General features: G+C 35.7%; 5 protein-coding genes and 1 long non-coding RNA gene across 9 annotated transcripts in view; 4 read left to right on the top strand and 2 right to left on the bottom strand.

Moving 5' to 3' along the window:
• Window positions 1-6,027: 6,027 nt before the first annotated feature.
• ints4 (integrator complex subunit 4) lies at window positions 6,028-18,654 on the top strand. 2 transcript variants are annotated; one of them, XM_039663736.2, is made up of 23 exons: window positions 6,028-6,185; window positions 6,974-7,171; window positions 7,360-7,477; window positions 8,082-8,188; window positions 8,343-8,546; window positions 8,636-8,686; window positions 10,028-10,116; window positions 11,427-11,547; window positions 11,638-11,709; window positions 11,796-11,970; window positions 12,053-12,258; window positions 13,247-13,389; window positions 13,470-13,585; window positions 13,906-14,039; window positions 14,669-14,829; window positions 14,921-15,014; window positions 15,401-15,481; window positions 15,571-15,701; window positions 15,784-15,843; window positions 16,329-16,488; window positions 16,576-16,719; window positions 17,056-17,176; window positions 18,378-18,654. In XM_039663736.2, exons 1-23 carry the CDS (start codon window positions 6,132-6,134, stop codon window positions 18,563-18,565), a joined length of 2,928 nt encoding a protein of 975 aa, XP_039519670.2. In that variant the 5' UTR covers window positions 6,028-6,131; the 3' UTR covers window positions 18,566-18,654. The 2 variants fall into 2 exon arrangements, with proteins under 2 accessions (XP_039519670.2, XP_039519671.2); XM_039663737.2 differs by having other exon boundaries at window positions 6,032-6,185; window positions 6,977-7,171.
• On the bottom strand, window positions 18,602-20,657 carry aamdc (adipogenesis associated, Mth938 domain containing). 2 transcript variants are annotated; one of them, XM_039663741.2, is made up of 4 exons: window positions 20,500-20,657; window positions 19,881-20,023; window positions 19,075-19,170; window positions 18,602-18,984 (listed from the first exon to the last, which is right to left on the bottom strand). In XM_039663741.2, the coding sequence occupies exons 2-4, from the start codon at window positions 20,010-20,012 to the stop codon at window positions 18,844-18,846; spliced, it is 369 nt and encodes a 122-aa protein (XP_039519675.1). In that variant the 5' UTR covers window positions 20,013-20,023; window positions 20,500-20,657; the 3' UTR covers window positions 18,602-18,843. The 2 variants fall into 2 exon arrangements, with proteins under 2 accessions (XP_039519675.1, XP_039519676.1); XM_039663742.2 differs by having other exon boundaries at window positions 20,477-20,656.
• Window positions 20,658-21,147: 490 nt separating this feature from the next.
• On the top strand, window positions 21,148-34,370 carry rsf1a (remodeling and spacing factor 1a). The gene is made up of 16 exons (XM_039663735.2): window positions 21,148-21,430; window positions 22,315-22,406; window positions 22,494-22,586; window positions 22,827-23,032; window positions 23,279-23,400; window positions 23,532-25,090; window positions 25,176-25,406; window positions 26,667-26,771; window positions 26,854-26,933; window positions 27,065-27,119; window positions 27,315-27,418; window positions 28,479-28,546; window positions 28,626-28,809; window positions 30,368-30,606; window positions 30,869-31,054; window positions 32,585-34,370. Exons 1-16 carry the CDS (start codon window positions 21,277-21,279, stop codon window positions 33,025-33,027), a joined length of 3,921 nt encoding a protein of 1,306 aa, XP_039519669.2. The 5' UTR covers window positions 21,148-21,276; the 3' UTR covers window positions 33,028-34,370.
• A 911-nt stretch (window positions 34,371-35,281) lies between these two features.
• On the top strand, window positions 35,282-43,827 carry clns1a (chloride nucleotide-sensitive channel 1A). 2 transcript variants are annotated; one of them, XM_039663740.2, is made up of 7 exons: window positions 35,283-35,671; window positions 35,991-36,127; window positions 36,241-36,372; window positions 36,460-36,573; window positions 37,897-38,076; window positions 42,314-42,377; window positions 43,566-43,827. In XM_039663740.2, coding segments are annotated over exons 1-7 (747 nt in total). In that variant the 5' UTR covers window positions 35,283-35,552; the 3' UTR covers window positions 43,567-43,827. The 2 variants fall into 2 exon arrangements, with proteins under 2 accessions (XP_039519673.2, XP_039519674.2); XM_039663739.2 differs by lacking the exon at window positions 43,566-43,827 and having other exon boundaries at window positions 35,282-35,671; window positions 42,314-42,381.
• A 13,429-nt stretch (window positions 43,828-57,256) lies between these two features.
• The window catches only part of LOC148977394 (uncharacterized), a 72,999-nt gene continuing 69,307 nt past the window's right edge, over window positions 57,257-60,948 (top strand). The window contains exon 1 of the long non-coding RNA XR_016169913.1: window positions 57,257-57,333. This is a non-coding gene — a long non-coding RNA (uncharacterized LOC148977394). The remainder of the gene's footprint in view (window positions 57,334-60,948) is intronic.
• Window positions 60,726-60,948, bottom strand: part of aqp11 (aquaporin 11) — a 3,534-nt gene continuing 3,311 nt past the window's right edge. The window contains exon 3 of the mRNA XM_039663743.2: window positions 60,726-60,948. This exon is cut by the window's right edge and continues 520 nt beyond it. The gene's annotated coding sequence lies outside the window, so the exon portion shown is untranslated.

The raw sequence follows: 60,948 nt of genomic DNA, 5'->3' as shown, positions 1-60,948 counted from the left end.
AAATAATAAATGTTTTTTACATTTTTAACAATAGACCATTTTTCAGTGATCGTCAATAAAACAAAATCCCATTTTTCTCGGTTTGATGAAAACCAATATGGTATAAGTTTAAGTTTCAGTTTAAGTGCAAATTTCACGTTTGAGGGAGTGAAACCGTGACATCTACACATTTTCCAAAGTGAACCAAGTGATTATTTCACGTCTTGTCGGCTGGAGAAATGTTGTTTTGGCCACTTTGTTTGATAAAATCACAACAATTTAATGTAAGCAAGAATGGAATTTGAACTCAGGTTTTCTTGATTGAAGCCCAACGCTTTATCAACTGAACCACTGAGTCTGTTAAGTTCAAGGGTTTATTGGATGGGTTTTTATTATAGGTTTGGTTTTATTTGTTGGAAAAATAAATATAAAAATATAATTTGACACAAGAGGGCAGTATAGCCCTATTTATGGTTTTGTTAAACCGTGACATCTACACGTTTTCCAAAGTGGACCAACGTGATTATTTCACGTCTTGTCGTGATACCGGGTGCGGCTGGCTTGACCGTGTATTTTCCACGTGCGGCCCACTTGACCGCAGTCTCAGAACAGCGCATCAGCAGTGAACGCAAACATGTTTAACCGGCAAGGCTTTAAGCACATGCAAATTAACTTTTGTGAACTCGCTGAACTGATGTAACGTTAGCCGTTCCTCTGCGTTAATATTGCGAGTATTTGTCGCGTTGTAAGTTACACTAATGGCAGTGCTGTTGAGACGGAGGTGTCAGAACTGCAACTGACAGAATGCACAATATTTCTACAAAAGCAGTCAGCAGCTTGATTGGAGCAAGAATCATAGCGCAAATTTGAACTATATCGATATATCGCCCAGCCCTGGTGACCTGTGAAGTTCTTGTCAACTGACGACGATACTCAGCGCGAGAGCGACTGATACGAAATTGAGCAGGTGAACAAGCTGAACCAATTAGACATTCTCTCTATAGACATTTCACAAGATGTAAACAACACTGGTCCAGAAGCACTTCCTGTTTCAGTTTGTAACTGCTTTCTTTATTTCACATGTAAAGAAAACATCTTAAAAATGTTTGTTTAACTTTTTGATTCAGTTTTACATGTTCTGCTGGTTGTATTTTATCCCAGCTTTTATGTAGTGTTAAAAAACTGAAACAGGAGTGCTTCTGGACCAGTGTTGTTTACATCTTGTGAAATGGTCTATATATACGTCCTTGTTGATACTTTGAAAGGAACTTTCTGTACGTCAGCCAGTTATGGGTTATGTGCTCTTATTCTCTCCTTTTCAGTCCGGCTGCCGACACCAGTCCCCCTCTTCTTTTTTTTTTTTTTTTTTTAACAGATCTGCATGATTCACGTAGGTCACATTTTCAGGTCGGAAAATCCGGAATTCCGGATTAATCCGGAAAAATCACATCCCTGATCAATAAAATAGTAAATTAAAATCCGCTGGGGGTGGATGGGACTAAACGTGATAAACCAATCAGCCAAGGTCCAATATTTAAGCAATGTCTGCCTGTGCGTTGACTGCCTCGGAGAATGGAAAATTAGAATAACTTGTGCAAAGTGTCCATAGCAAAGGATGGGGCTGGTGATTGATTTCTGGTAATTAAAGGTATAGTTTACTTTGAAATTAATTTTTGATATGTTTTAGCTTACCTCAAGGGCATCCAAGATGTAGGTGTCTTTGTTTCCACAGTATTTTCAATTTTGACATTTTGCCATCATCATTCTGCCAGTCATATAATGGAGGTCTATGGTCACCACCTCAAAGAGCATGCAGAGAAGTCCAAATTAAACATGATTTAATGACTCGTAAATGTAAGTACACATTGATGGCCTAAGACACGAAATGAGCGGTTTGTGAGAGAAAACAAACAGTATTTATATCGTTTTTACCTCGTGTAGCCACAGCCATGTCCAACTGAACCGAACTGAACCGTGTCCAACGTCCCGCCGGAAGTGATTGCTTTCGTGTGTACGTCACTCATTGTTTACACAGAGATTTCGGAAGTTTTACCTTTCACTGTGAAGATCTAAACATATTTAGATGTACAGAAAATCGCAATGGAAGACGATTTTGATATATCTAAATATGTTTAGTGAAAGGTAAAACTCCTGAAATCTCTGTGTAAACAATGAGTGACATACACACGCAAACGATCACTTCTGGCGGGACGTTGGACACGGTTCAGTTCAGTTGGACATGGCTGTATTATATGACTGATAGACAACAACGGTTTAACCGAAAAATATTAAAATTTAAACTACTGTGGAAACAAAGACACCTACATCTCGGATGCCCTTGAGGTAAGCTAAAACATATCAAAAATTAATTTTAAAGTGAAATATCCCTTTAACAAACAAAATAACAGGACAGAGATGGGAGTGAGGGAATGGTTAATTTATTTGTATGCACTGCAAGTTGTACTCACATCAGACATAAGCATCCAGAACCTTCCCCACTCCTGGTGTCTTCTGCTGTTGGAAGTACTATGATGTTCTGACTCCTGTTGTCTACGGCATCTGGCAGCTTCTCCTGGATAGGAATTCGGTCAGCTCACTGAAATGCGAGAACAGGCCCATGACGCGCTTTACGTCAATAACAGGACAAATACATACAAAGAGCCATAACTACTTGTATAGGTAGTTTATTTAAGTTCAAACCTATTTGACAACATATTACCACAAAAATAAGTAAATCAACAGACCACAGAGCAGACCTCGCTCGCTCGCTCGCACTCACTCTTTTTCTCTCGTGTTCACCCTCATCACTCTCTGCATAACGGTTTAAACAAACAACAACAATAAATAAATGTTGTGTGCTGATCAAGAGTTTTGTGCAAGCAATTTAAGGTCGCGACGCTTGTCCCATAACGTTAGCTGGCTTCATTCGGTGATTGAAATAAATATTATTAACATTAATTCAAGTTTTGCAGTATAGAGAAACGATATTGAACGCTCCGAGCGAGCTTGTAACTTTTTCTTGGCATGAAACAGTAAATAACCAAACCAGTGGAAGCCTGCAGTGCATGAAACTGTTGTAACTAACTTAATCAAACCTATCATGCAATAACTAAGATTCCGTTTACACCTGGCCACATAAATGTGTTTTTGCAAAACGGATATAAATCCGATCTTCACCTCCTGCGTTGCAGATTTATTGGATTGCACGCCACCAAAAGCAACAGATCTGAGCGGCATTTTATTGATCATCAGCTAATTTCCAAATCAGAGACATCAATAAGAGAGAGTGGCAACAGGCCTGGTAAGATAATTTCGTTTCTTTACTTGAAGATGTGTTAACTGCGTCTGTGACTTACTTTCACTTTTATTTGCGATGTTTGCACGTTGAATAGACGCTCAGCTGCTCATCTGCGGTGATGCGTGTCGCGTGTCGCATCTGACTAGGCTATAACATGACATATAGCCTATATAACACGCTCTCACTCGTTTATTTTTTAGCATTTTTGGGAGGAGTAAAATATACATATGTGGTTTCAACAACCAGATTGCGTTTACACCTAGTAAAGATCCGGACACAATGCGAGCCAGACTACCTCCAGATGTGGTCAGGCAGATCCGATCACGATCCGATCACAACGCGTTTACACCTTGCATTAACATGCGTTTTTTATTATCCGGATAACTTATCTGGATACAGATCGCATTTTAATACCAGGTGTAAACGGGGTCTAAGTTATACCCAGTCTATGGTTATAGCTACCAGGCAACAGCGCGCCGCGCCCAGTCGGAAAGCAGACAGCCGCGCTACCGCGGGGGTGTTTTTCCACATTCGAATATTCATTTTCAGTTTTTAAAACTTTTTGAATATGTATTCGAATTTAGAATATTCTTTGACAGCCCTAAATGAGATTCGAGCTAGCTAGCCAATCCATCCAAACAGTGAAAGAACCATATTGACGTTAACGTTACTTCAGGCAGATTAAAATAGCATCAATTTGTGAAGAACAAGGTTGCAAATGTTAGCAATTACCAGTAACGTTACGTACCCAATTTCAATGGACTGATGGAAGAATAAATGTTATCTAATCAAAGCAGACGAAACCGTCACCATCCACTCAGATAACGAGAACTAATAACGTTTTATTTACGCTATAAAAATACATGTGTAACGGTAACAGTAAATTACATAACGTAAAGATAACTTACTTCGTCCCAGAATTGCTTCTTTTCCGTCTTCTTGAATGACGGCTTACTTCCAGAATGTACGTTTAGAACTAACCGCCTAAAAATTCAAAATTCAGACCGCGAAGATCCCATGATGCAACGCGGTGCCTGTAAAACCATTGTAAAACTCCGTGAATACAGTGAAATTACAATAATAATACAGGACTGTCCATTAATTTCCCATGGTGCATTGCCTTTTACAGGTAAAACGCAAATACAATACATTGTTGTAAAATTTGTTTCCTGTAAAAATTACATCAATTGCTAACAGTGCAGGTCTTAGATTAAGGCAGGATTAGGTTAGAGTTAGGATGTTTAAGTATCTTTTTAGGTTAGAAAGTTTAATTAGCTGACTACCCCTGTACAAATTAAAACATCTTTGATCACCATAATGACATTTAAATGTTTTCTCATTGGGAAAAAATTAAATCTTCATGCCTTAAAATAGCTTGAATGTACCTCCTTACCTCACCTCGTTTATTTACGAAGTTCTTTGAATATGCAAGTTAGCCCCGCCTCCACCCACTCACACCAGCTCAGACGATCACACTTTAATGTGATTGGTTAAAGGGTAGTTTGTGAGGTCAGAAACACCAGCAATTTCAAACTGCGTTTTTTGAGACAGTCTTTAGTTCACTGCAGTTAAAGAGAAAATACTCAGCAATGGTGTTGACTTGCACCTTGACTTTCATCTTGTTGGATTTGCACATGGCTTGTCTTAAAGCATATTAAAACACATATTAGAAAAACATTAGAGTTGTGCAGCTTGAGACAGATAGTGACACTGACATATTTTAAGGTATACCTGTACAAATTTCCTTTAGTTAAAAACAGCTCAAATATGAGTTTTAGTCTAGGCCTTTAAAGTTTTAAAGGAATATTCTGGTTATTGATCAAGCTATTTTTTTATCAGCAGCATTTATGGTATGCTGTGGAACAGCATGATTCAAACAAGATTCAAACAGAATGTTATTTTGACTAAAGTGTATGTGTGCAGAAATGCACTTAAAATAGAAGTCTTTGGGTAAAACATGCAATTCATGCTGTTTATTTTAAGTCTTAAGTGCAAGTGTTTGCCACATCTGTGAACTGTGCCATAACTTTTAACATTTACCTTTTTACATATACCTTTTTAATAATCAGCTCATGCATTCCCAATGCATACTTTTAAGAGTACAATATTTAGTCCACAAAAGGTCCACTTGTCTTCGTATAGCGCTACAGTATGTATGCATAAAATGTCTGTCTTAACTACTGTATTTGTCTAAAATGTGCTCCATTTTTTCACTGCTAAGACTCTTGTGGATCATTGTGGATCATTAAAAAAGTGCAAAAAATGACTGTTGTCTTATTACTTCATATGTAAAAAGTCACGAAAGAAAAGCAGAATGATTTCAACAAGACCTTAATGGGTTCATGTTCATGGTGCCACTGCCACCCTTTTAACTTTTAAATTTGTACAATAGAGCTGTTTTAGTTCAAAATGTTTGAAAATAAATGCAATTACTCAAAATGTGTTCTTTTGACTTATAATTGTCTAATATTTACAGATTTCTATGCTATCTAGTTCATTATTCTCTGTTGTTATTATAGCCTCTTATGTTATGTTATACTTTTAAAAAACAGACGGGCCTAGGCCTATTTGAATCTGAAATTAGTCTCTATATGACGTTTTAATAAATGATCAAGAAAAAAATAAATAAGTACATTTTACTTCGTTAAAAATCAGAATATGTCTAATATGATGGCATTAAATAATGTATTATGCATGATGAGGCATTGAATACATTCAAGGCCATCGATACCTGAACTGTCCTAGTGTGATTTTTGAAGACTTCCGTCCATGTGGCGTCGCTGTTTCACCGCAAGGTTCTGACGCCACTGAACAGCGCGTGCGCGAAGAAGTGCAGGAGCGGATAAACACAGCTATGGCAGCTCATCTGAAAAAACGAGTTTATGAGGAATTCTCTAAAGTTTCTCAGGTGAACATGTAAATCATATATATTGATCATACACTATCATGAAATATGTGTTGGTTACAGAATATAATTAACGTTATATACTAAAGATATTAGAATAAATGCAAAGCACACGTAGCCTTTAGCATTAGTGGGTATTCATTATTATAATGACAACGGCATTTATTCATGTTATTTGGGTGTGATTGTTTTATACAAATGTCAGCTGGAACACTTTTATACTTTTTATATGCACATATCTTTTTCTCGTCCCACTGTAACTTCCCACTCAACATTTTCCTGTCAATCTTTATCTTAATATTTGTCTTGTGTGTAATTGGTGTTGATGCCGCATATAATAAATAAATAACAGAATGAATGTGCAAATCCTCCATGCGGTTATGAGAATACCAGGACTGAGATATTAAACTAAAATAGCAAGTTATATAATTATTTTTCTCAGTTTTATATCAGGGCTTTTTTAAATGAGTTAGGTGACACTTGACAACAAGGTTTCAATTGTTTACTGGATCAACTGACATTAACTATCTATGAGCAATACATATGTTACTGGATTTGTTAATCTGTGTTCATGTTAGTTAATAGAAATACAGCTGTTCATGTTTCTACAGAGTGCATCAATTAATGTTAACTTTTGATTTTGAATGTTGAAAATGTTGAAATTAACAAAGTTAATGTTAACTAATGGAGCTAACTAATTTTATCTAATGAAACCTTATTGTATAGCCTATGTGTTATGTGTTACCACGAATGAGATTATGTTTTATCTCGTCGTTGTCGTCTCTTTGCAGCAGGTGTCTTTAGAGGAGGTTCCTACGAAGAAACTTCGACTGACCAAACCCAGTAAATCCGCCGCTCTTCACATTGACCTGTGTAAAGCCAGCAGCCCCACAGACGCTCTGCAGTACCTTCTGAGTTTTGCACGAAAACCCGTGGAGGCCGAGAGTGTGGAGGGGGTCGTGCGCATTCTGCTCGAGCATTATTACAAGGTGTCCGAAACGGAAGCTTCATGAAATATCCTAATACACATTCCTTGATACTGACATAAAACATTTTCCTCTCTCGCTTTAAAAAAAGATGCACTTGCACATTTCAGTTTATGTGTTTGGAATAAAAAGTAAGCTTATTTATTAATTAACTGTGTCTTTATATGTATATGCGGTGATGTGGTCTACAGGAGTCCGATAATTCTGTCAGGCTGAAGATCGCATCTCTGCTGGGTTTATTATCAAAAACGCAGGGCTTCACTCCAGACTGCATAGTAGACGATGCTGTTAACATTCTCAACAATGAAAGTAAGTATAAAATCATGAGGCTCAGTTAAAAAAATTATTTGACACTAATATAAATGTCTGAATGAGTTGCACCCTGTACATTGTCATATAAATAAATATAAGGATTGCTGGGCAGAGCTAGTATTGTTAACTAAAACTAAATATTAAAGCTAAATAAAGAAATAAAGCTAAAATAAAAAATAAATATTAGTTAAAAAAAACTGAATTAGAACAAAAATTTGTAATGTTGTATTGATGATAAACTGAAATAATTTGATGAATAAAATGATTAACTGAAAATATTTCAAACTAAAACTGAAATTAAATTAAAAGTTAAAACTATATATATATATATATATATATAGTTTTCATGATTGTTTTAGTTTGTATATATATATATATATATATATTCTAGTTAAAGCAGCTATTTCTGACACATATAAAATGCATTATTAAAAATAATCAAATATATCATGTTTTGTTGTGTTTGATTAGGCCAACAGAGAGAAAAAAATCCCTTACATTTAAATCCTGAATATAATGCAATGTGGTGTGAATATAATTTTCTAGTCAGCATAGATTGTGTGGAAATGGGATTTTTCTAATAATTTCATCTGTGTTTTAGAGTCTCATCAGGTTCTGGCGCAGCTGCTGGATACGCTACTGATCATCGGTACTCAACTCCCAGATAAAACCGCTGTCATTCAGAGACTTATAGATGTGGCCTGCAAGGTGACTGCAATACCTAAGATTTCATACTTTCTTATAATACTGCAGTCATACTTTTTGGCACTATCAATAATTCATACTGATATCACTAGCTTTTATATGATTCTGAATTATTATTATTTTTAATATTTTATGTTCGTGCCATATTTTTCCTCAGCATCTCTCAAGCACTTATTTTGGGGTGAGGAATAAGTGTCTCCAGCTCTTAGGCTGCCTGGGGACGGTTGATATGCCTCTCAGTAAAGAGACTGATGTGGGACCTGGAGCACAAATGTCACCCTTACGGGATGTACAGAGTTTGATCAGCGACTATTTTCAGGACCAGGACCCTCGAGTCCGCACCGCTGCCATCAAAGCCATGGTACATGAGCTCTATAGAAAAATGTGGTGTTAAAACAGCATTTATTCCCACTTTCTTTAAATGACTTGTGTTTTTCTTTCTCTCATCAGCTGCAGCTACATGAAAGAGAGATGAAAATTCAACAGATTATTTATAACCAGGTAAAGACTAACAATGATCTGACACTACCATTTAAAGGAGTAGTTCACTTTTTAAAAAAACTTTTGCTGATAATTTACGCACCCCCATGTCATGCAAGATGTCCATGTCATTCTTTCTTCAGTCGAAAAAAAGAAATTAAGGTTTTTGATGAAAATATTCTAGGATTTTTCTCCATATAATGGACTTCAATGGGAACCAAACGGTTCAAGGTCCAAAAGACACTTTCAGTGCAAACTGCAAACTGTTCAAAGGGCTTTAAACGATTCCGGACGATGAATAAGGGTCTTATCAAGCGAAACGATCGCTCATTTAAAAAAAAAAAAAAAGTTTAAGTTTTATAAGCTCAAATGGTCGCCTTGCTCTGTTCTGTGATGCGCGTTCGTGACTCTCCTGTTCGAACTCATTTATCAAAATGAACAAATCTATTTTTCGTGTCATTTGGTTCATTCAAAGAAAGATTTGTTCATTTTGATGAACGAGTTCAAATAGGAGAGTCACGAACGCGCATCACACCCTAACCCTAACAGAGCTAGGTGACTATTTGAGCTTATACAACTTTAAATGAGCAATTGTTTCGCTTGATAAGACCCTTATTCATCGTCTGGAATTGTTTAAAGCCCTTTGAGCAGTTTGCACTGAAACTGTCTTTTGGGAAAAAATCCTGGAATGTTTTCATCAAAAACCTTAATTTCTTTTCGACTGAAGAAAGAAAGATATTGATATCTTGGATGACATGGGGGTGAGTAAATTATCAGCAAAAGTTTTTTGAAAAGTGAACTAATCCTTTAAGTTTAGAGATGGTAAGATTTTTGGTGTTTCTGAAATAATTATCTAATGCTCACCAAGGCTGCATTTATTTGATCAAAAAATACAGTAAGACTTGTTGTTATCATTTAAAATAAGAATTTTCTATTAAATATAGTGTATTCCTGTGATGCAAAGCTGAATTTCCTGCATCATTACTACAGTCTTCAGTGTCAAATGATTCTTCAAAAATTCTAATTATAAATCTAAAATGCTGATTTGCTGCTCAAGAAATGTATTATTTTCATTGCTGAAAACAGTTATTCGGCTCTATATCTTTATGGAAAGCTTGACACATTTTTTCCCTGGATTCTCTATTAATAGAAAGTTCAAAAGAAGAGCATTTAATTGAAATTAAAATGTTTTGTAACATGCTGAATAAAAGTATTCATTTCTTTAAAAAAAAAAAAACCCCAAACCTTTGGGGTCTGACCCCAAACCTTTGAACTATTTTTTAAATCTTTCGTTCTACAGAGCATGAGGTTACAAAAGTAATCTCCAGTAACTAACTTGTGAATGTCTCATTTCTCGGACAGGCCTGTAAGCTCTTGAGTGACGATTATGAGCAGGTTCGTTCAGCAGCGGTACAGATGGTTTGGGTTCTGAGCCAGCTTTATCCTGAGAGGTACAGTGTCCGTTTTTACGAGCTTTTCTGTGTTTTGGATGCCGTTATATGTGTTTACTTTTCTGTCATATTGTTTATTTAAAGCGGCAGTCCATAACTTTAGGTACTCTAGCGGTTAATAAACAGAACTGCATGCGTCTTGAGGATGAACGTTGTAGCCGGAGCCACTTCACTCCGTTTATGTCAAGTCACACAGGTACTGGGCTACTCCGCAGCGGTTTAAAGTAGTCCCAATTAGAGCCAGACCGATATATCGGCAGGCCGATATTAGGCATTTTCTAAAATATCGGTATCGGCAGTTATAATGGCCGATAAATGAATATTTCAAAATTAAAATAAAAACGGATTTAACACGCTTTAACCATGTCATGAGTGTTGGAGTTGTATAGTTTGTCCACCAGAGGGCACTCTACACCGTCCCCTTTGGCAACACTTGTGCATAATGTGCCACACATCCTACAACCTGGTGATCTCAGACTCTCAGAGTCAGGCAGAGAGAACCAGTTATGCATTATCATATTATTTTAGTTAAAACTCATAATTAACTACAAATAACTAATGTTAGGGAAATCTGATAATATTTTGTTGCGCGTTTCTGAAAAAAATAATAATAATAATATCGTCCGATATATCGGAATATCGGATTTTAAAACCAACAAATATTTGTATCGGTATCGGCCTTCAAAATCCTTTATCGGTCAGGCTCTAGTCCCAATATAAACACTTATTATAGGTGCACTGGAGTGATTCAGGAGAGCATAAATGGATCCATAATATACTTGCTCATTATATAATTATTTTACATTTTTAGCACAAAACTTACGGACTGCAGCTTTAAGCATGCACTTTTTAATTATATATTTTTTTATTTATCCAAAAAGTATAGGGAGATGCGAACATTGCAAAATGTGTTACTTAATCACATGACATAATACATATTTCCACTTAAATGGACATATTTTTTATTATTTGTCTTACACATTTCCTTTAAAAACAACCCAAGCTAAACTAACAAACAAACCAGCAACCGAAAACATTATATTCCCAACATTCAGAAGATTCCCCAAGCCTAATAGTATTTGTTGTATGTAGGGTTATATCATACTACATATCCAAACTCTTCATTCTAGTGTAAAAATTAATAATCTTAAATGTAGATGATTTTCTCCATCACAAATTATAATGTGGTATGTCCATCCAGTCTTTAACTGTAAGTAATGCTGACAGCAGCCATCACTTTAATTTATCATTTCAATTGAAGAAATTAAATGGATTTGAACACTGATCTGATCTGTCTTCTGCATTAACAGTATTGTTCCCATCCCCTCCTCCAATGAGGAGATCCGACTGGTGGACGACTCCTTCGGGAAGATCTGTCACATGGTCAGTGATGGCTCATGGGTAGTCAGAGTGCAAGCTGCAAAACTGCTGGTGAGTTATGAGTGTGTTTATAGCATATCCGCACAGCCACATGATTAATTATCACTTTTCCATCGAACTGTTCCACTCTCTCTCTCTCAGGGCTCAATGCACCAAGTCAGCCCTCATTTTCTGGAGCAGACTTTGGACAAGAAGCTGATGTCAGATCTCAGGGTATTTGCACAACAAATGACAGGAAAATATGCAAGAAACAGACATTAAAGGAATATTTAAAAGATGGTGTTCTCATTGTATTTCAGAGGAAACGCACTGCTCATGAGCGAGCAAAAGAGCTGTACGCTTCTGGAGAGTTCTCGTCTGGACGGCGATGGGCCGACGACGCTCCCAAAGAGAAAGTCGACACTACCGGCGTAAACCTCATCGACTCTGGAGCCTGTGGGGCGTTTGTTCACGGCCTGGAAGACGAGATGTACGGTATGTATTTCAAAACACAGCCATTTAGCGCTTAAGATTTGTACCAGAGGCTGTTTTATTAATTTGGCATCGTTTTTCACAGAGGTGCGTATCGCTGCTGTGGAGGCGCTCTGTTCCCTCGCCCAGTCGTCATCCAGCTTTGCTGAAAAATGTCTTGACTTCCTGGTGGACATGTTTAATGATGAAATCGAGGAGGTGCGGCTTCAGTCCATCCATGTGTTACGGCAGATCTCGACTCACATCACCCTCAGAGAAGACCAGCTGGATACTGTCCTCGCAGTACTGGAGGTGCTTAAAAAATCAAGAAAAATCAGATAATTTTATTCATTAAATAAATATATGCACTGCATGTTTCAGGAGTGAAGCGCTGCACTGTGTTTCACTGTTGTCAATGTTTCGGAGTGGCTCAGCTCGTAGAAAAATGAGTTTAGGTCGCTTATTACCATACGTGCATTTAAGAATGCAACATGTAATGAGCAGCAATTGTTTAATTTTATTTTTATTTTACATTGAAATATCATAATAGTAATGTTTCTTATTTTGTTTATTGTTTTTATTTAATAATAATAATATAAATAACAATAATTTATAATTTTATTTTATTGTCATATTTGAATGTAATCACACTTTTGGCCTATGTGCAGCCCTACAAACAGCAATAACACAACAAACTTTTTCACACTTTTTCGTTTTGATCAGAAAAAGTCACTGTTAAATTTTCCCGCAAAAAGTGCAGCCCTAATAGAGTGCGGAAGTGATGACGTCACTTTGTAGGACAACTCGGAAGCTAGCGGCGCATGGGTTCCCTTGATCGAAAAGCTATGCATTTTCCCCATAGACTTTTGGAAAATCGCAAAAAATAAGATATGTGTTTAACAAAGAGTTGTGACCCTTACACATTTTGTCTATCAAGATCTCCACAATTTATACATTTTGAAGCCTATATAAAGTTTTTTTTTAAAAACACAAGCAGACACAATAAAGTTTAAAAAACCACAAGCAGGTTATAACTGTTCTGTGTCATAGATCGAAATGTGAAAATATTTAGAGGCTTTGTTCACCACAGACCTTATTTAACAAAATAAGGCGATTTAACAAATAAGGCAATTTAACAAATAAGGCAATTTAACAAAAACCCATTCAAAAATCCCATAGACTTTAGAGCGAGGGAACCGGTAGTGCTAAAATGCTAACTTACTTCAGCGTTTTGGCCTACAGAGTGATGTCGTAACTTCGGCACTTTATATCATGTAAATTAACTGACCATTGGTTGCAGGACTCATCGCGGGACATTCGCGAGGCCCTGCATGAGTTGCTGTGTTACACTAACGTGTCCACTAAAGAGTGCATCCAGCTGGCCCTCCTGGAACTCCTGAAGAACCTCACCAAGTACCCAACCGACCGCAACTCAGTCTGGAAGTAAGTTTGTTCATGTCTGTTCCTCACTGGCATTTGGTCCCATTCTCTGACTTCTTTATTTCTTTCCTCCTTTAATCCAGATGTTTGAAGTTTCTCGGTGCTCGACACCCAACCCTAGTGCTGCCGATTGTCCCTGAGCTGCTGAGCACACATCCGTATTTCGACACTCCAGAACCAGACATGGACGACCCTGCTTGTATCCTGCACATCTGACGTGACAACGTCAATCCATATCACTATTTACCTATGTATTTACATTTAGACTTTGGTTTTGTCAACAGTGTCTTAAAAGTGATGAATAATACAACATATGTAATTTGAATTGAATCCTAAAACATAGAAATGAATGTGAATCTGAGTATTAAGGCTTAAACGCATTTCCAGACTTTGTTTTTGTTTTTATTTGCCGTTCACATGGTCAAACAGGTCAAATAATTGAACTGAGCTGGATAATTTCTGCTGCCTGTTCGTTCAGAGATGTTTCTGTTCAAATTTTCCTAAACTGGGTTTGTTCAGACATTGCTGTTTTAGTTCTGGTCTTCAACGCCGCCCAGACCTGTCCCACCATGCCAGCGCTGTTCTCAGATCACACGTTTCGGCACTACGCCTACCTGCGTGACAGCTTGTCCCACCTGGTACCGCACCTCCGAGTGAGAAACCTGCCTGCAGCCTTTCGTTTTATTTAAATATAATATACGCTACTGTATACGGGTCAGTAAGTTTTTAATATATATATATTTATTCTGCAAAGATGCATTAAATTGATCAAAAGCAACAGTGAACAAATTAATTGTGCAGAATATTTCTGTTTGCAATAAATGCTGTTCTGTTGATCTTTCCATCAAGGAATCCTAAAAAAACTGAAGCAGCACAACTGTTTTCAACACTGATAATAATAATAAACGTTTCTTGAGCAGCAAATCCGCAAATTAGTATGGTTTTGTTACGGTATTGAGATTTGACACTGAAGAGTGGAGTAATGATGTTGAAAATTCAGCTTTACCATCACAGGAATAAATTGCATTTTAAAATATATTCAAATACAAAACAGTTATTTTAAATTTTAATAATATTTTACAATATTACTGTATTTTTTATCAAATAAATGCTTTAAAAAAAAGCTTAAAAAACTTACCGACCCCAAACTTTTGTGTATGCAATTTTAGTGCTGTAATAAAAGCGTATTCAAACTCTTTAAATACTGTTTCATCAATGTGTGATTCATCATTCATTTCTTTTTTTTAACTTCCATATCTTTGGTGTATGTTTTCTCTCTCAGTTGCCAGGCAGAAAGCAGACTGCTAGTCTGGAGGCGTCTGGTGTGGGTTCAGGCAGTCTGGTTTCGGCACAGAACTTCCTTCAGGACAGTCTCATTCGGGTCAGCGCCCTTCAGAACCTGGAAACACCTGGTGCTCAGGATCTGCTGGAGTTTACCATCAGGTTAAAACCTTTAATAAGCTACACCTACATTATTTCGAAGGGTCTCTCTTCATAAGCTGTTTGTTAAGATGATTTTTAATTTCACATGCAGAGATCTGCAGAGGTTGGGGGAGCTGCAGACTGAGTTGGCCGGTTCTGCAGATTTCTGTGCCACTTATTTGCGCTGCCAACTCCTGCTTACCAAGGTGAATACAAATATATTGCACTAATACTTTTATTCAACAAGGCTGCATTGAATTGATCAGAAGTGACTGTAAAACCTTTATAACTAAGAATTCTTTTTCAAATAAATGCTGTTCTTCTGAACCTTTGGTTCATCAAAGAATCCTGAAAAAAATGTATCATAGTTTCCACAAAAATATGAAGCAGCACAGATGATTTCAACATTGTTGCTTGAGCATCAAATCAGCATATTAGAATGATTCATATTAGAGTTTTTTTGATCAAACTTTGACCAGATTTTTTATTTACATTAGTTTTCAGCGTTGATGAGCATTAAAGACTTTAAAACTAACCCCAAACTTTTGTACTATTCAACTGTATTGTATTTTTTTTTTTCTTTCAACCCCAGGCACTTCAGGAGAAGTTATGGACCATGGCTGTTCCTCTCTGTCTTAAACAGAACGCCAAAGTTTCAACAGCCGCTCGACAGGTACATCCTACCTTAGTTCATTTAATCCACAGCCGTCCCGCCTTTTGACTACTGATGTATCATTGTTGTCATTTTATGATATGTGACAGATCCTGGATGAGACCTATAAGCTGGAGTTCTTGTACAGTGGTCTGGAGACGCAGCAGATTGCAACAATTCACAACGTGCGACTGCAGGCGAAAGCGTTACAGCTCATCCTGACAGCACGATCCAAACGAGGGTCAGCACTTACTAATAAACTTTCTAAAGCAATAAAATCTCAAAGATTTGAAACTGATGATCTTTACTTTTCTGAATAACAGGGTCGATCGTGTTCTTGGCATTTGTGAGAAGTTCCTGCAGGATGTGGAGTCGTTTCAAAGGTAAAAAACACTTCATGTTAAAGGGATAGTTCACCCAAAAATGAAAATTCCGTCATCATTTACTCACCCTCAAGTTGTTGGGTGAGTAAATGATGACAGAATTTTCATTTTTGAGTGAACTATCCCTTTAAAGCAAGCAAACACTTCTACGACTGTTCGCCGTAGACAGATTTCCAGGGTCTGTGACAAACCCGCGTATCACGGATTCTGCGATATATTCAAACCTGTTTCATATTATTGCCATGTGGTCCTGTAGTGTGTGCAATTCAACGACTAGCTGGAACTAATCCAGCCAATCGAACGTGCAGATGGTATAAACGGAGAAATCTCGTAATCGTTTGCATGAATTTCTGGCGTGAATTTATGTGAACGTTTTTTCGCTGTTGGTCAGGACGGCCTCTTGACCAAATGCACCTCATCAGTGTTCTTAATCTATACATGGATGTGTGAAGAATCTCTGAAAATACTTGTCTTTCCATTCTCAGGCTCTTCATGACAGAGTTGCCCCATTTCCAGGACAGTTTTGTTGAGAAACTCCTGGAGTTGATGCCCAGGCTGACGGCCTGCAAACCTCATGATCTGGTTAAAATCTTTCAGACCACACTGCGGCAAAGCAGATTCATTCATCTCAAACTACCTGAGCAGGTGCGCAGATTCAAGATACACAAAACAGCTTGTTTGTTCCCAAACGTGTGTTATCCCTTTTTTTTCTGTTTATTTTGGTTTGTTTAGATCCACAGGGCGTCAGCAACAATTATCGAGCCGACAGGAGAATCAGACAACGCTTTGAGATTCACCTCTGGTCTGGTGGTGGCGTTAGATATAGATGCTACTCTTGAACATGTACAAGACCCACAAACAACAGTCAAAGTGCAGGTTAGATGCTTCAACCTCATTTCTTTTCAGTTGAATCACATATAAGCAAAGAAAAACTGACTCTATTTTCATAAAAAAAGGAAAGGACCTCACTTTTTCAGCATCTAATCAATTCTCAATGGATGCATATAAATCCCACCCTATGTATTCCTGTTGCTGAAACAGTAGAGCTATCAATGCCAAAGTCATGAGTTTGAACTGATAAAAGTTTTACCTGAATGCATTGCATAAAAGCGTTTGCCCGTTGCATAAATGTCAATACTCTTCCATTGTTTCCGGCATAAAATTACTTTGCTTCAATTTGTGTAAAAAAAAAAAAATTTCGTCCTCCCACAGGTGCTGTATCCAGATGGTCAGTCTCACATAATCCACCCCAAACCTGGAGATTTCAGGACGCCAGGACCTGGACGTGTGCGACTGATCACGCAGGTTTATCTCTCTCATTCTGCCTGGACAGGTTGGTATCTTTTTCTGCTGACAGTAACTGACACATGCACATCAAGACATCATCAAGTATCATTATGCTGAAGCTATTCTTTGTGTTTAGTCCTTGTATAAAATAATCATGCAAACACAAAGACAAATCCTTCTCTGCTGGTAGCGAACAGCATGAACCCTTCACAGTTCCACAGATATAAATAGAACTGCATCTAGTCCAACAAGGCAGCATATTGCTCGAGTTATTTTATATCTGTGAGTGTGACCAGAAGAATACTGAGCGCCGCAGCTGAGGCTGAATGCAGTTCTGCTTTCATAGTGTCTATAGTGGTGAACGGAAATGTTCCCATTTGCCCCAGTAGTAAGATAAAAATCCACAATAGAGTTTCAATGACTTCCAAAAAGTAAAACATTTTTGAGATAGATTAATGTCAAATTTTCAATCACTCTCTCAGCCATTGGTATTAGAAACACTCATGCAGCCACTGAAAATTTTCTTTAGTGTCTAAAAAAGCCTCAACAGTAGTTTTCTTCTGGGAACGAGCACTTCACAATATCTTTTTTTTTAAATAATTCCAGCTAAAGCAATAAGCATAAAACAGGGAAGGCCTGGTTGCGTTGCGTTAATAGCGTGTTGAAACTAGCGGTTATGGCAAGGGACATGACATTTCCCAAACTTGCTCAAAGCAGTTGACCAGTCACAACACACAGGTCCAGCTGACCAATAAGAGTGCATTGCGCTTTTCAGAAGGAAGGGCTTTTTAGGGACCGGAATAATAGACCACACAAATAAAATCAAAACTCTTTTTCTGTAATTTAATAGCAAGGTATCAAAACACAAACTATAGTGTTATAAATGTACATGAAACTATACAAAATTTAAACAAACTTTTTATGATGTTAATAACTGGAAAATAATTCACAATAATACACAACTCATCAGTGCATGTTATTCCAAAGGGCGAAAGTGTTATTTATGACCTTTGTTTTATGCTTAACTAACAAATTGCAGAAAGACATTACAACTAAAATGTTTTGTTATACTGCACTTACAAAAGCACCTTGGATTACCATGTAAATACTGTAGTATTTTAATGTCTGTGTATATATATATATAATACTAGGATCATCTGTTACTATCCCAGTCTTTTTTCATTCACATTGTAAAGTAGAATGTAATCTGAAGTGCATCTCATGTCTGTGTGTGTTTTTACTCTCAGAGCCCTGTCAAATTGAAGTGCGGTTGCTTCTGGCCTACAGCACCAGCAGCTGTAAACTAAATGTCTCTAAACCTGCGTGGAATGAGAGTATAGATGGTCTCCCAACCAGCGAGAGCTCAATTGAGGGCACAATCCACCTCAGCAAACCTGTTAAAGTTTTCATTATGCCAAAACCAGCTCGTCGCTGACCCGTGTGTGTGCGTGAAATTAACACAAAATCAAAATGTTTTCACAATTATGTTTAATATTAAATAAATCATTTTTTTGTTCATTTGTATCACTGGTGTTTGTGATAATGGGGTATTTTCATTAAATAACATTTTCACCAAAAGTAAGGAAAATATTTCCTCCAATAGCCCAGAGAGCAAATTATAAAGCATCTCTTAAGAAAACAATGTTAATTTGAAGTGTAAGGCACTTGATAACACAGCATTAAATGAATTAGCTGGTTGGGTTAATGATGTCATCAGCAGGTGGAGTGGAAGACCCCGCCCACTTTAGCACCCTGTCCCGCCAGAGCGTTATATTCTTTAACAGCCTGCTCGGTCTGGAACACCTTGACGTCGACACCTTGCTTCTTCGCGTAATCTACGGTGGAGGGAGGCACCTGAAACATAAAAGATAAAAAGATTAGCTTTTTTAAGGATTGTAATATTCAGATTATGGACAGTGTTGATCATGGAAATCACAATCCTACCTGTAGAGCTTCACTCATCCCTCTCCCTATGACCAGCGTCTGTACCCCTTTCCTCAGGACCTCTTCCAGATCAGCCGGCTGGACACCGGGATAATGCTGGCAGGACCATAGATGTGCTTAGTTAGACACATCTCTAATAAATAACATTTAAAGCCAACTGGTTGAAATACAAGATAATATGGATATATTGAAGATTTCTGGTCACTACATAGTTCCCATATATCTACTTGTGTTATTTCATAGAATGCAATGAAATATCCTTGAATGAAATGCAAATAGCTTTGGATAAAAGCATCTGCCAAATGCATAAATGTAAATATTATAAAATTACAATGAACACTAAAACAGATTTTACAAAGCATGCATTGCTGTTTTTATGAAAATATAAAATTTCAAGATAATGTAATTCTATTTATAGCAATGTTAATTTTGTGGTGTAATGGATCTGCTACACTGAGTACCGAGACTTGCTACTTTGAATACCTTCACAGACATTGCTGTGAACATATAAGACATGCTGCTGCACATGTGACATACTGTACATGATTTAACTCTGTAGCAGATCTATACAGGTGGAGCTGGGGAGGGTTTCTTAAAGTGCACCGCAGACCGTATTTGAATGTTTGAGCAGCAAGCTCATTGGCCGCTGATGCAACAGCAACCAATCAGCTGTGCTGTGTAGATAACGATATGATGGCTACCAATAATTTCAAGACCTATCAGCCTGCACCACTCAAGAGTTTCATGCCAGAACTATGTAATAAAGATGGGGGTGATTTTACAGTGTGATCTGGTGTTTAACTTACATCTGTGCCGGTTTCACGCCAGTCCCAGGCACGGCTGCCACCAGGCCACACTTTACAGTCTTTATAGGAGGCAGAGCATCCTTTGACCTTCATGTGGCCCCAGGATAAGGAAGCAATCTCTGGAGAAGACATGCTCAGCTTTCCTGTAACAGTGGAAGACAAATCAGATGTATTTATTAGTCTTTTTCTTAACTTTTTACATTGTATTATACTATATTACTATAGTTTAATACCATGTTTGTTTTTTTGTACCATGCTAGTTCCTTATTATTATTCTAGTGCTAGTGTCAATGTAAAATCACTGGTATGGTATATCAATATGTTAATCGTTCAGTATTGCCATCTTTGTACAGGATGCCACTCTAATAAACCCTGACTGTTTTTAAACACTTAATTAACTTACAAAAAAAAACTATTTACAAATGATCAACCTTAATCTACCCAGCTTATAACACTTGAACATGCATGCATGTATGTCATAAAACCTGCTTTCTCTAACGAGTTTTTATTCAGGCAACTAATCATTTTTATTACAAAAACAACTTTATAAATGTACAACTCATGCACTATAAATATTTTTCATTATATAATCTTGCCTCTGCCCGCAACCCAATCTTACTTGTGTTGTGCTTTTCTTCGTGTGACGGTAGGCCACACCTACCATGTACGTTACCGACCAGCGTACGCTTCAGTCCTTTACGCTGATTGGCTGCCGTTCAGTGACGTAATAAAAGCTGGAGTCAGTCTGTCAACGGCATGGTCCACATCCTCTCAGCAGCTTCAGAATATTACTATTCAAAATTAATATATTAATTGGATAATATAGTAAATAATTTTATTTAAAGGAATAAATAAAATATTTTTTAAAAATAAAAAAATATATATTATTAATTATTATTATTATTATTTAATTATTCATATTCATATATAATATAAAATATTTTAATAAACACAAGCACGACCATTTATGATAGAGAAGTGTCAGTGAAACAAGACATGTTAAAGCAGCACTTATTATGAATATATACGATTTTCTGTTCTAATTATTTTTTTCATTTACATTTAAATATTAACTTTACTAATTTATTTAACTATTCATTCTGGTCATGAATAAACACAAACACGACACTCTTTCTATTAGCATAGTGTACGTGGAAAAAAAAAAGTGTGGCGTCATCTTCATCACAATAACAATAACAATAACACTTTATATGTTATTGTTATGAAGACGATGACGACGATGATGGTAGCATTGTGGTGATCCACACACACACACACACACACACACACACACACACACTAGATGCCCCTCTGGATGATGCTCTGGGTGGGTGTCGCGGTGTATTGTGGGCAGTTTTGGGTCTAAGCAGAGCATAGCTCGTCATCTCCAGGAAAGATGGCTGCTCCGGGCACCACAGCAGCTCTTCCTCCAGCGCTCAGTCCCGGGTTTGCGGTGGTCTGCTCTTTTTTGGAGCGCTACGGGCCTGTTCTGGATCTGCCCGAGCTGACGTTCCCTCAGCTGGAGCGATACTTACAAGATACATCAGCGGGTGAGCTGCGGGAGAGGCTGGGTTTGTGTTTATTTGGACAGGCTCCTCATCTTTGCCCATCAGGGGTTTGATCACTTAAAGTTTGGCTTGTTGTACCTTCGTAGTCTTTGTTTGGATGAGAATCGTGTGCCCGATGATTCAGATGGACTGTGGCGAAGTGTTTTTAAAGCAGTCATGTGTGGTTTTTCCACCCTTTCCCATGGAAAAATCCAATTTAAAGATTAATATCAGTGTATGATTGCCGTCAGAGTGACCATACGCACTGCTAAAGGTGTTATCATGCTGTCGGTGACCATTAAATACTGAGACACTCCAGTATAGTACGATAAATTGGTCTGATATACATTTACGTTCAGATTATAAACAACGATGTGAGTGTACCCGCACACTGCACATGCGCAGGCCGCTGTCAAACTTCCTATGCTAACTGTAATAATAGAATCGCTGCACAGATTTGTTTACGTCCAGTACACTTTAAATACTGTATTAATTGTGTACTCCTAGGTTTCTTATAACAATAGCTGAATGTGAGCTGCACAGCACTAATGTTGTCATTTAGGAGAATTGCTTGTAAACGTCACTGCATAATTATGTTTTCGCTATGACATTGCTGATAGCTGATTGGATAAATCGATGATATAGTAATGAGAGAGATGTGTTTCTAATTTATTTATTTTAAACAATAAATAAAAGGTATAGACAGTATGAGCAAAATGAAAAACAAGTGCGTGGGACAGGAAAACAGTTGCTATTATTATATAATATAATATTTGTTGAAAGTCAGCGCAAGCATGGTTTTTATGTCTCAAAAAAGAGGTTTTAATGTGAAGTTTTAAATGCTATAATAATTTAACACGTCTCACGTCTTTTTTTGTACAATTTAGTTCCTCGGCCATTGATTGAGCTCCATGTCAAACTACTGCGGAAGATCGGCAAAACAGTCACACCAGAGAGATGGGAGAAGTATCTTGTAAAGGTAAGTGTTGTAGTTTTAAATCATATACCGTGAAAATGGAAATATCCATGCAAATCTGTCTGTTTGTTGAAATCATTTTTGATGCAGGTGTGCCAGGAATTTAACAGCACCTGGGCATGGGAAATGGAAAGAAAAAGCTACCTAGAAATGACAGTTGAGTGTAAGACAGGCATTTTAAAGGTCAGTATTTCCCAGGGGACTTATTTTCTATACATCAATAATAGTTTGACTTTTTTTGATGGAGATATCGTTTTATGAAGTATTGCTTCTTATGTAACTTGTCAAGAACATGTCCAGGTCATATTTTACCCCCAAATAAAGTGTGCCTTGAATATGAATATTTTTGAATATTTCCTTTGAATAATATCTTGAATATATTTTTTTAATGAGTTTCACCTTTATTCTTTATTTTATTAACAGTACTTGTGTGAGTGCCAGTTTGATGACAATCTCAAGTTTAAGACATTAATCAACGAGGAAGACCCAGACAAGATGCGTCTACAACCCATCGGTAGAGACAAGGAAGGTCTTTTGTACTGGTTCCAGTTAGATCAAGAACAGAATATACGTGTTTATTCTGAAGAACAGGATGATATAGATGGATCCTCCTGGAAATGCATTGCGAAGTAAGCAGTTTGTGGGGAAAATACCAGAAATGGTTTATTAAAATGATAATAAGCAAAAGAAACATTTCACATATAGTATCAAGTTATGAGAACATAAAATCTTAAGTTAAAGAACACTAACAGCACATTCAATACCTATGTTTTGAACATTGTGTTTCCTCAGAATGTTTTTTCTAGAAGTATAATAGTTATACCTCCTTTAATGAAGTTTATCAAGGAATAAGAAATGCATTTTACTTTAAACAGGAATAGGAATGATCTTGCTGACACACTAGAACAGCTTAAAGCCAAGATTGACACACCCGTGACTGACCAAGAGACACAAGGCTGTCCCACCAGCCCAAATATGGAGGCAGAAGGTGTTAAAGGTAAAATTCATTGGAAAATCATTCCCATTTAGGGATTGGAGCACCACAGACATTGAGAGGAACATGTCTGCTTCAATATCCAGACTAGTTGTCAACTACTGTGGGGTTTACTGTATTGTTTTGTATTCAAGGTAAGGCTGAGGCTGAGAACTTGAGAAACCGTGTATCGGGACAAGGGGACTTTTCCAATACCACATTCAATTTCAGTGAAATTGGGTTAATACCTAAAGACATTAAAAAAGAAACACCAATTGATCCCGTTAAACCAGAGCAAGAGGAGAAAGTTGTTGAAATTTCCAAGCCTAAACTGGTCATCGACAACAGGGTTAGTACGATCAAAACTCTTGTCAAAGAAGAACAAAAAGATGATCCCAAACCATGGAATGCCATTTCTGTCGTCATGCCTCCTGCTTCCATCAAACAAGAACCGGCAAAGAAATCCGAGGTGCACGATGACAAGAAAGAGATGATGTTTGGGAATGTGGCTAGAACTGTCAAGAGCGACCAACAGGCTAAAATACCGCTGAAGAAGAGGGAGTTGAAAAGGAGTGGAGGATATGATGTCAGCAATCACTACACCAACGTCAATCACAGCAACAACAACCTTAACAGCAATGGCAGCATCAGCACAGGAGGAATCATTGTTCGCAATCCTGCCGTCTTGCCATTGAAGGAGCAGCAAATCAAAAGAGAATTCCCAACTGATGAGGAGAAAGGACCAACAGCCATCTTCCCTGTCCCACAAAAGCTACTTGGGAAGCATTCAACTGTTGATCTTTACCATACGGTATCACAAGAACAATACGTAGGTGTTGGAGTCATCAAAGGTCCCATTGAGAGAAAGAGGCCTTTGAATGAAAACGATAATTCTTCAAATGGTCATCATGGGAATATGAATGTCTTGAAGACTGAAGTTGGAGGCGCAGATAGCGTAAGACAGTCTGTACTTGTTGGGAAATCCATGGTTAAAGCAGACAATGGTCCTCATCCATGCAGTGTCCTTGAGGATCTGGTGTCAAAAGATGCTTGCAATAAGAGCCCAGATGTGGAAGCAAAAGTATCAAACATTGTTGAGGAGTCGCCAATGACTGAAGAGATGCAAAAGACTTCAGTTGAGGAAAATGTTGACAAAATTGACAAAGAAGAAGAACTCAAAAACAGCAAGACTTTGTCAGCCAGAGAAAAAACTGATGTTGAGGATGACAGCAAAGACAAACGACTGAAAAGCCCAAGAAAGAGAAGGTCACAAAAAGCCAAATCCAAGCTCCAAGCGAAAGAAGACAGCCAAAACACTGAGCTCTCATCCAGCATTGGTGAGGGTTTGGTGAAGGATGCGGAAGACAGTGAAAAAACTGGACACAACGATAATGAAGAGGTATCGTCGGAGCTTCAGAAGGAGGGGATTCGCCTGAAAATCAAGATCCCGCTTCATAGGCGAACGCCTGAACTCCAGCACAAGGACATCGAAGAGTTGGAAACCAGCAATCGGAGATCCCTACGGAGATCTGCCAGGATCTGCAAGCCTAGCCCCAAAGTGGCAGATTGTCGAGATAAGAAGCAAGATGGAAAACTTAAGGCCTCATCAGAAGCACAAGACGAAGAGGAACGCATAGTAGACGAAGAGGTGAATGTGAATCCTAAGGAGTTGCACAAAAAAGTGGACATGGAAGGACAGCCTAAGTCTTTGAAGGTAGTCCAAAAGCTTGTTGTATCCAGTCGAACAAATTGCACAGAAAGCTTTTTATTTATGCAAATGTTGTTTTTTACTCTTTTAGGCCAAACGGCGACACAGGCGTACTCGTTGGTCGAAAATTCGTACGAAAAATAGCAAACTCAAAGGTGCTGCGGATCGGGAGGAGGAAGTGGCCGACGACGACGCTGCAAACAATGAAGACACCAAATCAGAGAGAAAAGACCACAAGAGTGAGACCGAATCAGACCAATCCAACGAGATTCAACCTGAAGATGCTTGTAAACACTGTGGGCTCGCTAACCACCCAGAACTAGTGAGTTCTCTTTTATCAATTCAGACTACCACTTAAGAAATTAAAATAGATTATGCTTTAATGCCTCAATAAGGAAATTTTACTCGATGTACTGTGTACAACCACAGTATCAAATGACAGCAACATGAGTGATGCTTGCTTAAGTAAAACTGAGTATTAGAGCAGTTCTATGTGGTTAATTGTTACTTTGGTTACTTACTAATCCAAATTAAAAGAGATCAGGTGCTTCTCTTCAATGCAAGTCACCTAGTTTTGTTATTGTTAAAGAGTAACTAAACCTTAAAATAACTTTTTTTAGTTAATGATCTGTAAGAATGGATCTTTATTAATACCAGTCGTTGATTCGAGTAACTTTTTTGACATTTGTGTATAAAGTGTTTAATTTCTACAGTATATGGTGTAAAAACGTCTTAGTGCTGCCCTCTTCAGGTTAAACGGTGGCTACTGCAGTTGAATTTTCCTATTGGATGTTCCGCACTTCGTGACGTACGCAGGTTTCAGCTCACCACGCTCTTGGCACGAGCTACGCCCTTGGCAGTATAAAAAGTTTTATTAAAAACAGCTTGTTTCGTCAAAACCACTGTAGCGAGTCAGGAGTTGGAATTGCGAGTATTGAAATTTGAAATTTCGTCCCCTCTATCTCCGCTGGGGTTTGCCCACTTTTTCAGTATTTTTCAAATATTGCCAGTGGGTGGAGTCAGGCTCTGACCAGGGGTTTAGTTACCCTTTAACTAAAACTGTATAAAAAAATAACTTGAACTAGAATTAAAATGGAAACTGAAAATTAAAAAAATAAAAACTAATTTAAATATTAAAAAATGCCATAATAGTAATATTGCTAAGATAACATGTTTTATTATCTGTATGGTGAAAAACTTGCCAAATTGCCTAAGCAAAAAAAGAAAAGAAAAACACAATACAGAATGTGCTTTCAGTAAAATGCTTTCAGTAAAACTCCAACACATACAGTACGTTTATTCAGACAATTGATGCACATATGGGTTTCTAAAATGATTTAAACTAAAAGATGAGATTGTCTGTCAAATGGCAAAAGATTAGAAGAAACAAAGGTATTACTTTATTGTACTGTCTTCCCCATGTACATACTATGTAAATGTAATAACTAGGTACTATAACCCCAAACTAACCTTAACCCATGTAGTTACCTTATATTACCTAGTACTTTCTTAGGCACGATTTATTTATTTACTATTCTAGAGCATAATTTCACGTTTTCTGTCTTGTGTATTTTCGTCCCAGATCCTTCTTTGTGACATGTGTGACAGCGGATATCACACGGCCTGTCTGAGACCTCCTCTAATGATCATTCCTGATGGAGAATGGTTCTGCCCTCCTTGCCAGCATGTAAGGGCTTAAATCACTGTGTTAATGCCTTGTGTGTGTATGTGAGCTATATTAATCAAGTATATATTCTTGTCATTTACAGAAGCTTCTCTGTCAGAGACTGGAAGAACAGCTTCTGAATCTGGACACTGCATTGAAGAAGAAAGAGAGAGCTGAACGAAGGTATAAATCCACACACACACCTCATAAATGGTCTCACCAGCTTATCATCATCATTACTATGAATCATCATGGATGATGAATATGCTCATGTGAGTCTGATTCTGAGATTTTTCTTGTTTTCTCTCTTTCAGACGTGAGCGATTAGTGTATGTGGGTATCAGCGTGGAGAACATTATACCCAATCCAGTAAGTATGCAGCCCATTTTATATTATATTTATATATAGTGCCATACTGTATTGTACCATATGCCATACTATAGTAAATTATGCTAAAGTAGGCTATGCTGTATCTAAATTAATATAAGATATATAAATTACACAAATTAATAAAATGGGATTACCTTTATTTGGTTTTAAATTTGCACTTCTTCATCATGTCAGGACGGTGATGAAGAAGATCCCATGACCGAGAAAAAAAAGGATGCCAAGAAAAGTAAGAGTCTGGGGAGGCGATCGACTAGGATGAAGAAATCCATCAGTTATAGGTAATCAATATTTCTGGTAGCACTTTACAATAAATCTCCATTTGATAACATTAGTGAACTAACTAACAATGAGAAGTCATTTTTTAATCTTGTCCTATGTTGTTTTGATTTTTGTTTTCGGTCTACTAGAATAGGTTTTCATGCTTGAATGTTCAAAATTGTTACACCTCTCTCCCAGTCTGTCAGTAACACTAGTTGATGAATCAACACGTGAGAGGAAAGAAGTGATAGTTTCCCCCCACTTGCATTTTAATATATGTATATATTTATGGCTATTGAAGAACACTCTTGCGGGGCGGAGTACCCATAATATTATTTAAGTACCTTTTTATACTTTTTACTGATGACCTCATGTTTTTTTTTTAGCTTGTTTGTGTTACAATTGTAGGAGCTTGTATTGCAAGACAAATTTCCGTGTACACGGACAATAAAGTACTATCTATCTATCTATCTATCTATCTATCTATCTATCTATCTATCTATCTATCTATCTATCTATCTATCTATCTATCTATCTATCTATCTATCTATCTATCTATCTATCTATCTATCTATCTATCTATCTAGTTAGCTAGCTGTCTATATGAAGCCCCTCCTTCTGAAAAGCACAGTGTGCTCTGATTGAAGTTCAGAAATAGTGATTACTGATATAGAGAATAACTCCCTTAGGATATACTTAGTTCTGTTTTAACTTTGCAGACCTTTTTCAAGCTGAAACTGCAACATTTCACACTTGAAAAAAGTTGAAGATGCATGAAAGCATAATAGGACACCTTTAATGTTAATTTTAACAGTTGCTAATATCAAACGTTGTATCTGTTAATATTATTTAATGGACCTGAGCTAACATGAACAATGAATAGTTGTTTTATTTATTAACTAACTTTAACAACAAATGTATTGCCTATTGTTAATTAATTTAACAATTAATTTTAATTTGTTTATTAGTTAATGCATTAACTAATGGGACCTTATTGTAAAGTTTTCAAATATTTCTTGTAGACTCTAAGAGAAGATATAAGTCTAACTAATTCTTGATTTTCTTACTACTAACCACCAGATTTGATGATTTTGATGAAGCCATTGATGAAGCAATAGAGGAAGACCTTCAAGATTCAGAAGGAGGAGGTTGGTCGTTTGAGATATTGTTTCATACTTTATAATATGTGTGTCTATGCATATTAAATTCACTGCTGGTGTTCTGCAGGTGCTGGTCACGGTAAACCTGTAGTGACTGTCACGAGTCAGCAGCGGAACACGGTGAGCCGAGAGAGTCGACGGCATGTGAAACCTCTCGCGCCGCGAAAGAAGCGTAGGCGACTCAATGACCTGGACAGTGACAGTACGGTGGACGAGGAGGAGAGCGAGGATGAGTTTCAGCTTAGTGATAGGTGTGTGTTTAAAATATACGAATATTAGTTCAAATTTGGGATTTTGGGGTTCAAATCAGGTGGATTTTTTTTTTTTTTTTTTTTTACCAGTTCTTCAAAATATAATGGGTAATATTAAATATTCTATCGGTGAATCTCACAAGCTGTAAAGCTGGTCATATTTTATCCCAAAATCAAAAGAAAAAGACTATTTTTTTCTATAAATGTCTTATATTTTCCTATTTCTAGGACCACAATTTCCCCTTAAATTCTAATTAGTTTAATGCAAAGCTGTTAGTTATTTACACATCATGGTTGTGTCGCACTGCTTAATTTAAATCAATGTCACTTTTGTCATTGTCACTCATAACAGTATTTTGTGCTCTAAACTAAACTGACTACTACATCTATTGAGATTCACCATGACAATCACTGTGAGAATTAATGAGAATTACAACAACAAAAAAGCCATGAAAGAATTTGGGGGAAATATGCTTAATACTTATAATATATATATATATATATTATTGTATTTGTCCTACAAATTGGTTGAAATTGAGGTTAGATTGTTAGTTTAAATGTTTTTGAAAGAGGTTTCAACCTAGGCTGTATGTATGTAATCAAAAATACAGTAAAACTAATATTTTGAATATTACAAATTAAATTAACTGCTAGCCTGCTAGGAACACGTTGACTTTTTGGGACTTATTCACCATAACCCCCAGAGTTAGATAAGTCCATCCCAGGGTTTCCGTTGTCCGTTAATTAACAAACATTGGCCGGGAATTTTTTTTTTTTTTGCCAAAATTATATCTCTCCTGTCAAATTGTCTGATTTATGGCCTAATAATCCCACCCCCCCAACACAATCTGAATTTGAGTATAAACCTAAAATGTATAAAGCAAAAATACACCGACCAATCAGAAGGATTATTTGCTGTTTTACAAGCAATTGAGTATGCGGACACCGCTCCTCTTATCGATGTCGTAAGCCTGTGACGTGATGCCTTCGCTCTCATGACTGAGCTCCGTAGCTATGGATGATTGCATTTCTCCACAGACTATTTATATGTTGTGATTTGTATCACTCCACCCAAGTAGCAGTGCTTCGCCTTCTGAGAAAATAGTTCCCAGTATTTATACGGTTAAAAGATGGCTGTGTCTCATAGAACCTTGTTATTTGTACACGCTGTGACTATACAAATCACAACATATAAATAGGAAAATGTTGGTGTTATTTTGTCAGTTATTGGGAGCAGTATGCTAGCTGTAGCCATTTACTTCCAGTCTTTGTGCTAAGCTAGACTAGCAGTACAGCACACAAAGAGATGAGAAGGACTTATCTAACTCTGTGGGATACGGTGAATAAGTCCCAAAAAGTCGGCGTGTTCCTTTAAGAAACATTTCTCGTCAATATCAATGTTGAAATTAGTTGTACTTTAAAATAGGTATTTTTGTGGAAACAGTTTTGCTTTTTTCATTTTCATAAATTCAATAGACTGGCATTTCATGCTATATAGGTTTCCACATACAACTGGGTCAGAATCGGCATTAATATATATATGCTTTTGTAATGCTAGCCTGGAGGAGGAGGAATTCGTAGTTTCGGGAGAGGGTGCGTCTGATGGTGATGCGGGGAGTGAATGGGGCAGTGGTGACAGTGGCGCTGAGAATCAACCAGCCTCCAGAAGAATAGGAAGAACCGCACTCACCCAGAGAAGCAGGAGGAGCAAACGCAGACCTCCCGCTCAACGAAGAGGCTCCTCAGAGGAGGACCTGTTAGACTCAGAGGAAGAGGAGGAGGAGGAAGAGGAAATGGGTCTGTATTAAAAGAATTACATATGTGCTCTATTTCAAAGCTGTTTCACATGTACAGCTACTGTATCTTCTAAGGCAGAATCCTTAATGAACGTAAATTAAGTCCACACTTTGAAATGTCCACTCTTTGCACCCAGCAACTTTCATATGACGGCATACTTTTGGTGTTTTTGTTTTTGGAGGTAGGCTGTCTAGCTAAGCAGTTCAATAGGTTTGGGTAGAGAGTCCTATTGAATGATTTCTTTTACTTGTTCATTTGCCAGAAACAGAAGGCTCTAATGAGTTCAGCGACAGCGACGTGGATGTCAACAGAAGGCGTCCGCGACGGAGTCAGAACTCTCAGGTCAACTACTACGAGACGTCAGAGTCTGAGGGATCACGGAAGGTGTCCGATCAGAAACACCCCACTCTTCCTCACCGTCGACGACTGTCCAGCTCCAACAGTGAAGGTGAGCGCCACCACACTCCTATTTTCACATTTGTTAATATATGTCATCTCTTCATATTCCTCACTCAGGGGTCACACATGTGATCCTTGGCGGTCAGAACAGGCCCAGGACAATTAGCTTAACATTTTTTGAATGATATGAATGTACTATATTTTGTTTCAATGATATTTATTCTTGTACATTTCATCATACTAGACAATATTTACCTCTAAATTATGCACCATTTATTTCTAAATAAAATAAAATATATATGGCTGTATATTCCCTAGTTGTTGTTAAAAATGTCTCTGTGTTTTTGTATCTTCCATTCAATGCTATTGCTGGTCATTTTTGACCTTGAAGATCAAAAGTGTGTGTTTTTATTTTAGACAATTTAGATTTTCCTTTTTGTGTACATTTTTTTAAAGCTACACTGTGTAACTCTTTTAGTTTATTCTTTGCTAAAAACACTTAGTTCTTTCAAAAATATATGCCTTAATTAATGTATATTTACTTCATTCAAGTAATAAAGTATTCTTGTGAGTGTATAATATGCCATTGAAAATACATGCGGGTAAGGGATTCTAATGTCGGTCGCCATGTTGACCCTCCATCTTGAAAGTACATTAGCCAAAGAGGGACAGACACGTTAATTCAAGCTTCGCCTTTCGCGTTTACGTTTGAGTTAACACTCATGGACGAGGTCGAACTGGAAGCCATGTTAATCTTGGACTACATTGCCCACCATAGGAGTTAAAACGAAATCGGAATTGAGAGGAACGGAAACTAATATTCACTGGATGGTCATATACCTTTTCACCACTAGATGGGGGTAGAAATCACACAGTGTAGCTTTAAGATTCAAAACAACATTTTTCACTCTAAAATAACCAAAGACAACCAGAGGGTAGCCTCTGTATATAGAAGGTATTTATAAATATATTTACTAAGATTTTTGTGGCCCTTTTTTGTATAAGTACTAGTGCCTAAACCCTCAGTGATTTATTTATGGTTATTTATTATGATTTATTTATTTATTTATTTTTTGCACATCAAGACAAAATCAAAAACAAAAAAATGCATCTCTTAAGACCCTCCGTTTTGCTATTTACTGGGGGCTGTGAAACGTTAAATTGCGATTAATCACATCCAAAATAAAAGTTTTACATGATATATATGTGTGTAGTGTGTATAATTATTTTGTATATATAAATACACACATATGCATGTATATATTTAAGAAAAATTTATTATTTATATATAAAATATTTATATTTTATGTATAATATTAATTTTGTATAAATATATATAAAGTGTATACATATGCAAATATTTCTTAAATGTATACATGCATGTGTGTGTGTGTGTTTATATATACAAAATAATTATACACACTACACACATTATTTTAGATGCAATTAATCGTTTCACAGCCCTACTATTTACATCTGTTTATTTTGCCACATCATCAGACTAAATAATTACTGTTAGCTAGAATGTTAATTTGCAACTAGAAATGTAAATTGTTTTCGTCTCATCCTATATTTCTAGAGTCCACGCTTTCTAAAGACTTAGAGCCAAAGGAATCTCTCAAGAGACCAGAAAGAGGACGGAAGTGCGTGTCGACTAGGAAAGACTCCAAACCTAGGCACAAACTAATAAAACGGACTCGGCAGGAAAGCTCCAGTGAAGATGAAGAGGAGGACAGAGGAGAGACAGAGGACTCTGAGGAGGATGAGCAGCCCCTCCGCAAAAGGTCGAACCGCATAGAAACAGACGAAGACGAGGAGGAGGAAGAGGAAAACATACGTGGAAATGTCAGATGGAGGCACACGGCCAGAAACACTGCGGACCCCCGAGGTCCTGGCCGGCACAACGGCTTGGTCCCGCTGAGGACCGCAGCTCAGGATGACGATGACGATGAGGACGAGGAAGAGTTCACTGGCGTCACGGACCTTGTTAACTTTGTTTTCGACAGTGAACAGTTGTCATGATGTGCTCTGTAGGTAAAACATGCATTTATTTTCTCATAGCCTTTCGACTGAGAGTCACCTGTCACGGGAATGTCCCGCATCAGCCACCGTAGTTTTTGGGTGTAGTGGACCAAAAATGAAGCTTCCAGAGGAATGCCGTATTTGTCCGTTTCAGACGTCTGAATCCACTCCGTACATCCGCATGTATCATCCTTCCCAGATTAGAACAGGGTCTCCTTAATACTACAGTAACCATTCCTCAGAGTAAAAGCACTTTGTCATTAACGGCCAGTACAGTTTTGTTTGTATAAAGCGGCTTTGTCGTCCTCCGGAGAAACTGGATGGCGTGCATTTGAAGCTTACGTGTTCTGTTAGTTTTAGACTGGAGTTTTAGAGGTTTACATTCTCTGTATTAATGTTTTATTCTTTGTTGTACATGGAAACGTTGTACATTAACCTTTGATGCCGAACTTTGCCTAAATGCTTTCATCCAATTAAAGGCTTAAAGGGATAGTTTACCCAAAAAAGATAATCCTGACATCATATGCTCGCCCTCTTGTCATTGCAAAACCACATGACTTTCTGTGGAGCACAAGAAGAGATTTTCTCTTTTGTTTTATGGAAACGAGTAGCTCGAACTTCGGGGTGAGAATGATGGCAGAATTTTTCATTTTGGGTGAAATTAAACTAGTTAGTAGACCAGCAAAAAAGGACGAAACACATTGGATGATGATCGTAATCTGTCATTTCGATTATTATTATTTTTTTTTTTTTAAAAAGACTAATATACTCTCTACTAAAAATAACATTGTATGTGATGTTAAAAACAATCTTATTTAATTATTTTAAAAATGATGAAATTTCTGCACTTTGAAAGCTGTTGCTGAAATTTTAGGACGTTTACGGAGACATTCAGTCACTTTTAAGTCCCTGTCTGAGCTTTATGTGTCAACTGAATGCACTTGTCGACCAAGCACCTTTGATGGTGGGACCGCATTGTTCGACACCGCAGTCTGGATCGCTCTTTCCATAGAGTTGTTTTTAAAGGTTTCTTTGACTCCAAGCGGGTGTCTTTTATGCTGGATTGTTTGAATTAGAACACTATGGAAGTCATTCCAACACAAATCCACCCCATTACAGAATAAATCCAAAAACAACAATAACAACAAAAGCCACAAGCACTAGATTAATAATTATGGTCCTTGCTTTCAGTTAAAGAATGTGTTTTTGAGCCTTGTACTACTGGAATTCATTTTCCTTCTCAGTTTATTTTACTCTTACTTTACAGATGTATGTCTCCATATTTCAAAAAAAAAAAAAATTATTCACAAAACAAAAATAAACTTAATGTTGCTGTTAATGTCCCTGGCTTGAAATTTGTGTGTTTTAAACCTTCAATGGATTCAAGACACAAGAAGCATTTACTTGTATGGCTAGTTGAAATGTATGGCTATTTCATTTTCGATATTAACATTTTAGGTTAAAATGTGTGTACTGTATAAGGGAAAGTACACAAATGTAGTCAAATGTTTCATATTGAGAATACAAATGTCACGTGAGGTCATAAAACTGCATACAAGAATAATAGAATAATTAAACTGTTTATTGGTCAACTACCCAAAAGCAAACAATAAATAAATCTATTTAACTTATGCAATGTACACAAAGGATTAAGAACCAAAATATTCAGATTACCACTGTTTGTGTTTACTGTGTTGTATATGTCCTCCGATCCTGAGGGGGCGCTAGGGTTTTGCCTTGTGGTATCAAACGTACGCGCTCTTTTTGCGTGAATTGCGTCATAAAGCGGCGCGAATATCGCTGATGAATGGAAATAAATAATTTGTAGAATGGATTATTGTTTAACAATGGGTTGTACTACTTAGTGGCCCGGACGGACGTCATCTGTCATTAGTCAGTATTTCAAGAGTAAATTTATTTACATCGGTGCTGACGTTGCAAACGCACAATGCAGGTATCATAAGATAGTTGTTACTTTTCTCCGCGTTTTGAGGAGTGAACCAATGAAATCTGTTTGTTATTACAGACTAATATATTTCTACAGAGATTGCGCTTGTGAATATTCGCCTGTTTGTTGTATATTTATCTTTGTAATTAGCATTATTGAAATAATTGTACTTATATTACTGCACAAACATCTCCAATAAGACAAAAACGTATTTACCCGTCAATGCAAGTCAATGGAGAATCCGTCTTTTTGTGCCACTCAGCGCCCCCTGCAGGAATGACCCGTGTGTCCCACAGGAAACAGTTATTAGAGACAGTCGTCGTCGCACAATGAGTGAGAACTACAGAAGTGACGCATGACAGTGAATCTTTGAACTATAAAACCCATTCGAAAGTTTCTCGCCACGCAAACCAGTCGCATTTTACTTTTTGTATATTAATGAATTTAAAAGAGAAAGCTTGGTAACGCTTGAATGAGAGTTACTGTTGTTTTTGCAGTGCGTTGTGACTGTGTATTGTCTCACTAGAGCATCAGTGTTAGCGCATTCAGCATCTTCACGGTGATTTAATTCATCAGAATGGTAGTGTTGAAGAGTTTACCTCCACCCAGCGAGGGCGTGCGGCTCCAGCAAGCCGAAACAACCGCGGTTCTGGACGGGAAAAGACTGGGATCTGGAACTCTGTTTGTGGCTGAAGCGTGAGTCTCTGTGCACGTTAACTAACTTAAAACATTAGTGTTGTGTACACGTGGTATGCGTGTTCTACATCAAGTGACACCTGTGGACATATTTAGACATATTTATGCATATCATGCCTAGCAAGGGTTAGTAGACACCTCACGAAAAGTACTTTAGTAGAGCAATGGCACAGATTCTATGAGTTGGTGTTTCTTTCCATCTTTAATTTGTTTTATATTTATGTTATTTAGTATTTGATTATGTTGTGCATTACCATATTACACTCATGATGTTTTGGGGACCTATGTTTATTAATGCAGCTGTTATGTGTCCTTGCAGCCATCTGTCCTGGTTTGATGGTTCAGGGATGGGTTTCTGTCTTGAATACCCTTCCATCAGTCTGCATGCAATCTCACGGGATCTTAGCTCGTTTCCAGAAGAGCACCTGTATGTGATGGTCAATGCAAAACTGGACGGTGAGACATCATTTTCCAAAAAAAAAAAAATAGTGATGCATTACTTCAGACATTTTGGTCAGCAGTTCTTTTCTGAGTCTGAGTTCTGAGTTCTGAAATTCTGTGTCTTCCAGATGAAGGTGATGGAGAGCTGCAGGATAAAGCTCCAGATGATGCATTAGAGGATGATGAGGAGAGTGACAGCGACAGTGAAGACTCGCAAACCATCACAGAGATCCGCTTTGTGCCTAGTGATAAAGCCGCATGTGAGTGTTTGGAACGAACACTGATGAGTTCAGTGTGAGCATCACTCCTGTAGAGAGTAACAGCATGTGTTTGTGTGTGCACTGCAGTGGAGCCCATGTTCTCCACCATGTGTGAATGTCAGGCCCTGCACCCGGACCCCGAGGACGCTGACACCGATGATGACGATTATGAGGGAGAGGAGTATGACGTAGAGGAGGCGGGTGAGTGTCATTTGGACCCATGATGCATCTAGTGCAGTGGTTCTGAACCTTTTTGACTCCAAGGTCACCTGTTGTCCATGGCAATATTTATAGGTCTCTCATATAGGCAAAGATATTTCTGCTATTAAAGCTGCGGTCAAACTTTAGATTAGAGTCCAATGGGCTCTATGCACGGCGTTATTTCCAGTAAAGGATTAAGGATGCTCGATAACTTCCGCCGATCATAGAGTCCAATGCAATACCGAGAATTTATATTAAATTTTATACTCCATGGTTATACTAATGAAACGTTAGTCACAAAAACAGATAAAACAGACACCCCTCGTTGTGTTTATGCTTCTTTTTAAAATTATATTAAATAAACATAACTATATATAAAATTACATCTAAACGTATGTACGTTTCGTTTCAAAGATGGGAGGACAGTAAATATTGAAGACTCTGCCATAATCCCGTTTTCTCCGGTTTTCCTCCGCTTTAATCTACACAACCGGAAATGGACGAGCATCCTTACGTCAAATGCGGAACTTATGCGTGCATATAGCCCATTCTCACTATTAACTACGACTTTTGCCTCAATAACCTCCTAATGACTGCTTCTCTATAGTTAGTAAGGTAGTTGTTAAGTTTAGGAATATGGTAGTATTATATAGTATTAAGGTATGTCGAATATGGCCTTGCAGAATAAGGCATTAATATGTGTTAATTAATATTAATGAGCTTTATAAGTATTAATGAGAAATGGACTAAAGAACTAAAGTGGTACCAAAGCTGCTGTGACTGACTGACTTTTTTTTTTTGCACAAACCAGAGTTGCAATGTATTAAAGTAAATGGAATAAATAAACTATTTATAATTAAAATAACTAAATTCATTATTCTAGAATAATAAAATAACATTTATAAATATTAAAATTCAAATAATTAAATTAACTAATTTTAAAATAATGATCTTTGATGGCAATTTCTCAGCATATTTCTACATGATATAATATAGCTTGAAATAACTAGAAAAAATGTCTATTCATTATATTAAATATTTTATCAATTATTATGACTTTTCAAGGTCAAAAAATTAATTTAAAAAAGTGTGTCCAGGGATCCCAAGACAGTGAGAACCCTTGTCTTAAAAGAATGTAATTTGGAGTTTTTTTTTAAATGTATTGATTTTAGAAATGTGATGTCAGATTAAACCTGTATTTTTGGCTGATTTAGCTTCTTTGAAATAATTTTGAAGTTCTCCATGGAAGATTGGTGTCTCTTCTGAAGCTTTCACACACATTGTTTCAATGTATTGTTCCTCTTACACATTTTTTCTCTTTAGAGCAAGAGCAGGGTCATGGAGACATTCCCACGTTTTACACCTATGAGGAGGGCTTGTCTCACCTGACGTCAGAGGGTCAGGCCACACTGGACAGACTGGAAGGGATGTTGGCACAGTCAGTCGCACAGCAGTACCACATGGCTGGAGTCAGAACCGACGAGGCTTCGACTGCATTTGAAGGTCTGTGCATATGATTTATTTCAGTAGTGATGGTTAATCTGTCAAGAGAGGGCAGTTTTGTGTATTATCTCACAAAGATGCAGCGAAGTAACTGTAGTTTACAATAGACCTTAATGAAGGTTAGATGGCATATTGAATTTATGACTAATGAAAATGAGGAATCTTCTGAAGGAATAGACTTATTCTTTACAATAGCATGCCCCGTATAAAACTCATGATCACATGATTTTCACATCTCGCAACTTTTAAAACTGATTAATGGAGTTTCATCGACTAAATAATTGGTATGCTATTGAACAACAATACAATCCATTGAACCCACTGTGATCCCTCGAGGATAGCATCGTTTTCATTCCTGAATTTCATTACTATATTTAATAAGAACGTACTTCACGTTAAAAAAATACGTTCTATATAGTATGAATACGGGTAGTATGAATGCGCCATGTTGTATGTGACATACGCTGTCACAACATTGCGAAAATTTAAAGAGCCCATTCCAGTGACTGCACCATTTTTGCGCTGTTTTTAGTTCTGCTTTCCGTTTTCATCTGCGTTTTTACGTCATCCTAGCCGACAGATCACGTGAGCTGCTCGCAGATCACGCTTTTTGTGGAATTTCTCAAATAAAACACACACACAACCTCAAACAATGACAGATGTTGATTTTTGGCAAGGAGAAAGCCATTTATTTGCTTGTGATATTACCATTGATAAATAAACATGAATGAATCAATAGAGATATGCATGCGTGTCTGTATTGATCTCCTAACTTTACAGCCGCGTCTCCGGTTTCCGCCATTTTCAAATATAACAACAACTCCTCTCCCGTGGCATCATGGGATAGTGTAAAGAGCCACAAAATCGATCCAAATCCGGCGTTCGATTCGTGGTGAAGATTTCACGCGTGTTCTGTCTTTCCCATGGCAAAGTGATTTTTAATTAAATGCAACACATTTAATCTTATGTATTAACTCGTTTATCAAAAAGCTGCATCATTAAATACACGTTAATGTTTGACTATTCCTTTTAAATCTTATGAAAATAAAGTCAAAGTCTGTTAGAATAATCAAATATAATTTATAATGTCAGGTAAATGTATTATTACAATTCCACAAGGTAATCAGAGCAAACCATCAAATGTTTCTAGAACAACTTTACCCAACATATTAACTACATGAATGCTGAGCCTTGAAGACACAGCATCATGGGCTTATCTGATAGAGAAAATGCAGCCCCGAACTCCCCGTTGCATTTCCTTATATAGCCAGACCTTACCTGATACTGTATAAATCATCAGATTATAATGGAAAGTTACTGTATTCCCCCAACAACTTACTGGGGGTAGAATTTTTTGACCATCTGTAGTGGAAATTAGCATTTAAACCTTTGGAGTGACTAGAAACCACATTCCTTTGTGGGCCAGTTATTCCTAAACTTCTTAAACCTTATTACTAGGGATGAGCGAGTACAGCATTATCTGTATCTGTATCTGTATCTGTATAACCATATGAATTATCTGTATCTGTATCTGTACTCGGACTGGGCGGGGCCTAAACCCGGAAGTGGGTCGGGTAGTCTTGAAATGGGCGGGGCTTTAACCGGTATGTTATTTTCAGCATGCAATTGATATGGGTTGATCAGAAATTCTTATATTTATTGCTGATAAGAAAACTATTTACATGACAGCATCAGCATTGAGCTTCAGATCAATGGTTTTGATCACGATAACAACGAACTACAGAACAAGTTTTGCAACAATGAATACAACACATGTGGTTGCAAATATGAAGTAAAATGTAACGAACAAGAGTTTTCATCTCAACTAGGGCTGGGTGATATGGACCAATAGTCATATCCCAACATATTTAGGCTGAATTTCAATATACAAAATATATCCCGATATTTTTTCTGCAAAGTGAGAGCAAATGTTCAGTCAAAGCCAAATATGACATGTCACAAGTAGTTTTATTGAAACATGAACATTTGCAAAATCAAATGAATAAATAATTAACAGGTTTCTTCACCTGCGCATGATTATGACAAAAATCTTAATTGCAGATTATTCCCTTGGAATTGTAATTGTGATTTATTAATTGGTTTATTTATTTTGTCAATACAACTTTGGTATGAGCCATTACATTCATTTAAAAAATATAAAAAATAACACAAAGAAAAATAGGGGCATTAAGGGGTTAATATACCTTGGTGAATAGACTGTTAATGAAACATTGAAACTGCTCCTGGTGAATAGAATTAAAATCATACCTGCTTTGTTTTTATTTCGTGTTATTTACAACGCAACAGTGTTGCATGCTCGTTGTTTCTTTTGCACTTTATATACAGTGAGGCGATCCAGCGCGCGCCGCCGCATTTGCGCGTGCAATTGAGTGTGCGCTACGACTAACGTTACAGTATAACGGCTGACAGGACAAAGTCCGTTTTGCTGAGGTGAAAGACTTTATTTAATCAAGCACGCAAAGTGGAAAAGGAGTGACTGGGGCGCGGGGAGCAGTGCAGAGAGCTCTGGGTCAGCACTAAGCAGCTTGCTTGGAGCAAGGCGTGCAGCGCAAACTCTAATTACATATCACATTTAAAATATATATTCTTTATATTGATATATCGCTCAGCCCTAATTTCAACATTACTTTTTCTTTTTCTTTTTTTTCTTCTTTTTTTTATCCGAGCACAGATATTGACTCGTATTACTCGTATAATATTTGTACTCGACAAAAGTGCTTTATCCGTACCGGATACTCGTTTCAGCCGAGTATCCGGCTCAACTCTACTTATTACCTTTTCTTTTACTTCTTTGGAAATGAGACATTATTACCAGTCACCCTGACAGCTTCAAAATGATACTAAACAATCCTTAAAGATTATCACCTTCACATTAAAACCATATATATTCCTGTGTGAGTTTTCAGTGTTACTGACTGAGAGAGAGAGATGTAGATAAGATGGTCAGAGGAAGGGGGTAGAGGGTCAAATGTTAACTTGCCATTGTCTTTAGAGGCCACTGGTCAGTTATTTTCTTTTTAACCAGTTTTCCAGGCTTACAATAGTGTCCATCGTATCCTTGCTTCAGAATCTCGCCGGGAGAAGTAGGTCATCCGGGTACTTTTCACCTACTGTTTTTCTAATTCTATGATTTCGGACATACGTCTCTGCTCGTGTACTGTTTCGCATACTATATAGTAGGGAAGTATTCGATTTCGGACGCAGCTAGAGAGATTATGGAAGGGGCGCTTGTCTGAAGTATATAATCATTGGTTACCCGTAAGCCAATCACATAACGCAATCACCTCTCTCTCTAACTTAAACATCACCTCCATTCAAAAAGTTTAACAAACACTCTTCTTGTTCGGGCTTCAGTTTGCAAATGCCGGTAATATTCTCCACAACGGAGCGAACTGGATCCCGTATCTCCATATCCGCGGTCGTTTTCGATTTCCCTGACCTAAAATACAATCTTAAACTCGCCGCTTAGCGTCTAGATCACGGCTCTCAGCCCACCCTCTGTTCGTTGATTGGCCGGCTGTTCTCAGGAAAACTGAGAGATAGGTCGCTGAACGTAGTCAGACTAATCCGCAATGGTGCTGACTTATGAATTTGCACATGGTTTGTCTTAAAGCATATTAAAAACACCACATAAACATATAAATTACATCAAAAGCTTGATTTTCACCACAGGAGGACATTAACTAATATATATATATGACCACATTGCATGTAAAGCTGTGGTAACTTGGTCATCCAAAACACAAATAAAAGAATGTATGAAAGTTTGAGAGAGCTTTTCACACTGTTTGATGGACATCCCAGGTGAATTTACTTGATTGTAAAAGTTATTTATGGGGAAAAAAAATCATTATGCACATGAGCAGCCACAAAATGGCAGTAACAGAGAAAGGTCATGCAACTTTATACCTCACATGGTCCTAAAAGAGTCACATTTTAGTATGTTTTATATGCATTAATGCATGAATGTTTTATTCAGTGAATCTTGTCTTGGTGCGTGTACATATGATTTTATTTCAGTCAGTCGGAGAAGAGTGTGAATTCAAGCATTCTTGGAGCCAGAGTCTGTTTAGCTGATGGGGCTGTGTGTGTAATGAGCAGGATTTCCTGAAAGCTAATGGATCTGTTATGTGTAAAGCCCAGCGGAGCAGTTCAGGACAGGATGCTCATAATTTAATACGGTGCTTAAACTTGTTTTTCTTTTTTCTGCATCCAGATGGAATGGAAGTCGACTCGAGCTCAATCGCTGGACAGTTTGATGACGCCGATGTGGATCACTGGTAAATATATACCAAATCCATGGAATTGTCTAATTCCATTTCCAGTCCCGGTTAATATGTATTCATCTATTGGATTACCTTTTTTCAAGTTTTTATTTAAGTTTTAGTAATTTTGTGCTTTTGCCACGAATCTTTACAGTTTAAGTTGCAATTACAATTTAAAAAAATTAATTGTGTGCGCAAAAGATAATTAATCAGAAAATGTACACTACCGGTCAAAAGTTTTAGATCGGTAAGATTTTTTTTTATGTTTTTAAAAGAAGTCTCTTCTGCTCACCAAGGCTGCAAATATTTAATAAAAAATACAACAACAAAAAAAAAAAACAGTAATATTGTGAAATATTATTATAATTTAAAACAGCGGTTTTCTATGTGAATATATAGTGAAGTGTAATTTATTCCTGTGATCAAAGCTGAATTTACAGCATCACTACTCCAGTCTTCAGTGTCGCATGATCCTACAGAAGTTACTATAATATGATGCTCAAGAAACATTTATGATTATTATCCAGTTTTTTACATTTTTATTTCAGGATTCTTTGATAAATTGAAAGTTCAAAAGAACAGAATTGATCTGAAATGGAAAGCTTTTGTAACATTAATCACTACCATTCAAAAGTTTGGGGTCAGGAAGAATTTAATTTTTATTTTTGGGGGAAAGAAATTAGAAAATACTTTTATTCATCAAGAATGAGTTAAATTGATCAAAAGTTACAGTAAAGACATTTATAATGTTAGAAAAGATTCTATTTTAAATAAATGACATAATTCTAACATAAATTATTATAATAAATAATAATTTATGTTTTTTTAGCATAAAATCAGGGACACTGAAAACTGATGTGTAATCAGCAACAATAATGATGTTGAAAATTCAGCTTTCAAATTACATTTTAAAATATATTAAAATAGAAAACAGTCATTTTAAATTGTCATAATATTTCACAATATTACTTTTTGTCATTTTTTTTTTTTCATCAAATAAAGCAGTCTTGGTGAGCAGAAGAGACTTCATTTAAAAACATAAAAAATCTTACTGATCTAAAACTTTTGACCATTAGGGTATATTATATCATTATTTACACCTTTGTCATTCCAAAGCTGTATGATACTTATCAGAATTCTGATCTTATAATGCCATTGGGTGGATCCGTGTTGAAACTCATGCATGACTCAATCTGTTGACAGATGGACTGTCTCTGTATTGCCGATTAAAGCACTTCTGTGGGGCATGTTGGGATACTGGATGAGCCCATCTCTCAAAGCTCTTATAGTATTTTTGTCTCTCCTCGCTTGAGTTTAATGGGCTGTTTTACACCACGGCTGTAAATTTACCCTCAGCCACAGCTTTGTGTAGATCCCACTAATGTATCTTGTAGGTTTCCCCGAAGACCATGTTGATGTGTTTGTTAGAGATTTCAATAAATACAGTTGTTTTTGTACCAAAGTCCCCTAATTTTGTTCCCATACTTGGTGTTTTGTTTTTCTTTGAAATATCTTCAATCAGACATTCTTCGTATAATTTGTTGTAATGTTAAAGTGTGCTAAAAATACTCATTTAGCTCATTTTGGGCTGATCTCAGTTTGTAGTCCGATGTTTGAGACATTCCTGTCTAATCATTTCCTATGCGTTTCCTCACAGGAGATAAAATCATTTTTGGTGAGTCAATCCATCTTTTTGCCATTGAGATGACTGCCCATATAGGCACAAAAAATGATTAGTTGTTGAAATTATTAACATTTACAAATAACAAATACAATTATATTGCATTCAATGTACAATGTACAATTCAAAAAATACAATTAAAACCAAATGTATAACCTTTATGTGGTTATTAGTTAATGTTTACGTGATTAGTGTTTGAAGTGCTTGAAGTATCAAATCAACATTTGCAAATGTGTAGAAGTGCAAAATATACGAATCAAAGTTTAATAAGATTTGTTCGCTTTAGCACCAGATACAGTGAAAAATATACACCTTAAAGGGATACTCCACCCAAAAATGAAAATTCTGTCATAATTTACTCACGTTTGAAGAATGATTGGGTCTTTGGCACCATTGACTTCCATAGTATTTTTTTTTTTTCTACTATGGAACACAGTGGTGCCAAACAACTGTTTGGTTCCAATCATTCTTCAAAATATCTTCTGGCTTCTGTGAAATTTATACTGAAAATGCATTTAATATTTTTAGAAATGACTAACCCTGAAATGACTAATATGTGAAGTGGTCCTCTGTTATTCTAAAAGGAAACTGAGCATCCAACATTATTATTAACAGAATAACCAGATAAAGAGCCAAAAACCTGGTTAATAATTTATTAATAAAGCTTAAAAATCATTTGTATATAAATGTTTAAAAAGTGCATGATCATGTGAATTGAGAGTTTATAGACATTTAAAATGTACATTAAATCTAATAATCTGCTATTTAAATTAACATTAACAAGCACATTCTCATATTTCTATCAACATGAATATATATGAACTAATGATCTGTTAAGAATTATGTTTGTTAATGATTTATTAGTGAAACTTGTTACCAAAAAGGCACCTTGCTAATGTACTACTAGCCTAACTGGGACTTGTCACATGACCATTTTGTTGACTGCTTCTATTGTTCTCCTCATTTGTAAGTCACTTGGGATAAAAGCGTCTGCTAAAAAATTACATGTCAATGCTTATGCTCAGGTAATGATTTCTCTTTTCTTTGCTTGTGCTGATTTCCTTTCACTGTATTTTTAGACTTCATATAGCATGGCCTAATCTTTCCTCCTTAAGTTCCGCATTTGACGTAAGGATGCTCGTCCATTTCCGGTTGTGTAGATTAAAGCGGAGGAAAACCGGAGAAAACGGGATTATGGTCTTCAATAGTCTTCAATATTTACTGTCCTCCCGTCTTTGAAACGAAACGTACATACGTTTAGATGTAATTTTATATATAGTTATGTTTATTTAATATAATTTTAAAAAGAAGCATAAACACAACGAGGGGTGTCTGTTTTATCTGTTTTTGTGACTAACGTTTCTTTAGCCCTCTGATGGTCTTCAAAAAAAGTAACAATTCTGGTCTTCGGGGTCTATTGGACCCCAGACAATAATATTTAATTTTGTAACAGAATAGTATTTTTTTTTTTTTAACAAATATAATTTTACTCTGTTTATTAATGTTTTTACTCAACATTTGTGTAGTTTTTGGAGGATTTTTGATTTTTTTTTTATTTCTATAAATAAATAAATATTTATTTAAATAGGATTTTTACAAAAAAACAGCATTTTATGTTAAATAAACTTTATAAAAGACCCAGATTTCTAACTTTCATTCCTGGGGATACCATGGATAATTTTACAAGGTTGAATGTAAGATTTTTGCCTAATTTTTGGAAAAAACAGGTTAAAATTTGTAATAAGTCACTTTATCCACTAGATGGCTATAGAGCTCCACTAGATGGCTATAGAGCTTCACTAGGCCTATTAACTATTTGAATTACTGAAAGATATAGTTTCTAAAGTTGGATTCAGTTGGATTCATATCTAAATATTGTAAAATCACACTTATAACAAAAATAAAATATTTTTTGTCAAAGTTTAGCATTTGTTTTTGTACTGAAAAAACAACAGTTTTTCAATAATGTTACATTATGATTAGAATCAAACCTGAACATGTTACAAAGAGAAATGTTGGAGTCTTAAGATTTGATCATTTATTTCAACTGAACAGCAATAACAAATTAGCAAATAAAGCAGTAAAAATAAAATATTTGAGAAAAAAAAAAGTAAATTGGGTAGAAAATCGAATAACTAGGAACAATAGTTTGGAACAATAGAACAGATGGTCTCATCTCTTTTATTTTTTTTATAGCCTTACAAATGTATTCCTGTGTGTGTGTGTGTGCACATTTTCAATGTGTCTTAGTGTTACCAATTTATTTTTGCGGTGGTTCTGCATTTTAGAGTATTTTATTTTACAAATGATAAGCGAATAGTTTTTATAGTCTGTATGTATTCCTGTATATTGTATTCCTCTATATGTGTGTGTGTGTGCATGTGTGTGAGCATGATAATTTTGGATTGTGGATGTTTTTTTGCATTGTTGGAAGTGTGCCACTTAATTTCTGTCATTTCTGTCTGTGTTCTGCGTTATTTCTGATTTTGATGATAAATTGTGTCTATTTTGAGTCCAATGATAAATAAATATTTATTTATTAATTTATAGATATTTAAAAGATATCATATATCCTCCAAAAACTGCACAAATGTTGAGTAAAAACATTAATAAACAGTAAAATAATATTTGTATACAAAAAAAAACTATTGTTCTGTTACAAAATTAAATTGTATTTTTTGGGGTCCAATGGACCCCGAAGACCACGAGTGTGACTATTTTTGTCACGCCTACATAAAAACAGATAGAATTCCATTTTAGTTTTTTTTTTTGTAGATCTTGACAGTGTTGAGAGCCGTAGCAAGTTTCATACCATTTGGAAAAAGAGAAACAAAAAATTTAATTCAAGCAAAATTCATTTGGGGTCTAACAGACCCCGAAGACCATCAGAGGGTTAGTATAACCATGGAGTATAAAATTTAATATAAATTCTCGGTATTGCATTGGACTCTACGATCGGCGGAAGTTATCGAGCATCCTTAGTTTAGTTTATTTCACAATAACTCAGTACATTTTACTTCAACAAAAGCAGTTGTTGGGGTATAAATAGTATAGACAGAAGCAGTATAAATTATGCAGTACATCACACATTACAATTGCAACTAGAAAAAAAAGTTTGATGACACAAACTTTAAGTTGGCTTGAGAAAGCCAGACCAGAGCGTTTGAATAATCTTGAAGTTTGAATGAAGTTTTAAAGATGGAATTAGAAAGAAAGAAAGAAAGAAAGATGGATAGATTAGTTAGAAAGATAGATTAGTAAGAAAGAAAGATAGATAGATAGATAGATGTTTTTGGCAAGAAGCTAACATGATTAGCATGTAGCTAGCTTGATGCTAATATGATTAGCATGTAGTTAAGATGATTAACATGTTGTTAGCGTGATTAGCATGTTGTTAGAATCATAATAGCATGATTAGCACGTTGCTAGCATGTTTTTAACAAGAAGCTAGCATGACTAGCATGTAGCTAGCTTAATGCTAGCATGATTAGCATGTTACTAGCATCATGCTAAAATGTTTTAGCAAGAAGCTAACATGATTAGCATGTAGCTAACATCATAATAGCATGATTAGCATGTTGCTAGCATCATGCTAACATGTTTTTAACAAGAAGCTAGCATGACTAGCATGTAGCTAGCATCATACTAGCATGATTAGCATGTTGCTAGCATCATGCTAGCATGTTTTAGCAAGAAGCTAGCATGACTAGCATGTAGCTAGCATCATAATAGCATGATTAGCATGTTGCTAGCATCATGCTAACATGTTTTTAGCAAGAAGCTAGCATGACTAGCATGTAGCTAGCATCATGCTAGCATGATTAACATGTTGCTAGCATCATGCTAGCATGTTTTAGCAAGAAGCTAGCATGATTAGCATGTAGCTAGCATCATAATAGCATGATTAGCATGTTGCTAGCATCATGCTAACATGTTTTTAGCAAGAAGCTAGCATGACTAGCATGTAGCTAACATCATGCTAGCATGATTAGCATGTTGCTAGCATCATGCTAGCATGTTTTTAGCAAGAAGCTAGCATGACTAACATGTAGCTAACATCATGCTAGCATGATTAGCATGTTGCTAGCATCATGCTAGCATGTTTTTAGCAAGAAGCTAACATGATTAGCATGTAGCTAACATCATGCTAGCATGATTAGCATGTTGCTAGCATCATGCTAGCATGTTTTTAGCAAGAAGCTAGCATGATTAGCATGTTGCTAGCATCATGCTAGCATGTTTTTAGCAAGAAGCTAACATGATTAACATGTAGCTAGCATCATGCTAGCATGATTAGCATGTTGTTAGCAAGAAGCTAACATGATTAGCATGTAGCTATCATCATGTTAGCATGATTAGCATGTTGCTAGCATCATGCTAGCATGTTTTTAGCAAGACGCTAGCATGATTAGCATGTAGCTAGCATCATGCTAGCATGATTAGCATGTAGCTAGCATCATGCTAGCATGTTTTTAGCAAGAAGCTAGCATGATTAGCATGTAGCTAGCATCATGCTAGCATGATTAGCATGTTGCTAGCATCATGCTAGCATGTTTTTAGCAAGAAGCTAGCATGATTAGCATGTAGCTAGCATCATGCTAGCATGATTAGCATGTAGCTAGCATCAAAATAACATGATTAGCATGTAGCTAGCATCATGCTAGCATGTTTTTAGCAAGAAGCTAGCATGATTAGCATGTTGCTAGCATCATGCTAGCATGTTTTTAGCAAGAAGCTAGCATGATTAGCATGTAGCTAGCATCATGCTAGCATGATTAGCATGTTGCTAGCATCATGCTAGCATGTTTTTAGCAAGAAGCTAGCATGATTAGCATGTAGCTAGCATCATGAAAGATGTTAGAAAGATGGATAGATTTGTTAGAAAGAAAGATGGATAGATTAGTTAAGTAGAAAGAAAGACTGATAGATTAGTTAGGTAGAAAGAAAGATGGATAGATTAGTTAGGTAGAAAGAAAGATGGATAGACTAGTTAGAAAGAAAGATGGATAGATTTGTTAGAAAGAAAGACTGATAGATTAGTTAGGTAGAAAGAAAGATGGATAGATTAGTTAGGTAGAAAGAAAGATGGATAGACTAGTTAGAAAGAAAGATGGATAGATTTGTTAGAAAGAAAGATGGATAGATTAGTTGGGTAGAAAGAAAGATGGATAGATTTGTTAGAAAGAAAGATGGATAGATTTGTTAGAAAGAAAGAAAGATGGATAGATTTGTTAGAAAGAAAGAAAGATGGATAGATTTGTTAGAAAGAAAGAAAGATGGATAGATTTGATAGAAAGAAAGATGGATAGATTAGTTAGAAAGAAAGATGGATAGATTTGTTAGAAAGAAAGATGGATAGATTTGATAGAAAGAAAGATGGATAGATTTGTTAGAAAGAAAGATGGATAGATTTGTTAGAAAGAAAGATGGATAGATTAGTTAGAAAGAAAGATGGATAGATTAGTTGGAAAGAAAGATGGATAGATTAGTTAGAAAGAAAGATGGATAGATTTGTTAGAAAGAAAGATGGATAGATTTGTTAGAAAGAAAGATGGATAGATTAGTTAGAAAGAAAGATGGATAGATTAGTTAGAAAGAAAGATGGATAGATTAGTTAGGTAGAAAGATGGATAGATTAGGTAGAAAGAAAGATGGATAGATTTGTTAGAAAGAAAGATGGGTAGATTAGTTAGAAAGAAAGATGGATAGATTTGTTAGAAAGAAAGATGGATAGATGTGTTAGGTAGAAAGAAAGATGGATAGATTTGTTAGAAAGAAAGATGGATAGATTTGTTAGAAAGAAAGATGGATAGATTTGTTAGAAAGAAAGATGGATAGATTAGTTAGAAAGAAAGATGGATAGATTTGTTAGAAAGAAAGATGGATAGATTAGTTGGGTAGAAAGAAAGATGGATAGATTTGTTAGGTAGAAAGAAAGATGGATAGATTTGTTAGAAAGAAAGATGGATAGATTATTTAGAAAGAAAGAAAGATGGATAGATTTGTTAGAAAGAAAGAAAGATGGATAGATTTGTTAGAAAGAAAGAAAGATGGATAGATTAGTTAGAAAGAAAGAAAGAAAGATTAGGTAGATAGATAGATAGATAGATAGATAGATAGATAGATAGATAGATAGATAGATAGATAGATAGATAGATAGATAGATAGATAGATAGATAGATCATTAGTACATATAGAATGGTAGTTTAATTGAGTCTAGGGCTTCAGGGAATTTAGATTTGAGTTTTTGTTGTACGCTATTGGGCCACCGTAGTCTTGGCTCAATTTGACCATGCTGCAATGAAAGTCAATGGGATTTTTATGATTTTTAATATTAATTTTTAAGAAATCTGAAAGTCGAATCAGTCTAAAAAGATATAGCAACTCGAGTCAGAACAGTCTGAAGGTCTGACCCGAGTTTGGAGTTTGTAGAGTTAAAGCTCTAGGAGGAGTAGCAGTCAGAAAATTTTGAGTAAGAAGAATAATAATAACTAGAAAAAAAAGTTTGATGACACAAACTTTAAGTTGGCTTGAGAAAGCCGGACCAGAGCGTTTGAAGAATCTTGAAGTTTGAATTAAGTTGGAAAAAGATGGAATTAGAAAGAAAGAAAGAAAGAAAGAAAGATGGATAGATTAGTTAGAAAGATAGATTAGTTAGAAAGATAGATAGATCGATCGATAGATAGATAGATAGATAGATAGATAGATAGATAGATAGATAGATAGATAGATAGATAGATAGATAGATAGATAGATAGATAGATAGATAGATAGATAGATAGATAGATAGATAGATCGATAGATAGATGTTATTGGCAAGAAGCTAGCATGATTAACATGTAACTAGCATCATGCTAGCATGATTAACATGTAGCTAGCATCATGCTAGCATGATTAACATGTAGCTAGCATAATAATAACACGATTAGCATGTTGCTAGCATCATGCTAGCATGTTTTCAGCAAGAAGCTAGCATGATTAGCATGTAGCTAGCATCATGCTAGCATGTTTTTAGCAAGAAGCTAGCATGATTAGCATGTAGCTAGCATCATGCTAGCATGATTAGCATCATGCTAGCATGATTAGCATGTTGCTAGCAAGAAGCTAGCATGTTTTTAGCATCATGCTAACATGATTAGCATGTAGCTAGCATCATGTTAGCATGATTAGCATTATGCTAGCATCATGCTAGCATGTTTTTAACATCATGCTAGCATGATTAGCATGTAGCTAGCATCATGCTAGCATGATTAGCATGTAGCTAGCATCATGCTAGCATGATTAGCATGTAGCTAGCATCATGCTAGCATGATTAGCATGTTGCTAGCATCATGCTAGCATGTTTTTAGCAAGAAGCTAGCATGATTAGCATGTAGCTAACATCATGCTAGCATGTTTTTAGCAAGAAGCTAGCATGATTAGCATGTAGCTAGCATCATGCTAGCATGATTAGCATGTAGCTAGCATCATGCTAGCATGATTAGCATGTTGCTAGCATCATGCTAGCATGTTTTTAGCAAGAAGCTAACATGATTAGCATGTAGCTAGCATCATGCTAGCATGTTTTTAGCAAGAAGCTAGCATGATTAGCATGTAGCTAGCATCATGCTAGCATGTTTTTAGCAAGAAGCTAGCATGATTAGCATGTTGCTAGCAAGAAGCTAGCATGATTAGCATGTAGCTATCATCATGCTAGCATGATTAGCATGTAGCTAGCATCATGCTAGCATGTTTTTAGCAAGAAGCTAGCATGATTAGCATGTAGCTAACATCATGCTAGCATGTTTTTAGCAAGAAGCTAGCATGATTAGCATGTAGCTATCATCATGCTAACATTATTAGCATGTAGCTAGCATCATGCTAGCATGTTTTTAGCAAGAAGCTAGCATGATTAGCATGTAGCTAGCATCATGCTAGCATGATTAACATGTTGCCAGCATCATGCTAGCATGATTAGCATGTTGCTAGCATCATGTTAGCATGTTTTTAACAAGAAGCTAGCATGATTAGCATGTAGCTAGCATCATGCTAACATGATTGGCATGTTGCTAGCATCATGCTAGCATGATTGGCATGTTGCTAGCATCATGCTAGCATGTTTTCGCAAGAAGCTTGCATGATTAGCATGTAGCTAGCATCATGCTAGCATGTTTTTAGCAAGAAGCTAACATGATTAGCATAAAGCAAGAAAGCAAGAAAGAAAGAAAGAAAGAAAGAAAGATGGAATTGTTAGAAAGAAAGAAAGAAAGAAAGAAAGAAAGAAAGAAAGAAAGATAGAATTGTTAGAAAGAAAGAAAAAAGAAAGAAAGAAAGAAAGAAAGAAAGTGAAAAAAAGAATAGTTAGAAAGAAAGATGGATAGATTTGTTAGAAAGAAAGATGGATAGATTAGTTAGAAAAAAAGATGGATAGATTTGCTAGAAAGAAAGATGGATAGATTTGTTAGAAAGAAAGATGGATAGATTAGTTAGAAAGAAAGATGGATAGATTAGTTAGGTAGAAAGAAAGATGGATAGATTAGGTAGAAAGAAAGATGGATAGATTAGGTAGAAAGAAAGATGGATAGATTTGTTAGAAAGAAAGATGGATAGATTAGTTAGAAAGAAAGATGGATAGATTAGTTAGAAAGAAAGATGGATAGATTATGTAGAAAGAAAGATGGATAGATTTGTTAGAAAGAAAGATGGATAGATTAGTTAGAAAGAAAGAAAGATTAGGTAGAAAGAAAGAATGATAGATTAGGTAGAAAGAAAGATGGATAGATTTGTTAAAAAGAAAGAACGATAGATTAGTTAGAAAGAAAGATGGATAGATTAGTTAGAAAGAAAGAACGATAGATTAGTTAGAAAGAAAGATGGATAGATTTGTTAGAAAGAAAGATGAATAGATTTGTTAGAAAGAAAGAAAGATGGATAGATTAGTTAGGTAGAAAGAAAGATGGATAGATTAGTTAGAAAGAAAGATGGATAGATTTGTTAGAAAGAAAGAACGATAGATTAGTTAGAAAGAAAGATGGATAGATTAGTTAGAAAGAAAGAACGATAGATTAGTTAGAAAGAAAGATGGATAGATTTGTTAGAAAGAAAGATGGATAGATTTGTTAGAAAGAAAGAAAGATGGATAGATTAGTTAGAAAGAAAGATGGATAGATTAGTTAGAAAGAAAGATGGATAGATTAGTTAGAAAGAAAGAAAGAACGAAAGATTAGTTAGAAAGAAAGATGGATAGATTTGTTAGAAAGAAAGATGGATAGATTAGTTAGAAAGAAAGAAAGAAAGATTAGGTAGAAGGATAGATAGATAGATAGATAGATAGATAGATAGATAGATAGATAGATAGATAGATAGATAGATAGATAGATAGATAGATAGATAGATAGATAGATAGATAGATAGATAGATAGATAGATCATTAGTACATATAGAATGGTAGTTTAATTGAGTCTAGGGCTTCAGGGAATTTAGATTTGAGTTTTTGTTGTATGCTATTGGGCCACCGTAGTCTTGGCTCATTTTGACCATGCTGCAATGAAAGTCAATGGGATTTTTATGATTTTTAATATTAATTTTTAAGAAATCTGAAAGTCGAATCAGTCTAAAAAGATATAGCAACTCGAGTCAGAACAGTCTGAAGGTCTGACCCGAGTTTGGAGTTTGTAGAGTTAAAGCTCTAGGAGGAGTAGCAGTCAGAAAATTTTGGGTAAGAAAAATAAGAAGAAGAATAATAACTAGAAAAAAAAGTTTGATGACACAAACTTTAAGTTGGCTTGAGAAAGCCGGACCAGAGCGTTTGAAGAATCTTGAAGTTTGAATTAAGTTGGAAAAAGATGGAATTAGAAAGAAAGAAAGAAAGAAAGATGGATAGATTAGTTAGAAAGATAGATAGATCGATAGATAGATAGATAGATAGATAGATAGATAGATAGATAGATAGATAGATAGATAGATAGATAGATAGATAGATCGATAGATCGATAGATCGATAGATAGATGTTATTGGCAAGAAGCTAGCATGATTAAAATGTAACTAGCATCATGCTAGCATGATTAACATGTAGCTAGCATCATGCTAGCATGATTAACATGTAGCTAGCATAATAATAACACGATTAGCATGTTGCTAGCATCATGCTAGCATGTTTTCAGCAAGAAGCTAGCATGATTAGCATGTAGCTAGCATCATGCTAGCATGTTTTTAGCAAGAAGCTAGCATGATTAGCATGTAGCTAGCATCATGCTAGCATGATTAGCATCATGCTATCATGATTAGCATGTTGCTAGCAAGAAGCTAGCATGTTTTTAGCATCATGCTAACATGATTAGCATGTAGCTAGCATCATGTTAGCATGATTAGCATTATGCTAGCATCATGCTAGCATGTTTTTAACATCATGCTAGCATGATTAGCATGTAGCTAGCATCATGCTAGCATGATTAGCATGTAGCTAGCATCATGCTAGCATGATTAGCATGTAGCTAGCATCATGCTAGCATGATTAGCATGTTGCTAGCATCATGCTAGCATGTTTTTAGCAAGAAGCTAGCATGATTAGCATGTAGCTAACATCATGCTAGCATGTTTTTAGCAAGAAGCTAGCATGATTAGCATGTAGCTAGCATCATGCTAGCATGATTAGCATGTAGCTAGCATCATGCTAGCATGATTAGCATGTTGCTAGCATCATGCTAGCATGTTTTTAGCAAGAAGCTAACATGATTAGCATGTAGCTAGCATCATGCTAGCATGTTTTTAGCAAGAAGCTAGCATGATTAGCATGTAGCTAGCATCATGCTAGCATGTTTTTAGCAAGAAGCTAGCATGATTAGCATGTTGCTAGCAAGAAGCTAGCATGATTAGCATGTAGCTATCATCATGCTAGCATGATTAGCATGTAGCTAGCATCATGCTAGCATGTTTTTAGCAAGAAGCTAGCATGATTAGCATGTAGCTAACATCATGCTAGCATGTTTTTAGCAAGAAGCTAGCATGATTAGCATGTAGCTATCATCATGCTAGCATTATTAGCATGTAGCTAGCATCATGCTAGCATGTTTTTAGCAAGAAGCTAGCATGATTAGCATGTAGCTAGCATCATGCTAGCATGATTAACATGTTGCCAGCATCATGCTAGCATGATTAGCATGTTGCTAGCATCATGTTAGCATGTTTTTAGCAAGAAGCTAGCATGATTAGCATGTAGCTAGCATCATGCTAGCATGATTGGCATGTTGCTAGCATCATGCTAGCATGATTGGCATGTTGCTAGCATCATGCTAGCATGTTTTCGCAAGAAGCTTGCATGATTAGCATGTAGCTAGCATCATGCTAGCATGTTTTTAGCAAGAAGCTAACATGATTAGCATAAAGCAAGAAAGCAAGAAAGAAAGAAAGAAAGAAAGAAAGATGGAATTGTTAGAAAGAAAGAAAGAAAGAAAGAAAGAAAGATAGAATTGTTAGAAAGAAAGAAAAAAGAAAGAAAGAAAGAAAGAAAGAAAGTGAAAAAAAGAATAGTTAGAAAGAAAGATGGATAGATTTGTTAGAAAGAAAGATGGATAGATTAGTTAGAAAAAAAGATGGATAGATTTGCTAGAAAGAAAGATGGATAGATTTGTTAGAAAGAAAGATGGATAGATTAGTTAGAAAGAAAGATGGATAGATTAGTTAGGTAGAAAGAAAGATGGATAGATTAGGTAGAAAGAAAGATGGATAGATTAGGTAGAAAGAAAGATGGATAGATTTGTTAGAAAGAAAGATGGATAGATTAGTTAGAAAGAAAAATGGATAGATTAGTTAGGTAGAAAGAAAGATGGATAGATTATGTAGAAAGAAAGATGGATAGATTTGTTAGAAAGAAAGATGGATAGATTAGTTAGAAAGAAAAATGGATAGATTAGTTAGGTAGAAATAAAGATGGATAGATTAGGTAGAAAGAAAGATGGATAGATTTGTTAGAAAGAAAGAAAGATTAGGTAGAAAGAACGATGGATAGATTAGTTAGAAAGAAAGAACGATAGATTAGTTAGAAAGAAAGATGGATAGATTAGTTAGAAAGAAAGATGGATAGATTAGTTAGAAAGAAAGATGGATAGATTTGTTAGAAAGAAAGAACGATAGATTAGTTAGAAAGAAAGATGGATAGATTAGTTAGAAAGAAAGAACGATAGATTAGTTAGAAAGAAAGATGGATAGATTTGTTAGAAAGAAAGATGGATAGATTAGTTAGGTAGAAAGAAAGAACGATAGATTAGTTAGAAAGAAAGATGGATAGATTTGTTAGAAAGAAAGATGGATAGGTTTGTTAGAAAGAAAGATTGATAGATTTGTTAGAAAGAAAGATGGATAGATTAGTTAGAAAGAAAGATCGATAGATTAGTTAGAAAAAAAGAATGATAGATTAGTTAGAAAGAAAGATGGATAGATTTGTTAGAAAGAAAGATGGATAGATTAGTTAGAAAGAAAGATAGATAGATTTGTTAGAAAGAAAGATGGATAGATTAGTTAGAAAGAAAGAAAGATTAGGTAGAAAGAAAGAATGATAGATTAGGTAGAAAGAAAGATGGATAGATTTGTTAAAAAGAAAGAACGATAGATTAGTTAGAAAGAAAGATGGATAGATTAGTTAGAAAGAAAGAACGATAGATTAGTTAGAAAGAAAGATGGATAGATTTGTTAGAAAGAAAGATGAATAGATTTGTTAGAAAGAAAGAAAGATGGATAGATTAGTTAGGTAGAAAGAAAGATGGATAGATTAGTTAGGTAGAAAGAAAGATGGATAGATTAGTTAGAAAGAAAGAAAGATGGATAGATTAGTTAGAAAGAAAGAACGATAGATTAGTTAGAAAGAAAGATGGATAGATTTGTTAGAAAGAAAGATGAATAGATTTGTTAGAAAGAAAGAAAGATGGATAGATTAGTTAGGTAGAAAGAAAGATGGATAGATTAGTTAGGTAGAAAGAAAGATGGATAGATTTGTTAGAAAGAAAGAAAGATGGATAGATTAGTTAGGTAGAAAGAAAGATGGATAGATTAGTTAGGTAGAAAGAAAGATGGATAGATTAGTTAGAAAGAAAGATGGATAGATTTGTTAGAAAGAAAGAACGATAGATTAGTTAGAAAGAAAGATGGATAGATTAGTTAGAAAGAAAGAACGATAGATTAGTTAGAAAGAAAGATGGATAGATTTGTTAGAAAGAAAGATGGATAGATTTGTTAGAAAGAAAGAAAGATGGATAGATTAGTTAGAAAGAAAGATGGATAGATTAGTTAGAAAGAAAGATGGATAGATTAGTTAGGTAGAAAGAAAGAACGAAAGATTAGTTAGAAAGAAAGATGGATAGATTTGTTAGAAAGAAAGATGGATAGATTAGTTAGAAAGAAAGAAAGAAAGATTAGGTAGATAGATAGATAGATAGATAGATAGATAGATAGATAGATAGATAGATAGATAGATAGATAGATAGATAGATAGATAGATAGATAGATAGATAGATAGATAGATAGATAGATAGATCATTAGTACATATAGAATGGTAGTTTAATTGAGTCTAGGGCTTCAGGGAATTTAGATTTGAGTTTTTGTTGTACGCTATTGGGCCACCGTAGTCTTGGCTCATTTTGACCATGCTGCAATGAAAGTCAATGGGATTTTTATGATTTTTAATATTAATTTTTAAGAAATCTGAAAGTCGAATCAGTCTAAAAAGATATAGCAACTCGAGTCAGAACAGTCTGAAGGTCTGACCCGAGTTTGGAGTTTGTAGAGTTAAAGCTCTAGGAGGAGTAGCAGTCAGAATATTTTGGGTAAGAAAAATAAGAAGAAGAATAATAATAAGTTTAAATAGGATTTCAGTAAGTTGGCTTTCTCAAGCCAACTTAATAATAATAAGTTTAAATAGGATTTCAGTAAGTTGGCTTTCTCAAGCCAACTTAACTACTACTTTAGTACACCATAGTTCAATGTAACTTTCCCAACAACTGATCAGGAAAACAGATATATTCTATTGTGAAAATGGATCCCCAAGAAACAATAGCTTATAAATAGGGGTCCATCCCACCACCAACACCTCCCCACCCACCTAACATTGGTAACCAGAGCGGACTGACTTAGATGTCATTAACAAATAAACTTTAAATTATGAGTATTTGGTGTTGGTTTATGGTTACAGGGGCCCACAATTATGGAATCCTTACACCTTCACCGGAAATAACGCCGTGCATAGAGCCCATTGTAGGCTAACCCTTGTATTATTCACTTGTGTAATCAATCATACAACAGATTACAAACGGATTAGCAGCCAGTTTTGTGTGATATACAAAACTTGCACAAGTGCAAACAGTCTCAAATATTTTATACAAAGTACCCACATTTATTTTGCCCCTATGAATTGATGTCAAATACATGGTGTGAGATCTCAGAATCCTCAACACTGGTTTTCAACATTTTCTTCGCAACTGATTTGACTGACCTCACCAGATCCTTAACATCTGCCTTTCTTTTCCACGGTCTAGATATTGTGTAAAATTATTAAAAAGAAACTGTTCTTGTATGTTAGGGGATGGATGTAACACTTTTTAAAGATGTGTTACAACCTACCCCACCCCTGTCAGACTGTGTTTAGCTAGCCAAATTAGCATATTGCTTTGAGATTAGCAAGTTAAAAATGTGTCACATTTTGCCTGAGAAACTACTTTTTTTAATATAAGTTAAATGAACAAAAATACTAAACAAAATAGTTTTAGTAAATATAATACAACCATACCTGGTCTCCTATCTTTAAAACATAATCTAGTATCTGTTATTCTCTCTTTTTTTTTATTAGAATTTTTTTATTAGAATATTTTTTTTACATACAAGCATTACAGTTCCTAAACATATTATACAGACATATAAATATAAACATATAAAATAAATAAACATCAGAATAAATGTAATTAAAAAAAAGAAATAAAAAGAATACATAGCTTAAATAGACATACTTACACACTTCATTATCTATAAAAAGAGAAATATTTTCCTAATTTTCACTTGAACATTTTAGAGCATAATTCAGTTGCTGACATAGCTTTCTTATTTTTAACTCGTTCTATCCGTTATTCTCTAATAAATGAACTCCGTATTTATTCCAAGTAAGAATGATGCTTTACACACATCAACTGAACCTTACTCATTTAACAATCAATAGTTCAAACAGTGCGCACACACACAAAAAACTATGCTTAATCTCTACCTGTTCTTGTACTATTCCAAACAAAGCCTGAGACTTTGTATTACCTGCAGTTGTTGTGTTTATGGCCTCTTTATGATGAATCGCTTGTTGTATTCCTCATGTGTAAGTGCCTTTGTATAAGTATCTGATAAATGAATCGATGTATATGTCTGTAATGATAGCACCTCTAATAATGCACTACAACTAAACAAATATTCTGTGTACCTGCTTATATACTTCCTGAATCTAACTATAAATAGACTTCTTTAGAGTATTTCACAAAGAATGATTTGCATGTTAAATATATATTCTGTTCTGTTTTTGCTTTCAAACTGTTTGCTCTGTTCCCTGTGTTCATGATTAGTTCATGGTTACTCATTCACTCTCTCATTGCTGATTAATTATTGATTATTAGATTCTGTTGAACACTTCACAATAACAGCAATGGACGAACTGTCAGTTCAAACATATTAAATTGACAGTAGACATTTGCCCAGTCCAAGACATGCAATTACAAGTTGCATATTGGATTCCAGTCGAATACAAACAAATATGAATTATATGATCAAAAAGTTATGATATGTTTTTACATTGCTTTAACTCATTAAAATAAGTTAAGCAATTTTTAACTTTTATTTTTAGAACTTTTACGAGATTCAACAGGTTGTAATTTAGGTTGAAATAACTTAAAAATCCAAGTTGTATTTAACTTATTAAGGCAGCAACTTCTTTTTTTACATATTCCATGTGTTTTGAGTAAGTTTGGATTATGAAATAAAGATTGAGTAATAATAATCGCACGACGATGTGAAAGTATGTTTCCACACTGTAAAAAAATATTGATGGTTTAATTAAAAAAAGTAAGTAACCTGGTTGCCTTAAAATTTTAAGTTCATTGGACTGGAAAAAGTGAGTTAATACAATGAAGGAGATTCATTTAACCATCAGAAACTCAAAATTATATGTTATCTGAACTAAATAAATTATTTAAGTTGATTTGACAAAAGAAAAAATGTTCTGATTACTACGCTGTAAAAAAATATTGTTGGTTTAACTTAAAAAAGTAAGTAACCTGGGTTGCCTTAAAATTTTAAGTTGATTGAACTGGAAAAAGTGAATTAATACAATGAAGCAGATTAAGTTAACCATCAGAAACTCCAAATAATAAGTTATCTCAACTAAATAAATTATTATAAAGTTGATTTGACAAAAGAAAATATGTTGTGATAACAAATCTTGAAAATATTTTTTACAGTGCAGTACTCAAATGTATTAAAGCTGGCATTTGACAGCACATTAAAGTCCATCATGTCAACAATTTAAACGTCTTATGCAACCAACATCTCACATTCACTTTATTTATTTGTCTTTTATTGCTTTGGTAGCTAATAAAACAAAATGCCACGTCACTTTGCTCAACACATCTAAGTTCAAAGGTCTGCCTGTTTGACCTCTCGAGTTAAATAACCACAGATCCATGTGTTTTCATGTAAAGTTTAATAAAAGAAAACAAACAGACTAATAAATAGGTTTTACTGCTTCATTTATGTGCATACACTTCATGTGCTATACCATATTTTACAGTCTGCATTTGCTTGTAGGCGTCTGGTCTGGTTCACCCTGGTTATTTTACCCAGGATAATCCAAAGGCACTGCAAAACTCTGCTTAAGATTACTTGTACTGTAATATTTACCTATTAC

This window comes from Pimephales promelas, chromosome 10 (assembly GCF_988280905.1).
Source record: "Pimephales promelas chromosome 10, fPimPro1.hap1.1, whole genome shotgun sequence".
Classification (NCBI taxonomy): Eukaryota; Metazoa; Chordata; class Actinopteri; order Cypriniformes; family Leuciscidae; genus Pimephales; species Pimephales promelas.
Note: the sequence above shows the minus strand (reverse complement) of the source record. Positions and strands in the feature narration are given on the sequence as shown.

What these genes read in the sequence shown, in the direction of transcription:
- ints4 (XM_039663736.2), top strand. Translation starts at nt 6,132, where the DNA reads ATGGCAGCTCATCTGAAAAAACGAGTTTATGAGGAATTCTCTAAAGTT. An exon ending in AATTCTCTAAAGTTTCTCAG is followed by an intron (nt 6,186 to 6,973) that starts GTGAACATGTAA and finishes GTCTCTTTGCAG; the next exon opens with CAGGTGTCTTTAGAGGAGGT. An exon ending in TTTCAACAGCCGCTCGACAG is followed by an intron (nt 15,482 to 15,570) that starts GTACATCCTACC and finishes GATATGTGACAG; the next exon opens with ATCCTGGATGAGACCTATAA.
- aamdc (XM_039663741.2), bottom strand. Translation starts at nt 20,012, where the DNA reads ATGTCTTCTCCAGAGATTGCTTCCTTATCCTGGGGCCACATGAAGGTC. An exon ending in GGCGTGAAACCGGCACAGAT is followed by an intron (nt 19,171 to 19,880) that starts GTAAGTTAAACA and finishes TGGTCCTGCCAG; the next exon opens with CATTATCCCGGTGTCCAGCC. An exon ending in GGATGAGTGAAGCTCTACAG is followed by an intron (nt 18,985 to 19,074) that starts GTAGGATTGTGA and finishes TTTATGTTTCAG; the next exon opens with GTGCCTCCCTCCACCGTAGA.
- rsf1a (XM_039663735.2), top strand. Translation starts at nt 21,277, where the DNA reads ATGGCTGCTCCGGGCACCACAGCAGCTCTTCCTCCAGCGCTCAGTCCC. An exon ending in GACAGCCTAAGTCTTTGAAG is followed by an intron (nt 25,091 to 25,175) that starts GTAGTCCAAAAG and finishes TTACTCTTTTAG; the next exon opens with GCCAAACGGCGACACAGGCG. An exon ending in AAAGAGAGAGCTGAACGAAG is followed by an intron (nt 26,934 to 27,064) that starts GTATAAATCCAC and finishes TCTCTCTTTCAG; the next exon opens with ACGTGAGCGATTAGTGTATG.
- clns1a (XM_039663739.2), top strand. Translation starts at nt 35,553, where the DNA reads ATGGTAGTGTTGAAGAGTTTACCTCCACCCAGCGAGGGCGTGCGGCTC. An exon ending in GCCTAGTGATAAAGCCGCAT is followed by an intron (nt 36,373 to 36,459) that starts GTGAGTGTTTGG and finishes TGTGCACTGCAG; the next exon opens with TGGAGCCCATGTTCTCCACC. An exon ending in GTATGACGTAGAGGAGGCGG is followed by an intron (nt 36,574 to 37,896) that starts GTGAGTGTCATT and finishes TTTTCTCTTTAG; the next exon opens with AGCAAGAGCAGGGTCATGGA.